This window comes from Cucumis melo, chromosome 10, assembly GCF_025177605.1.
Source record: "Cucumis melo cultivar AY chromosome 10, USDA_Cmelo_AY_1.0, whole genome shotgun sequence".
Taxonomy (NCBI): Eukaryota; Viridiplantae; Streptophyta; class Magnoliopsida; order Cucurbitales; family Cucurbitaceae; genus Cucumis; species Cucumis melo.
In genome coordinates this window covers 24,561,582-24,633,670 of record NC_066866.1, presented here as the reverse complement: position 1 = coordinate 24,633,670, position 72,089 = coordinate 24,561,582, and the positions used below count along the sequence as shown (strand labels likewise).

Genomic DNA, 72,089 nt, shown 5'->3' with positions numbered 1-72,089 from the left:
GTTTGGACGCTCCGTAGGAGTTGAGAGAGGAGGTCTCAACTGAAAGGAGTCCAAGATTCAAGCTGAATCAATGAATAAAGAGAAGCTCCTTAATATGAGTACAAGGCAGTCGGACTCATGAAGTCCACTAATATTTGACTCTGGACCTCTTTGATCCCACAAAGTCTTCGACTTGATTCTCAATGAGACCAAAAAATAGCCATATGACTGATATTGGATAGAATATGCTTATCAAATAGACTAAAACCATAGATTGGAGCCTTGTACAATCTCAAATTCTTTGAGCCTTTGTTCATTGAGGATAGGCTGTCCTTCCGCGTTGTGCTTTCTTTATTAATCCTTATACCTTTTTCTTTACCTTTCACCTGCTTTCCTTCCAAACCTATACCGAGAAAGCCTATGGCATCAAAATAGAATACGATCCTTCTTTATCTTTAGGCTTTCTCTTGTTAGAAGAATTCCACTTGAACTTTTTGGGAGTCTGAATGGGTTGATATTAGCCAAGAAATTCATAAGGCATGAAATGCCTTACCCTAGCATCCTTTTCTGTCAGCAGCTACAGCAAAAGCAAGAAAAAGAGGCAAAAGCAAAATCAAGCTCCAGATGAATTGATGTGTGCCCGGTCCAACAAGGGATGGAGGAACTCATGCCTCAGACTCCGTCGTCCTCGCTCTTCGTCTTTCTCTCAGTCCCAAGGCGCATCTTTCTGAATATTAATAAGGTTGAACAATTCTTCCAATTCTTCTTATTTGTCTTGACTGCTTTGGCGCAGGAAATCTACGTTGCCCTGCAATCACTCCAGAAACCTATTGGATTCAAAGACCAACCAATCACGCTATTTAGAATGAATGAGCGATTGAACTTCTCCTTCCACTGGTGCAACCACAATGGAAAGTGGTGATGGGGTTCGCTTCCTCTGAATATGGTAAAGCAGCTTATACGCTTCCAGCTCGCGATGGGGTTGGGGTGCTTAGATCTCCCAGACCCGAAAAGGAATCAGGCTTGAATGAATGCACCATACGACCTACGAAGCAGTAGTAGTTAGAGACAAGATAAGGATACCTTGGTTCAAATGAGGACTCTTATACCGACTTTTGCATTCAATCTCGCTATCTCGCAAGTCTTGTTGTCAAATCCCAGACCAAGAGCAAAGCCTTTCGGTAGATACTCGTATGAGTCAAAACAGTAGGCAGTGATTCAGCAGAGGCCTAAAGGCTGAGCAGCTGTTTCGATTTCTATTCTTGTGGCTTTCCTTCGATCATAAGTTTTTACTTTTGTCTTTATTCAATGAGCTTTGAACCTTGGATTTCAGTGACCAATTTTCTTCTTTTCTTTCAGAAGAACCAACCAACAAACTAAGAAACTCGTAGTTTATTCTAGTTTGGAGCGAGAGGGGACTGAATACATTGTTCGTTCCTACAGCAGAAGGTTCCCCACTTTCAGGAGTCGCTGCAGAAGTTTTCGAGCTCTTTCTGGTCTTTTAGAAAATATAGCATATTCACTCATATAACGAGATTTTCATCAATCTCTAAAATGCTCAAAGATTTCCAAACTAAGGTAATTAAAAGTCAATAAGACGTACTAAGTCACTCGCCCAAAAAGGCACAAAGTGGCTCGAGGCCCACGTAGCGAGTATGAAGAAGGAGAATCAAGGTTTCGGATTGAACTGTATCCAGTAGGTCGAAATAAAGCCAAAAAATCAAGCTCCATATGAGTTGAGGAGAGTGTAAAAAGAGGGAATCAAGAGAAGTTGAGGCATCTGTTGCGGAATCAAGGGAATTCCCAGTTTAGGCTTTGGTATGATCCGTTCGCCCGAGCCCTTGCCTTTGCTGCTTTACTAAGTAGAGTCGACCGAGTTAGAAGTTGAATCCGTATTGGCAGAGTCATCAGTCTCGGAAGTTAGGCCAGCCGAGTCTATTCTCGAATGAGATCTTGTGGCGGGAAAGGATATCATCAGCTTATCCATAGGGATAAGGATAAGACAGGGATAGGAGTCTTGTGTTGCAGAGGCATTGTTAGAATATTGAGACTGGGAGTTGGATTTGATTCTGTAATGGAATGAATACAATAAGAATGCCTCACTCATCAGTGGTTGCGGCACACCGTGCCTTGGGGAAGGAGTTAGAAAACGCTGGAAGCATGAACTATTCTCATAGAGTAGCACACGTAGCGGTCAATCTGCTTTTATATAGAAAGAAGGCAACTGCCTTAGAAAGGGTGAAATCATGTCCCACGGGTCACTCACATCATCGAAGTAAGCATCCCATACAACGACAGAATCGAGGCAATTCCTTGAATTAATAGGTCGTCTCAGCCGAGAGGTAGAGGCTCTTGTTTAAGTTTCCGCAAAAGTATAAGTTGCTTGCTGCAGATCTTGTTATTTCCCTAAGGCACAAATAAAGACTTTGAACGGGTAAAAAGATTCGACCCTACCTTCCGTCTTCCCTTTCTCCCAAGAAAATGAACTTCTTTGTAGATAAGAAGAAAACACAGACTCAGCAACTTCAGCGTCTGGAAGAGAAAGAACAAAAGCTAGTTCTGAAACAAAAAAAAGAGCCTCTACCTAACCTATGCCTGCACTCTGTTAGTATAGCAGCCCTCATAACCCTGTCGTAGGCTGATTATTGCAGATGGAGTCATCTCGCTATCTAAGGGCTCCTTTTAAGTCACCCTTGTTCACTGACTTCTTCTTAGTCGAGCTACTTCGCACCGGTCCGTGGTAGCTTAATTAGTCAATCTCTTTATTCATTGAGGCTCCTAAACATATTTCAGGGACCAAGACTTCGCTTTCAATTCCTAACAGAGCCTTACAGTCTCATCTCAAATTCTTTGAGCCTCCAGACCAATAAAAGATCTTTTTTTACTCTTTATTTTTCATTGAGGGCTTTGACCCTCTCGCTTCTCAATTGAATCGAGCCTTGACCAGACTACCAAAGACCCGATTGATCCTACTAGTCCCAGTCCCAAGCTTTTAACTTTTTTTATGCTACCTTTTCAACGGATTTTGATCCTTCCTTATTAGCAGTCTGCACTTTTCCCTTTCTTCCCATTTTCTACTACATCTTTTCTATCTTGCGCGAACATTGTTTCTAATAGTTGAATAAAACATAAAACGAGAAAGTGCTCAAAATTCTTGAATAAGAAGATATTCAGATAATTGCCTTGATCAAGCGATTCTGATCTTCTCTATATCTTCCTTCAGAAAGGGATAGCTAAAGAGTCATACCCATATCCGGTGCTTGGGAAGGTTGTGTCTCGTCTAAGAGTGAAGTAACTCATTCCAAAGTCAATCCTATTCCTGTCTTCATTATTACTTGAGGCCCCCTGGGGGGGTAATGTCCTACCTACAAACAAGAACATCCGCAACCTCTGCCAAAAGATCTCCTTCTGTCGACCCAAGACCCTTCTCGAAAAGAAAGCTGATAAGGCTAATTGATCGTGAAGGATACTTCTGAAGTGACTCGTTCAAGAGATAAGACTGACGATCAGAATGACATCAATCTTGGTGGGATCTCAAGGACTCAGATTGGTGGGATCTCAAGAGTCTGTCGTTATGGTAGATGTTGAAGCGGAGGTTTTACCTGTTTCGGTTCTTCTTGTTGCAGGTTCAGTTCCTTATTAAAGATAAGTGAAACCACATAATGAATTGGATGGCGACCTCTACCCTCAGATTGATTTTTGGAAAACCTGTAGGGGAGTTTCTTCCTGACCCTACATCAAGCCTAATAACAAGAGTTCTCTTGGCGGGGCAAGCTTACTCATTTCTCCGCCTACTCCTAGGTTAAATAATGCACAATGGACTAGGCCCTGGGCGAGAAGGAAGTTTGGTGTTCAAAATGGACTCGATTTACTACGTCTTTTCTCTTTCACATCACATTGCTTATTTCGTACTTTGGGTTGAAGGACTCAAGTGCAGGTTCTCGCTTGACACTGGGGAAAGACCAAGTCTTCTTTATTTCCTTTACTCCATGAGACTACTTCTTTCTCATAGTATAGATGCTAAAAAAAAAAGATACTTCTGACCAGTCTCACTAAGCGCCTAGCCGGCTACTATACTAAATTTTCTCATTCTTTTTATGATTCAAGAACCTGAACAGCCACAAAGAAGAAGTTCAACCGTCTCAGCTACAACAAGGGATGGTGCGTCCTCCCTACGATATGCCCCAAAGAAAGAGCGAGATTTAGGTCTTGTTTCAGTCGCTTTTTAGTTATTCAATCGGTTTGGTCTGAAGGTAAAGATTATAAGGGGTCCAGATGCTCAATGCAATATAAGTTGCCGTAGGTTCGTAGGTAAGCTGCCTTAGGTTCCACTATAAAGGCTTTTTTCTTCATTCTTTGACTCCCACTACGCGGTTGGAAAGGGAAGGACTTACTCATTCAGTTAAGGCAGAAGGAGCAAGGACACATCCATTATCATCCGTCCCAAACCGATCGACATCAGTTTCAGCTCTTGTTTAAGAAGTGGCTGAGTTTCGATCAGCTTTTTGCGAATAGCGTGATTTATTAATTTACTTGGATTTCAATCTCCTAGTTTCGACAGTGAAAGGTTAGGCTTTTAGCCTTGGGAATGAGAAAGAGATGAGGCTCATTCAAGAGTAGAACTAAACTCAGAAAATTGTGAAAGAACGGAGTCAGCAGACTCAATGGCAAGATCTAATTCAAGGGATCTTTCTTCCACTAGGTCGATTCCTATTCTCTTACTTAAATGAGGAAGAAAACAAAAGAACCAACCAACAAACAAAACTAGAACAAGTAAATAGAAAATAAATAAAACAAAATATAAAAAAGAACTCGTAGTTTATTTAAGTTTTTTGGAATTTGAGTTTGATTGAATTTTAGTTTTTTGGAGTTTTGATTGTAGGATGTTTGGACTGGATTGGAGAGGTTGCCAGAGACCGACGAGTGGATTTGTGTTGAGATAGTGTCAAGACTGAGGAAAAAGGCACCGACTTTAGCTCTTTTTTCGTAAAATAAAAGCACCATTGGGCGGTAAACACTGAAGCAGCTTCTTGCCCGGTCTGTGGTAGCTTAATTATTCTCAAAAACCTCTTTTTTCAGCCCTTCTCCTTTTAACTAATAAGGGTATTATCTGTCTCGACTTTCTTTCTCTTCCCTTTCGGATCCTGCTTTTTCTTCCGTCGACCCTACTTATGAATTGAGGGAAAAAGGAAGCGACTCTACTGAGATTTCTTCTTTGAGTTATCGATCCGACTCGAACCATATATTTCATGTCGAAAGATGAGTCAGTCTTTATTAATATCACAATGGTCATTAAAATTCTTTGAACCTTTCTACACTCCTTTCCAGTCGCTTCTCAAACCTTTGTTCATTGACTCCTTCTTAGTCGAGCTCCTTCGCACCTTGAAGGTGAATATCGATTTTTGACTCGTTCTATGTAGCTTAATTAGGATCGATCAAAGGATCTATAATGGCGAATCCTAAACTTTCTCAACCAGAAGCCAAGGCATCCTTAATCCGAGACTTGCCTAAAAGCTTAGTAAGCTAATTCCTTTTCCCGCGGGAAGAGAACCTCGTCTCCTTCGAGAGCTTAAGACCTGTCGGCATAAGTGGCAGTTTAAGCTCTAGCTTTAGCAGTTGAAGTAGAAAGAAGCTTTCTGAAAAGCTAAGATTTAGAAAGAGTGATATGAGAAAAGATTCCCAATTTAGAGGGAAGTCGACACGACGCGTCATCTCATGCGCAAATAGCCTACTTGAAGCTAGATTTATCCCTCCGTTTGTGACAAGACAGAGATTTCACTCTCTCAACTCAAAGCGTAAAAGTCCGAAAAGGAACCTACTAAAATATAAAGAAGAAAAGTCTATCTGTCTCATTGATAAGGACATATTAACCAGAGAGCCTACTATTTATTTGGAAGCTAAATTAAAATAAAGCTCCAGATGAGTTGAAGAAAAGCCTAGGCTCAAATCTCATTGAATAAAGAGAGAGGCTCGACTGAAAAATGAAAGATGTTCGGACAGAGGTCGATGTAATTGAGCTCTTCTGGAAAGCACCCACGTAGCGGTAAGCGAGTACGAGATGGCGGAGTGGGCTTATTCAATTACCTCATAACATAACTCCAACTAAGCTACAACGGGGCGCCAATAATGCTTAGCCCACGGAAGAGCTACTACGGATTCGAGCCAACTCAGCCAACAGCTACTTCCGAGCTTCTTCTAACCTATCCTGCTCTGTGGGTTCAAAGGGTTTTCAGTCCAATGGTAAAGCCTCAACCTATTCTGAGAATTCTGATTGATGTCTCTCATATTACATTGAGCCTGCTCCTATTCTACAACTGAGAGTGAAAGAGATCTAGTCAAGACTCGATGAGAATTCCTATCCCTCCTTTTCGGGGATAGCTTCCAATTCGGCCAATCAGTTTCGCCGGACTCTGGAGCTTATTCCGGTACAGATTCCTCTAGCTTCTTTTCATACGACCTAGAAGTCTTGATCATCTTGCTTACTCTTCCCCTTCTCGATCCTCTAGTGGGGTTCCTTTCTATTTTAGTGCCATATGGGGACTCCTCTAACTCTTTCTGACGCTTCTGCAGCCAGGTTACCGACCGATATTCTAACCTCTTCCTCCCCGTCGGATACTACTATAATTCATAGTTAGTGCTTCGTTTCATATCTGGCCCTACTAATTCTTCTTCCTCCCCCTGTCCTTCTAGGTTCTGTTTTAAGAGAAAGGGAATAAGTCAAGAGCTGAGCTTTTGATCCAGCTCCGGATCTTTCTCCTCTCCTATTGAGTTCGTGCTTCCCCCGATCCTTCTCATTCTACTTTGATAAAGAGATCTGACTCCTATTAGTTCGGTTACCTCGAGAGAAGACTTTCTTCTTTCTACGAAAAAAGAGTGAGAAAAGATAAGTGAGTTCGGACGACTCATGAAATTCCACTAACCCCCTTTGAATATGGATTTCTTTCGTTGCACTCCTTTTAAGGATAAGGACTTTCACTTGAAAATTTTTTGAACCTCTCATCATTTTGAGTCGAGTTATTGAATAATACACTCCTTTGAATTTGAGGATAAGGACTGAGCTTGAAAATTCTTTTCACCACTCCGTGGGTTTTTTGAGTCGAGTTATTGAATAATGCACTCCTTATTTTATGATAATTTAGTCGTTTTGCCTCAAATTCTTTGACCTTCTCCTTACAGTCGAGTTATTTCATGACCTCCAGACAGACCCATATTTAAGGACTATCCATATTCAAAACCCTTGTTTTTGGTTCTATGTAGCTTAATTAGTCCTCTCCTTTCCGTCGAGACCTCCGCTAGGAGCAAAGAATTTACAAAAAGTAGGTTGTCTTGAGAAAGAGAAAAAGGGAGTATCACCTGTCTTGCAGAAGTTGCAGATGGGTCAAAAGTACACACTATTATCATCTGGAGAGGCATGTTCACTCTATCAGGAAAAGATATGACCCAGTAGCTCCCCATACCCACTCCAAAATTATGAATGAGACTGAGTGAAGGATCTTGAGGTTGGACGAAATTGAGCCCACTACGCAGGGAGTTCTTTTCTCGGAGAGAGGGAGAGAGAAAAGGAATGAGGGAAGACCAAGACTACTCGAAAGCTATCACTTTCAGTCTCCTGCCCAACAAAGGAAGCGGACCACTCTCGAGATCTAGATCAGTTTCTGTTGTCGTATTTTAAGAGGCGGACCTCTCGATTGACCTATTTCAATGGGTGAAGGAGAAGGCTTTCTCGATTCCTGAGGCTTTAGTAATGGAGGAGTCGCAACTAGTCGTCTTCTAGTTCCAATTCCTTCTTCCAAGTTCTCTTTATTAACGAGGAATTTGCTTGGTCATCGACCGATTGGTGATCGTATAGGCTATCCCTGAAACTCAAATTTCAGAGTAAAAGAACTCCTTCTCAAATTCTTTGAATCGCTTCGCTGCATTCTAATGGATCAAAACAAGTCCGGAGGACTAGTCTGAAGTCCTAGTCTTTGAGTTCTTCTTATCTAATGAGACATGAAAAGGCAAACTTTCAGTCGCTTTTCACATTCTTTGAGCGTCTCATTGATTAAGAGAAGTGATTGTAGTTTGAGAACTCCTCTTTATTCAATAAGCTTCGATCCTTGACGGGAAAGCAGCTTTAGCAGGAAATCCAGCTCTTTCCAGTGTGTCAACCACTTAGAAACTGGGTGGGTAAGGAGCGAGTCGAAAGTTCGTATGATCGATCAGTTGGGGCGGATAGCTGTATGAGCTAACCCCTGATGTTTTCCTGTATACGATAGAAGGAGCGTACTACTTTCTACTTTCAGGAGCATTCTCCTCCCCTTATTAGGCTCGACCAGTTGAGGAATTCATGAGAGAGACCGTGTTTACCGACGCCTGGTGGTGGAACGAAGTAAATTGACCTACGGGAGTCTAAGATTCAATCAAAGGCGAAGGCGACCGGTCGATCAGCAGGCTTGACTTGAAAGTAGGGTTATCGAGGATCGGAGAAGGAGAAATTCTAAACCTGAAAGGTCGAGTTCTGTCCGGAGGACCTCTTTTATCCAAAGATGAATATTTGAACCTGGACCTGTCCACTTTAGTTTCATAATAGTGGAATTCGATCATTCTTTGAGCCTGTTACTCAACAAATTCTTTGCGCCTCTCCTTCTCAAATTCTTTGATCCTTTCGTTTTGAGTCTCGTTATTCAATGAGCTTTGATCCTTAACATTGGAAGAATAAGTCTTTATTCAATGAGCTTCGATAATTCTTCTCACCGGTCTGTGCCTCCCGTAGAAGAAGTCATGAAATGGAATATGAATCTGTCCGGAGGACTCCCAAAATGAAGATAGACTTGACCTTGAAGTGCTTTCCCTTTCTCTTCTTATTCCTTGATTTTTGAATAACTTCCTCGAATGAGAAAGATCTCACTAAAAGGATCTAGCTTGAAGACCGAACTCAAAGATATTGACGTCTTTGCTGTGTCTAACCTTCCTCAACGGAGAATAAAAAAGAGTAGGGGGTATAGTTTTGTTCGCTAACACTGAGAAGAATGACCTATTCAGACCTTGATTATCGGTCAAGCTTTTTTTACCTTTACCGCACCTTCCAGACCTCGTATTCTCTCTTTCTGGAGGCTGGATAGGAGGTGTCTTCTCTCTCATTCCCCTACTGATCTAATGATGCAGGCAGCGTCCGACCCAATGTATAGGCCTTCTTGCTGACATCGAAAAGATCTAATGCACGAGGTTATGAATCGGTCTCGCAGTCTTAATCTACTCTAGTCCTATTCTACGAAGGAGAGAATTCTTCTAGGTTTCCTCAGCCTCTTCTGGAACCTATGGAACTGGTAACAAGGTTGCTCTCTCTCCTTTGAGTTCCATCTTTTCTATGTCTACATTGTGAAAAGAAAGCTAACGAAAAAGGCAAGATTCTTTGCACCTTCGGATGGGAAGAAGAAGATCAGACTGCTCCTACGAATCCAAAGCGATCGATCTATCTCTTTCGGCAAAGGTAGCATATGAGATTCCCTAGCCCCTCAAGCAGAAGATAGACGAATAGGATCGAAAGATTAGGACCGGATCAAGACATCAGAAGTACTTTTTTTTTCATCATAGTCTCGAATGAATAAAGAAATAGACGACCGGTACAACTACTTATTCTATGGGAAAAGGCAGATCAGTATGGTATCAACTCTAAGGTGGCCCGAGGTGATGTGCGCTAGGATCAGAGCTGTTATGGTATGATATATCCGAGAATCAGTCTAAGACTGTATCCTACGAAGAAAGATTCCCAATCAATGGAAGTTGGAGAACTAACTACTCATCCCACGGAGCAGAAAGGACCCAATTCAGAGGACCAGAGATCTCAAGCTAAGGCCCTAGGGACATGTCCCCATCCTCTGGATTAATAGACTTCACTCCCATTTATGGAAATTGACAATCTCTTTCATTCTTGAAGTCCCCAGATTGAGTCTGCTCAAGCTGCCCGCTGAGGAGATTTTCTCTCCTTCTTGATAAAAACTGGTAGGATAGCGAGAAGAATCCCGAATGAGGCGAGAGCCCTTGAGTTGAAGTCCACTAGAGGGTAAGCATAAAGGATTCAGAAGTAGAGCCTTGAGACCGTGAGAAATCGGATCAGATGAGGAGAAATCTGGGAAAGGGAAAGAGAGAATGAGCACAAGAAGTAGCCAAGGTTGCGGATATTGCTTGGTATTGAAGTAGAGTCAGTGGTCGGTACCCTTGGTCTCGCTTTTCTGAAAAGATTCTCAATATTCTATGTAGGAGTAGGATAAGGTCACAGATTCAAGTCATAGCAGAACCCAGTCCGGATGTAAGAAAAGAAGGAGCCCACCTCACCACCCCCCACGAAGACTAAGAATCTATAGCAATTCTCAAGAATCAAGATAGATATCATTCCCGTAAAGATGATAAGAGAGAGAGAACTGAGGATAGAAGAATGAAGATCATAATCCGAAGAATCAGATCTCAAAGGCCTGAACCTCATAAATAAATATGAGATCAAACCCTTGTGACCCTTTCATTCATCGGACTTAGAGGTTTAGGAGTTCGTTCAACTTTCAAATCAGTCTTCAAGATCAAGACTAAAGAGGCCTCAACTGGTGGGCCTTGGAATTGGCTTTGTAGAGGTTTCAGGTCCAGAGAGGGTAGCCAATGCAACCCAACTTGGGAATTGATCTTTACTGAGTTGACGAGGTTAGCCCTAGCCTCAAGAGCGAACTCATAGCGGTCTATCTTTCGTATATTCGTCATAATAGAATAAGAAGAAATAGGTCGATCTTTCTCAGTCTCAGTGGGAGCTCGACCCCTTTTGTAATAGTCTTAGAAATCATCAAAATACGGGGAGTGATTAATAAGAATTTTCGAATATCATTAGAGAGTTCCCACCTTCTTTGATCAAAGAAAGTGGACGCCTAGCTCTCTACCACTAGTGGACTGCGGTCCCGGGATGCCGCCTCCTATCAACTGATCTTGAAATTGCTTCGTCAAAGTATGGTGTAGACGACTGACTGAACTGTTGAATATGTATTGGAAGTTCTCATTCTCAATTCAGTCAGAATTCTCAGTCAGATTGATAATAGGATTTCCTCATCATCAAAATGGGGTGATTTCATGGGGGTAGTGAAATTTTTCTTGGTAGAAGTTCTTCTCCTATCCTCATCCTCAGTCCCAGGCTAAAAGAAAGGTGATGAATTCACTAGTCCTAGAAAATTCGTACTGTGGTTTGACTCGATTTGAGACTGAGGTGCAAAATTCACACTTTATTCATGCCTTTCGATAGAGGTTTTTTCAACAATTCTCTCTCTTTCTACAACTCTTAAGACTCAATTACATCGAGCGAAAGTCCAAAAACATTCGACATTGTGTAAATCCAAGTGAAAAGAGAAATATGCCACTTGATTTGGCTTATCATTCAAGAAATAATGAAAGAGATCTAGTTGACCGGTCCGTGCTATCTTAATTAGTTGAGAACAACCCTAGAGTCAAGTGAAAGAGAGTGCTACAGTCACTGAAAAACTGATCCGAAGTAGCTTAATTCACTGATGAAGGTAAAAAAGGAGGGAGCGAACTCCTCCGAAGCAAAGAAAGGGAGCGGAGTCTCGACCCAGCCTTCGGCTTCTTATTGCATTAGAACTCCTTCGATCATTCTTTGAGTCTCCGCTGCTTGGAGCAATAGCTACCCTGTAGTGTAGCGACTGATTCATACATACAGTTTGAGAGCGCGCAAATTGTGCCTTACTACACTAAAAATGTGAAGGTAGAAGCCACCCTTATGCGGAGCGAGGCTGAAAGAAAGTGGTTATTTCATCGCATAGTGGATCACTGAAAGAATCTTCTCATGAACCTTAAATTCAACCAAAGAAAATCAAAGAATGATCGAAGCGACTAAAAGTTAAGGAATTATCCCTTATTAAGATTCTAAAGCCCTTGATTTTTTGAAATAACTCGACTCAAAATGATAAGGAGAGGTGAAAGGCTCATTGAACTCAGCTGAGGTTAGGAAGGAGAGGGTCAAAGCCCTCAATCAAAAAGGACTTATCCCTTATTAGGAATGCAACTTGTCTACCATATGAATCTTTTTTAAGTCAAACTCTCCTACTCAAGGTGAGGCTCTGCTTGCCCTTCCCTTCTCCTAGAATCCACTCCAAAATGAGGTGGAGGACGAGCTAGTAGTCAAACTTCTTGAGCAGCTGATATATTGAACAACGAAGGTTCGATGGAATTACTGATACCAGGTCCTTCTATTCAAGTTGTTTATGTATCGCCTCAATGAACAAGGGGTCGATTTGACTAGAACCCGGGACCGCCTCAATGAACAAAGGCTTTCATCCTACATCGATTAATGATGCGATGGGAGAAGTTTCTCTTTTCTCCTTTTTTCATTAATGTTGGCCAAGTCGAGTCTCGTCCATGCCCAATCCCAATGGACAAACCTGAGATCCGCTCTCTGCCCCTAGCTCTATAAACCACCAGTCTTCCCTATTGCCATCAAGCCCTCTTGTGCCTAACCCTCTTTCTCAAAAAGAGTCTGAAGTGAAAGGGCTTTCATCGTTGACGAAGACTAGCGCTAATAAGACAAAGAAGTGGGGGCCTTCCTTTCATGAATAAGTCAGAACTCATTAGTGGAATGAGGGATCAAGAGACGGATAGGGTACGAATGGCCTATCAATCACTGGTGTACCTTCCCTTGAACCGGTCACAGAACTCGCAATTAAACTACCACGTACCGATTCTTCTATTCCATCTGACGTTGTGGGGAAAGAATGTTAGAAAATGTATGTGGTGTGGGTTCATCTCTCTTGACCTATAAAGGTGAAAGAGAAGGCGAGGGGACCCAGACTTGAGATCTCTTCTCTATGGCAGGAGGTTGATTTCGTCTCAACGAGTGTGTTGGGGGGCCAAAAAGAGGGAGTACCTATGCCTCTTAATCTCTAGGATGACCATTTTAAGCAGTCGTAGGCGAATGAGACAAGGGTGAGGCACCTTTGATAGAGGAGACAGAACCTCCATCCCGCTCCATGGGTAGTAATCTCAATCCGCTTTTCCTTTGATAGCTATACGCGCTAAAATTGGGAAGCCCCCCCCCCTTTCTTCTTATTAGGTTGATTGGTTTGGAACCCTAGGGCTGCTGGCTGCTCTAACCTCTTTCTAAGGGGACTTGATGCACTATACTCGTTAGCACTAAAGAAGAAGACAAGAGCAAAAGGAGGGACTTGAACCCTCGACCTCAGCCTTAGCAAAGTTATGCTCTACCATTAAGCTATTTTCGCCAGCTACGGAAGTGGCGAAGCACTACTAAGCAATTCACGTATCACTAAGAGACAGACGATTGATCCTTTTTCGTCGAACCACACTCTTGACCGTAGATCGAGCTACGAGCACGAGTAGGTAGGCGACTAGAGGGGAGGGGCGGCTGGGCTGCCTTTGAAATCAATCATAGGCCTAACCCTAATTACTATACCAACCTGGTGCGAGTTGTAAGGAGTCTTGGTCTCGAGTGGAGCTGGGGCCTCATTTCATTCTCGTAACGGGAGTGAGTGTACCGCAAGACCAGACATTGCCTCCCAGCGACGGTCTTGAAAGTTCAGTCATTTCCTAAGCTAAGAAAGACAAATCCTCTTTTTTCAGGATAATCCAAGCAGCAGCTCCATGAGTCCGCTTGGAACCAATCGATTCCTAAGCCATTCCTTCTCCCCTCTCGGTTGGCCTTTGCCAGCCACTAGAGCAAAATAGAACAATCAGTGAATGAACAAGAAGAACCCCTGATTTTGACCGGATTATAGACCTTTGTGTCTGGCTATGTATATGGATGTGCATAAAAAAGGGACGGGATATCTCTCTCCTTTTTTTTGGGAAGAAAAATCAAGCTTCAGATGAGTTGAAGCGGCATCTCACGAACTTCTGACTGAGGCAGTACCATCTTATAGGCCAACATTTTTGAGTCTTTGGATGCACGTGTTTTCTTCATATTCCTGCGCTGTTAAGAGACAAATTGTCTCCAAGGCCACCACCTACTTAGTTCCATTCTGAGTTGCACTCCTTTTAAGAATAATGATAAGTCTTTATTCAATGAGCTTCTCGGCTTTCAGTCGAGCCTCTCCTTCGAAAATGCTTTGCTCGTAACCGCTCCTTTGATTTTGAGATGAATATAGATGAAATTCAGGCGCAAAGCGAAGCGACTGGAATGTGCGAAGGAGCTCGATTCAATTTCAGGTTCGAAGAAATTCAACTGATAAGGTTCAAAGAAACTCGACTAATAAGGAGAGGAGAGGAGAGGATAAGAGCCCTTATATTTAGAAATAACTCAACTGAAAACAAATCAATGAACAAGGTGAAAATCAGATTGAATAAGTGGTGAGAAATCCATATTAAATGAAATTAAGACCTCTGCGGAAGAGACAAAAGTACCTTGTTCATTGAGGTCAACTTTCTCTCTAATGTTTGAGAACTGAATGTTGTGGAGCGGTGGAATCAAGTTCATGGAATAAGTTTTCCTAGGGAAAGAACCCCTTTTTCACACATTTCGTGGATCAAGAAATTCTACACTGGAGCACATGGCTTCCTCTTTGAGTTAGAGCCCCAGCGGAAGGGTCAACTAAGAAAAAGAGTGAACAATTAGAATTGACTAAAGAAGCTAAAGGAGTCAGAGATTCAGAGTCAATTAAATGAAGGTGAACGAGTTTGTCCACTCGCTAATCAGCTTGTGATCAAGGAGGGCGATTCTTCGGGTAGGTCCTATCGGCTTGACCTTTTTTCGTCTATAAATCATCACTCTTTCTCCTCATCCATATACCACCGGGAGTGGTCGAAGTGCTTCCTGAAACAAGGACGAAAAAAGGGTTAGGAAATAACGAGTCTCAGGATCGGGGCAAAGTGAAGGAGCTCAACCAAGCTAAAAAATAATAGGATGGGAGATCTTCTTCTTTCTTGAGAGAAGTATCTCGAATTTCTGTTAATCAGAGGGAGCAAGAGCATACACCGGCAGCTCGATAAGGGGGAGGCACAAAGGTAGAGGAGGCACCGACAAGCACCTAAGAGGCAGGCAGATTAGGCTCGACCTTGATAAGTAGAACGAATGTTCACCCTTGCAGTCGTTCTTCCTTCTCTTATTCTTTCTTTGCTATGATCAAAGATGAACCAAGAACATGATAAGTGGAATAAAAAGGTCCGACTATCCATCGCCGAATTGAAAAGAGGTTCAAAGAATTTAAGACACGGGGCACCAAACTCAAGCTAGATCTCAGGAAAATAGGGCCTTGCTTACAACTGGACTCCCTATTACTTACATGACTTTGACCGCTTATGCCTAAAATCAGTACGAAAGCCTAGGAGCAGAAGAAAAAAGTATATTTTGTCATTCTCTCTTAAGAAAGGAAAGACCAACCCCTTGTTCATTGAGGCGATAAAGAGGTCTAAGAAAATCTAGTAGAACCAGACCGCTCCGTTAGGAGTCATGAAATTCCATATGAACCTAGAAGGATGAAAGTACGGACAAAAGTTTTGGAATGAATGAGTCACCTGGACCTTTCTTTTTGGTTCTACATAGCTTAATTAGTCCTCTCCTTTCAGTCGAATCCTCTTCCATTATTTCTACATCTACATTGTTCAAAGAAAGCCTATCAAAAGGACCAGTCTCGCTATTTCATCCCTTTCCTTTGCGCCCAAGCGGTCACCAACTAACCTATCCTGGTTTGAAGATAGGAGTCTTTCGAAGCAGACCATCCAATTGCATAATTTACGATCTCGATAAGAATACACTACTCTTCTGACTCGTGAACTCAACATTACTCAAAATTGGGTTAGCAGGCGGATTAGTCTTGATCTGACCTACTCCCCTGCTCCTACTCTTGGATTCTGACTGAATGCAAGCGGCTAGACCTATTCTCCTTCCTGTCTGTCGAAAGACCTCATTCATACTCTCTCTTATTCTATCATATTGGTTCTTGATTCGTAATCCGACCTGTCCTTGGACTTGTTTATCCATATTCACCTTTGCATTTTTGGTATTTGACTCCAACTGAAATTGGAAGAAATGCTTTGTACCAGACTAGAATTTCCCCAAGTTTCAGCAAGTTCTCATCGCGTAGTAGGATCTCTTCGATCTCCACGGAGTAAACTACCTCTCTTTCTATCTTTTCTATTTCTCCAACTTTGTCTTCTAAATTCCATCGAGGACTTTGAACAAAAAGAAATGTGCGGTAGAACCCTAAACTAAATACTAGATAGAAAAAGACTCCTCTTGTCCTTCTTTCCTTCTGCCTTCTAAAGCATTCCACTGCCCCGGACGATGCGGTGAGCTTACTGCTTATCCAGGTAGAGATTCAGATTCTTTATGGAGTCTTCCTTGAAGTAATTTACCCACCGGTATTTGACTGGACTGGACGTGGAATCATCATTTCGAGTTAGAATCGGGACACCTCTTGTCATTCTTTCTATTTCTCAACACAAGTCCTCACGCGCATTCAAGGTCAAGGTCAAGTTGATCTACTCGAGAGAAACTACTAAAGGAGATGGGAAAGCCAGCCATCCGATCTTAGAAGTCAAGCAAGGACAAGAAATCTTCTGAAAGAGCTGCGACAGACCTCGTCCGCCTGAGCCCAAAAGTCTAAAGCTGAAACTAGGGATGTGGTCTGAAAGCCTAAGCCAGCGGTTCACACCTTCTTCTTCAGCTTTCATATTATTTTCAGAGAGAAAGGGCTCGATCTAATTCCTGATCATATAAATATAATGAATCAACAAAGGTTGAATATACCCTTACCACATGGGTTCCTTTGACTGGTAAAAATAGCTTTACGCTCTGATGGTAATCGATTTACTATACCAATTTCAGGTGATAGGTTACCCACTATCAGGAAGATTGAATCGCAAAATCAGTCTTGCTGATATATTTCGCAAGAGTGAGAGAATACGGAGGTTCTCTGATGAAAAAAATTATTCATATGTCAGAGACCTACGTTATTTCATTTGTATTCTTTCATGTTATTATCTATGCACTATTATGCTCACCCCCCCCCCTTCCATTCTTTCATTGAGAAAACCGACCACGAAAGGACTTCGAAGAAGAAGAAATGGGTAAGGCTAAGATAACGGCATGTTCATAATCCCTTTGATAATTGCTTGCTTGACTGATTAAGAGAGTTTGGACGGGAGAAGAGGTCATAAATTGTGGGTTATCGGGTAGAAAGTTTCTTTCTCATAGCCTGCTAGTAGAGCACAAAGAATCAGGATTTTTGAAGTGGGAAGTTTGATTCATTTTCAACGTAGAGAAGGATAGAAAGGGGTACTCCTACATCCGCGTGGTGATAGGCTAAGAGAAAGTCCATGAACAAGGGCTCGACCTTTCCTATACTAGGATGGATTTCAGAGCTGAAGAGAGACCAAGGTTTTCTAATCATTCCATTGATAAGGCGGGCGGTGAATAGGGTCAGTGTGTCGGTTCGGAAGATCAGGCATCTGCTTGCTTTTCTTCTTTATTTGCTGAGTATGCCTCATGAGATGGCCTTCAATGCCTTATGCCTTTCTTTGAAGGAGAAATCCTTTACATATTGAGCCCTATTTCAGTAAATGAAGAAAGAAGAAAGGCCTTATCATTCCCGAATGAGGCATCCTTAGACAGAGCAAAAAGAAGGGATAATTCAAGGTCGAACGGATCTCACCACTGATCTTTTCCCAGCTTCTACCGACTCCTATCTCCTATGTCTCGATAAAGTAGCTAAGAAGTTAATGAACAAGGGGGAGAATGAAGAGAATTCAATCTAAGGAAGAGTTGGAGCAGCCAAGACATAATCTGAAGAAGAGTCCTACCTTCCATTATCATAAAGATGAATGATAAAGAATTCTCTCTTTTCGTCAGTCTGTCTCCATGAGACTCTGATAGGGTAAGGAATGAGTTCTAATTCTCTAAGTTTAGTTAACTTTCTTACTTAGAAGGTAGAATACGACCGTAAAGCCGCTATCCTGGTTCGAGGCTAAGCTGTGCTTTACCGAGAAAGAGCTGCTGAGTTGGAGTTTGACAGGTAACTAAAATCGAACAAAAGGGAAGAGAAGGTGGAGTAAGGCGCGAAGCGAAACGACTGTTCAGGAATGCATTATAAAATAACTCGACTAAAAAATCAAAGGTTCGAAAAAGTTCGACTGATAAGAAGTCAATGAATTTTTACTCATTGAATAAGAAGGCGAAACGACTTCATTATAAGATAAAGAAGGAGTACATTATGAAATAACTCAACTCAAAAATCAAAGGAGAGGAGCGAAGCAAAGCTCTTTAACATGAGTGCAAGTTGACGCTGCGCGTAACGGGAAAACGTAGCTCTGCTGGAGAAAACAAAGGGATAAGCCACCGACCGAGCCGGAAACAAAGGGCAAAAGCACTGCTCTGCTACGCTAGGCTGAAAAGGGAAAAAATCAAGGGCAAAGCCATCGACCGAGTCGGTCCTGTCCAAATCAGCTTGGCCAAATCTTATACTTAGAAGCCATCGCTACGCGACTCGGTGGCTTCTACCTTAATAAAAGAAGGGTAGCATAGAAATCAACCGAAAATCTTCTTTGAACCTTTGTATTCGCCCTTTGAAGGGTAGCTACGCGTAGCAGTTTTACCTTTGTATTTGAAGCGTAGCAGACAGGGACAGCCTGAAAGCACTTGATTTGAATCTGGGAACTACTGGATATTTATCCCTACGTGTAACGGAAAAGTCTATCAACGGGAGCGATAGCGACCCCTACGCGTAGCGACTTAATCAGCTCTTTCAGTAGTAGTTCCTTCCTTTTCCAGCATGAGGAGCCTGGGTGGTCTTGGTGAAGAGCGAAAGCTTAAAGATCAAGAGGAGGAGGTGGAGGCGCAAAGAATTTGGGGGGGAGAGCCTAACGGAGATGGAGATAGCGTTAACATGACGCGCGCTCGAAGCCACCGCTCTATGGGGGTTATTGTTCCTAATGGTTACAGAACGTTCTCGCAATCTAGACAGAAATCGAAGGAAAAGCCGAAACTTCGACTGACTTCTAGCAAAACCTCAGCTCCCTTCAAGGAGCTGAGTCAGTATACCCCTACCCCACAAAAAGCAAAAGTCTGAAGGTGAAAAAAGAAGGCAGCAGGATCGATATCCCTGAAAGATGGGCCGGACTACAGACCAGACCTATTAGCGAGGAAAAGAAAAAGAAGCAAGGGCTTTGGGTCTTTATATGTTGAGGCTCGTCAAACTGCAGAAAACATACTATTCAAAAGGAATTCAGAGAGAAAAGGGAATACAGAGATGTCTATCCGTGATAGGTAGGCGTAAGCCACTCCTCAGAAAAATATGATGGGCGAAGCCCTACAGAACCGGCAAGAAAGAAAGAAAAAGTAAAACAGGCAGGCGCAAAGAATATTGCGTGTGTGAGGGGCAAAGAATGATTGAAGAATTCAGCAAATATTCAAGGCAAAGCCACCGAATAAGGTCAAGCGAAGTCACTATGTTAAGCAAAAAATATGGCAAAAAAATATGAAGAGCGAAGCCACATTCTTCGTTCGAGAAAGAAAGAAGAAGTCAGCCACCTTGAATCTTGAATGCTTTTGAATGGTTATAGTAACTTCGAGTAAGATAGATGGAACCCGAAGGGAAAAGCCGAAACTTCGACAGACTCCTAGCAAAACATCAGCTCCCATAGAGGAGCTGAGGAAATACACCCCTATCCCTCCCTAAAAAACCAAAGAAAAAGCAAAATCAAAGTCTGAAGACTAAAAAACAAGGCAGCTGGGTTGTGTGTGGATCGATATCCCTGAAAGATGGATGGAAAAGTCGGACTACAGGCCGGACCTATTTATTAGTTAGTTAGTGAGTTAGCGAGAATCGGACCTATTAGTTAACAACGAGAAAAAATGGAAGGAAAAGCCGAACTACAGGCCGAACCAACCACGTAGCGGTAGGAAAAGGACGGAAGGAAGGGGCGAAGCAGCTTTACCCAGTTGACGAGGGGAAGGGCTTTAATGTCTTTATATGTTGAGGCTCCTAAAAGTACGAAATTAATAGTAAGTTCAAGCAAGATAGAGGGAAATCGAAGGAAAAGTCGGACTACAAGCCGGACCTATTAGTTAAATAGGAAAAGGACGAAAGGAAGGGGCAAAGCAGTTTTACCGAGTTGACTAGGGGAAAGGGCGACGTGTCTTTTTTAGGCTCATAAAAGTACGAAAAACTGATGTGAAAACGGCGTAGGCATCTGTGACGGCTAGGGAGTATAAGGGGCGGAGCCCGACAACAAGAAGTTGAAAAAGAGAAAGTATAAGGGGTGGAGTCCTAGAGCAAGAACAAGGGAATCAGTCCCTAGAGGTTAGACCGCATAGTGGGCTCTTTCCCGAGTTGACAAGAAAAGATATTGAAGGATTAGAGGAGCAAAGAATTTGCCGTATGAATGGATCAACGAGTATGACTGATTTTTAGGAATAGAGGTGTGAACAGAAGCAAGAACGAATAATATAGGATTGGCAGAGCTTTCCCAACAAGTAGGGATTGATAGGGACGAATACGACTGAAGCAAGAAGCAGCCAGAGGTGTCAGGGCTGGAGAATCAGAATCAGCAGTACCTCTTTCTGGGAGTTTGAAAGGTAGAAAACTCTATATCGAAGAAATTCAATATTCTTTGAACCGCTCCGTGGGTCGTAGAAAAGGTCAATATTGGAGATTTCATACTAGTCCTTCAAAATATTAGTGGAATGGAAGACAGTCAAACCCTGAATTTCATGATTTAACCCTGACTTATTTATGCAAGATCGGCTGATTTCACTCCGTAATCGAATGAGAAGATAGAATTATTTCATAGTGGAGTAATCCTATTAGGAGCGGTTGAGTCAACTCATCTGGAGCTTGATTTTTTGTCGGCGGAAATCTTTAAATAATTTATTTTCTTTCTTTCTCAGGAGCTCCAGCGTAGCGGACAGCCGTCAACTACTTTGACTTGCTCCTGTCTTTCTCAGGGCAATATTCTTTGTGCCTGTCTTTCTTAGGATCTTTCTTAGAAGCGGAAGCCTAGCTCCGCGTAGCGGACAGCCTGAAAGCACTTGAGATTTCTTTCTCCTACGCAAAAACTTTTTCTTTCTCCTTTATTTAGAACTATTAGTAGGAACTAGATTCAATCGCTCCGCTACAGGTTAGCTCTCGTTCCAAGCAGATCCAAGGGAACTAGATTCAGTCGCTCCGCTACAAGCTAGCTCTCGCTCCAAGCAGATCCAAGCAAGCAGATTCAGGCAGATCCAAGCAGCAGAGGCTCAAAGAATGAGAAGAAAGTCAAAGACTTAGCGTGACTTTCTCCTTTCTTTCTCTAACTACTTTGATATTTATCCGGAACTATAACAATTATCCCGAAACTACTTGATATATTTATCTGGAACTATTAGTAGGAACAACTACTTGTAGTAGTAGCGGAGGCATAGCCGTAATGGTTAACCCACTTTCTTGAAGCATAGCGAACAGCTGTCAACTACTTTCATTCTCTCCTATCCTGTATCTGGAGCGTAGTGATGAAACCACTTTCTTGAAGCTCCGCGTAGCGGACAGCCTTTTTCTGGAAGCGTAGCTCCACGTAACGGACAGGCCGAAACTGTTGGGGTTGATGCCCTAAATCTCGTGGTCTTGTAGTTTGTAATTGTATATATAATACAAACTTTTTATTTATCTAATAAAATAAAGTGTTTTATTTTATTTGATATTTAGTTGCATTAACTCACAAAACCAATAAACTAACATCCAAGGTTATCTTCTGTAACCTAAACATGTATGTAGAGACATACAAGTGGATCATGTTTAAGTGATAACCTAAATGGTCTGGATAAGGCTGGATACCTTATCCTGGTGACACTACGAATACGGTCTGCTTTGTAGTTGTTACAATTGTTCTAAAGTGCTACAAATGATTTGATCCTAATCATTTATGTCGAGACATTAGAGCGGAGGTATTCTATACAAAGAGTTTGTATAAGACCGGACCATGAAATGAATAGTCTCTCTTATTAACACCGTTACTAGTTGAGACTACATTTCACCAGGATGACTATAGGTGACTTGACCTGAATCTTGAGTGAGTTGTGAACTCCTGCCTATGTAGGCGATCCTTTGATTTGTATGGGTGAGAGTGGCCTATGTAGCCGACTCAATATGCCTACCATTTTGGGGATTCGTCTGATTGGGGAGCTGGGAACGCAGCTACACAAGAAGGAATTCACTCCTTCTCTATAGATGGAGTAAGTAGAGAATTTGCTCTCTTAAGGGTTGATTTCAGGGCTTGAACAATGTGGCGCCACACCCTCTCTTGGCCTGAGAGGAGTTCAGTTATAGTAGGACTATAATTATTGTTCATTAGAGGAATCAATGATACTTAAGGAGTTAGATGTAACTACAGGGGCAAAACGGTAATTTTTGGCCTAGCTGTACTTACGAGCAATTTGTGAAGGGTCATTGCACTGTTGATTGGTTATATCTAATGGACACAAAAATATATCTACAGTTAGAAGAGTGCAACTATTAGTCTTTAGTGGAATGACTAATAGTTAATGAATATAGATTAAATTTAATTAAAGAGTTTAATTAATTAATCTCATTTCATTAGAGCTTCAATCTGTAGGTCCATAAGGTCCCCTTGTTAGCTCAATAAGGATAAATGAGAATCAAATTTATTTTGGTTTAATTTGAATTGTTCAAATTGATTAAAGGGAATAAATTGTATATGATACAATTAATATAATTTATTTGATACATTATAATGTAAAGTTTTTTATGAGAGAAGTTAATATTTGAATATGATTCAAATAATAATAATAATATGAATGAGATTCATAAATAAACTATAGGTTAAAATTGAATTCGATTCATATTAGAACTATAGATTATATGAGAGATCTAAATCATTGGTTATATTATATATGATATAATATAAAGTTTATATTATATGAGATATAATATATTTGTAATTAAATTTATATTAATTTTATGTTATATGAGATATAATATATATTAATTAAATTTATATTGATTTTATTTAATTTAATTAATATATATATATATATTAATATATTTAAATAGAATAGAATAACTCCCTTGGGAGTTATTCTACTTGGGAAGGATGGGGAAGTTATTTGATAACTTCCCCCTCCATTGTTGAGATTTGTTTTAAAAGAAAATAAAAAGAAAGGTTTCTTTTTCAACAACAAAAACAATCTTACGATCTCTCTGTATCCCAACAAAACAAAATTCTCTCAAAAGCTTCTTCCCTCACCAAAATTACAGAAGCCCACAACTCTCTGTGATTCTTTACTTGGAGAATAACGAGGAAGATTTTGTGGTGCCACGAAGCTTGGAAGAAGAATTGGTTCTACAAAGGTCAGTTTATTTTCACCTTTTCCATGAAAAGCATGTTTATTATTTTTCTTTGAATTTATTGGTTTCATAAATTGAATTTCACTCGCACGGGCGTTCATAAGCTTTCGCTTTAGGAATTCCATTCCTGCAGAAACCACTTTCTTCTTTCTTGAAGCATTGCGGGTGGCTTCTAAGTATAGGAATAGGATTTAGCCAGGCTGAATAGGAGAGGCCGGTTGGTGGCTTCTCCCTTTTATGGTGGCTTTGCCCTTTGTTTGATCCAGCGGAACTACATTTTCCTGCTACGCGTAGCGGTCGATGGTTTCACCCTTTTATAGGCCGAATAAAATCAGAGGCCTCTTTTCCAAGAATAAGGATCGAAGGGGACCGCTCCGTTAGGAGTCATGAAATTCCACTAACCCACTTTGAATATGGATTTCTTTCGTTGCACTCCTAATCCTAATAAGGAATAAGGAAGGACTTTCGCTTTCTCTTTATTCAATGAGTCTTGATTTTTGTATTTAGTCGAGTTATTCAATAATGCACTCCTTCTTTATATTATAATTCAGTCATTTCGCCTTAAATTCTTTGACCATCTCCTCTATATTTGGAGTTGAGTTATTGAATAATGCAGTCCTTCTTTATATTATAATTCAGTCATTTCGCCTCAAATTCTTTGACCTTCTCCTTATAGTCGAGTTATTTCATAACCTCCGGACCACTCAAAATATATAGGAGTTTGGTATAAAAACTGTTTTTGATTTCCATTCCAACAAGAAAAGAGAATGTTATGGAAAGAATAATGTGAGAATATGAGTCCCAAAGGGTACTTTGAACTTCATCGATCAGAGTGGAACAGCCGACAGAGCCTCGACTGGCCGAGTCTCATGAATCAAGATCTTTCGGAAGCTACTGGAGTTTAGTGAGATGTTTCAAAAGAAAAGCAAATCAATATAATAGAATCTTTTCAACAAAGCTAGTTCTGACACTGATTTTTTCGAGGAGGATACAAGAACTCAATCTACTCCAGCGTCTACTTAAGAAAGAGATTGTACGGGGGTGGAATCCTTGATTTTCAAAAAGATACCTTAGTGGAGGCGATAGGGGAAGGAACCCAACCAGTGGATCGAGGGATAGGAACCATCTCAAGGTAAATAAATGAACGAAGAGGCGTTTAGCCTGAATCTCAGACATCTGACACAGGAAGCACTAAAGCAAAGCTACAGCTTCTGAATCTGCCACTAAACTGCTACCACTGAAAGGGATGAAACTGGTCTCAAAGCGGAAGGAGGCTCGAAGAATTTGAGAAAGAAGATGCGAGCCAGGAAGTGCCCAGCGCGCCTTTTTCAAGGGTTCACCCTGTAGTTAGGAGCAAAGAATTTGCGAAGGCGAAGGAGGGGAAAACCTTCGCCTATTAGACACCCTTCGCCTATTAGGAGCAAAGAATTTGAGCCCGTAGAAGGCTGAGATATCTTTTTTGTAAGATAAGAAAAAGTGAGGCGAAGCGACTAAATCTAATAGGAGGAGTGCCTGTCTGAATCCTTGCGGTGCACTAGGAGGATAGGCCGAAGGTTGATTATTTGACTTCGGAGCCTTTTCTCAAATTCTTTGAGCCTCCTCAATTTCTGAGAGCCTTGTTTACGGGAAAGCTGATAACCTACCTATGATATAGTCTGAATACCTATGTCAACGAGGGGAAAACCCTATCCAAAGTCGGCTGATCGAGCTGGAGATTCTGAAACGATGGTATTACTTCTTTCTTTCGCACCGCAAAGTGGGAATAGTTTTTTTCTTTCAAACCGACGATCCGAGATGATGAGCAAAATCTCAGAATTTCTCCTAACCCTGATCAGGCCATGAAACTAAAATAATGAGGGGTTCCTTGACTACTACTCAGAGTGATAGCTTGAGACATATTCAGGATCTCAACATCTTGTTCGGAAACTGAGCCTTAGTATCCTATGAAGACGGCTTAGTCTTCTTCTTATTCATGTTTGGGAACGGAAAGAGAGAATGAAGACAAATTTTCTTTCTCTTTGTGGAGGAAACTAGTTGATCCTACTGTATTAGCTGCCACTGGTCTCAGTCGAGGAGGATTCCTCGAGCTATTCAAACCGCGTAGTGGGCCACAGAGTGTGGTCTTTCCTGAACCCTCATGAACTCAGAAAAGCTGCTGAGCTTATTTATCTGATTATTGCTTTCGAGATTTGAGAACCTTCCATTCCTCTTTCAGACTGAATATCTGAAACACGGTAGTGTCTGTCTCCTCAATGGTCTCGTTGTGCTTTCTGGTTCTTCCTGGGGTCTGCCCCTGTGCTCTACTCTCAGAAGTGGCTTTTAGCTCCTCGAAAGGTTTGGATTGAAAGTTGCTTGATCCATGCTTTCTTAAGACTCCCTATAAATATAAATCAGATATCGAATCCTTCATTCGTGACAAAGAAAGTGCACGAGCATTCAAGCTTGTTGGTTAGCATACGAGCAGATCGACGGATTTCTCATCCTACCACAGGAGCACGAACTTCTTTTTCCACAATTCGAACTACTTTTTTCTGAAAGAAGAACAACTAAAGCAAGGAAGGTTTGAATGAATGATGGTAGACCTTTTCGCTTTTCCTCAATTGATTCATTATTTGCTCTCTAAACCTACTACCTACGGAGCTACATGAAAGCAACTATTCCCTAGATACACATATTTCATGAAATTGGAATGAATTTGAAAGAAATTGTATTGAGAAGAAAGTGAGATTGTCTTTTTTCGTACTTCGCTCTTTAACCCAATGGTCGAGTCTATTACACAACCAATAGACGATCTAAAAAGACCCACTACGCGGGAAAGTACTACATAGCGAAAGCCTGAATACTGAGGCTTTCTTCTGTGTTTAGGCGGGAATCAAAGGCACTACTTTAATAAGCAGGAAGCTAGGATTGACTTTGATGGTTGGGATGAGGATCAAGGCTTGCCAGTTTCACAAAAATAAAAGGCTACTAGCTACGCCGTCTTGGCATTAGCTGCTTTATCCCTCATCTCACTTTTGTTCATTGATTGCACTAGCTCCATTCTGAGCTTCATTCTGAGCTACTTTCCTGGTATGGTATTACCGCTCCCTCCGTGGGTTGGATTGCATCTTCCTTCCTAATTGCCTCAATTTACAAGGGTCGAGCTTAGCTCTGATCAACTAATAGAACTTCTAGAACTCTATCCTTTCAATGGTCCTTGCTTTGGTAGTGGATAGTCAGAACCGTCCTCCGTCCGTCTCAAATTCTTTCTCAATATTCTTTGATCTGTCCTCCGTCCTACAGTTGTCATTCAATTCCATATTATTCAGTCGCTTTGCTTCGTGCCTTACGGAGCCTCTAAAATCATTGAGAACATCCATAAATCAAAGCCTATGAAAGAGAAAGTTCAGTCAGAATTGAATTATTATGCCGCTACTTCTAGTGGATAGGTCAGACAGAAGTTTGAGTTCCATGAATGAGTCCGATCGGATATAAAGGTTAGGACTTTGAAAGCAAAGGACTCATGAATTCCACTCAAACGAGTCCAGAGGACGTCCTTCAGAGTATATAGCGTAGGAGGCTCAAAGATCAAGGTTAATATGGATAGTCCTTCGGACAGGTTCATATTCCATTGAATGACGACTATAGGATGGAAGGAGGACTCCTAGAAAGAAGAAGAAAGTACGGATCATGAATTCCACTAAAGGGGGTCTTCTTCTTGTCTTTGAAGCTCTTGTACTACTTGACTGTTAATAAAAAGCATACGTAAAAAGGGGAAGATTGAAGTATGTAAGGTAACCCTCTCCTACACTGTTGGGGGACTCTTGCACAGAGAGGTCGAGAGAATCAAGGTTTCTTAGCTTGCTTTTCAAGTGTTTAGCTTCTGCTAGCTAAGGGCGGCCATCAATTTCAGTTGGAAGCCTAAGCCAAGAAGGTACGATCAAAGAGCCCTTTGAGCTCTTTATGAAATGGGTAGGGCTTGATTTTTTATAGTAATTTCTTTCATCTCTCCTTTTCTCTTAGCGTGCATATTATCGACTTTGTACTTGATCTCTCTTGAGGAGTTTCACGCTGGCCTAAATTCTGATATCCGAAGACTATTTATGTTAGTGTATAAGCAATTCTTTAGTGGAGGTTGGTAGAAGATGATCTTACGCAGCGTTCAGAACCAACCTTGAAGTTCATTCATTTGAAAGAAGGAAGAAGTAAGGAAATGAGACGACTCTTTCTTTCACTATATCATAAATGGATCTTCCCCTCCACACCAATCACGAGTTTTTCTCCATTCCTCTCGTATATCATCGTCATGCCCTTAATGCTAGGTTTTGAAAAAGACTTTTCATGTCATTCCCATTTAGGTCCGATTCGGATCCCTCCGTTGTTTTCTTTTCCTCCCGCAACTTTTCCTCAAAATGAGAAAGAAGATGGTACACTCGAATTGTATTATTTAACTGCTTATTGCTTGCCAAAGATCCTACTTCTACAATTGGTAGGTCACCGGGTTATTCAAATAAGTTGTCTTTTCTGTGGTTTTCCCATGTTCAAACTTTCGTACCAATTCGGTCGATCCGGAATGGATCGATTAAACATTCTATTAGGGAGCCTGGTCTTGACTCTTCTGTATGGTATTCATTCTCGTTCGGCTCTTGGAATCACATCCATCCGTGGTTGGAACAGCTCGCAAAATCCAACCACTTCACCTACTTCATTGCCCCCTAACCTTTTCTCGTACCTCTATTGAAACAGAATGGTTTCATGTTCCTTCATCGATTGGTTATTCCTCCCCGTTCGTATCTCTTTTTCTAATTTCGGTCTCTCTGAGTTTACAAGATTGAATGGCTAATTTTGGACCCTCGATTTGATTGTTTTCCAAGAATGTTGAGTCGAGTATGTAAGCCGTATATCTGGGAAGAAGTAAAAAGAAGGGCCTTCACTTTAATCAAATCATTAGAATGATAAGACTTGGGGACGACTTCTCCTATTGAAAGGAGGACGAAAGAAAAAGAGTCAAAGGCTTCCTATCACTCTTTCTTTGTCTAACTTCTTCAAAAGAAAAGAAAGAAAAGAACGATATACCATTTTTTAGAACAGAAGGACTACGAAGGAGCAGAGCCAAGTTCGGAACTAATGGAGTGGAGAAAAGGTGAACTTTCAGTCGCTTCTCTCTTTATTCAATGATCGTCTAGTTCCATCTTTGACTTAGTGGATAAAAGGCTAGCTAATTTCATGTGACTTCTTCCCTCTCCTTTCAGTCGAGCCTTTGTTTTTGAATAGTTGAGTCCTTCCTCTCCTTTCAGTCTAGACCTCTTGTGAATATGTCCTTATATCAATGAGACCACTAAAAGCCTAAAACTAATTTTCGAACATTCTTTGAGCCCGTAGTTAGGATCATAATTAAGCTATTGAGGCCCAAAGAATTTGCGAAGAGAATAACTAAAAGTTCTCCTTTTATCATCTGGAGCTTTATTTTAGCTTTCCACTAAAAGATTCCTTCAGAGCGGTCCTTAGTCCTCGTTCATTCCACTAAAAGGAGAGTCAGAAAGCAAATAGAAGGGCATTCGATTCCCACTCCACGGTCCCAGCTCTTCCAGTTGCAGTGGGTCCAGTTCTTGCTTATCTATGCTCGATCGCTGCATATTTTCTCTTTTCATTTTTTGTCTCAATGCTTAGCCTGGGACTTGAATGAGATGATTGAATACGAGATGAATCAATTCCTCAGTCGTAGAGCACGAGGCATCGATCATGGCTTTCCACGAACCCCTTTCTTTTCATCCAAAAAGGCTAGGGAGATAAGGAAAACAATGAATGGGTGCCCTTTCTAATCAGTCTTGAATTGGAATGTGAAGGCTCAAGATCCCTTTTCAGGAAAGATCCTTGGACATCAACGGATGAAACTCCCAATGGTCGACCCATGGAGCGGTAAATTCGGGAGAGAGCCTACTACATCTTCCCTAGCTGACTCATGAAGCAGTTTATCTTGAATTAAATGTAGATGTTGAGTAAATCGCTATCAAATGAAAGAGAATTGGGGTAAAGACACAGAGGCTAGGCCAGTTTATAGGCACTAAAGGTGCCATCTTCCTTATTACAAGGTCGGGATTGAATCCAGACATAGCTCAAAGATCTAAACCTCGAAAAGCGTTGAAAGCACTTCCTTAGGAGAAAGGAAAGAGTGAGGTCACGAACGAGAGGAGGTCTTCGGGTCCAAGGTCAGGCTTTCCTCATGTCGAGTTCTTTTAGTCTTCCATTGATCCTCGTTCATATAAAAAAAAAAAAAAAAGAGAATCTTAGCTTTGAAAGAAGCGACTTCCTAAACTCTTTCCACTCCCTGCAGCTCAGCTCGATCAGTTAGAAAGGAAGCCACCCAGAAGAGGCCTATTGGTTCGAATTGGACAGATCCTCGCTCTACACCTTGTCAGTCTTACGATTTGAGGTTAGTCTTTGAATTGTAACCCCCATAAAGACATAATATCGTCAGTCTGATCATGGAACTTGAATGTTTTTGGACTTTAGGCTTTCCTTCCAAATTGACTAAAAAGAGAAAGCCTATGAACTAAAAACAAAGGTCCAGATTAGCTTAATTAGTCGAGGACGCTCCCCATAAATCAAAGGTTAGGAGTCCTTGTTTATTGACTTTATTCCGATCCTCCGAAAGAAAGGATAGGATAAATATCCAGTAGTTGACGGTTGTCCGCTATGCACCACTAGGCTTCCGCTCCTGAGAAAGAAAGGAGAAAAATACGGTAGATTAGGTATCAATCCAGAGAGTACTACACTTATATATGCAATCAGAAGCAGGACGATGAATGAATATGAAAAGAAAGAAGAAAAATAACTAAAGAAAACCACATCCTCAGGTTGAAAAACCTCCACGGGTACTGGGTCCCCTCCCCTCGTGCACTCGGGTGCCAATTAAAGTAATGAACTACCACATCGCAGTGCCCCATTAAATTAAGAGTTCGCTGGAATCATCTTATAGATAGAGATCCCATCCAAACTTCTTGAATTACGAAAGAGAGACTGAACCTAACGATCCAATCCCATTGCAAGAGGAGTCTGGAGATTCTATCTAATAGCTAGTTCACACCTATCCCTTACACTGACCCTCTCTGGCTCGAGCTCTCTAACCTCGTTTTGGTCAATCTAAGCTATCGTCCTCCGACCCTCTTGCAAAGACTGAGGTAGCGGTTCATTGAGGGAGGGGGAGAATGAAGGCATCAAAAACCTATGGAATCTTCCCATACCGTAGAGTAAGTATAGGATCTGATACTTGGAAGGAATTCCTCTTCCTATATCGAGTCAACCCAGCACTCCACTTCGATATAGGTCCTTGCTTCCAATTCCTCTTCCGAATAAGAGAGGTCTTCCATGAGTGGAAGGGAAGAGAATACGGTGTAACCTTTCATAAAGGGTGGAGTACCCTCTACGGCTATGCCACTAAAGAGAATAGAAAGTCATGTATGGGGGAAATTCAGCCTGAGCGAGATTGGAAGGGGATGCTTCTAAAAAGCACAGAGGGTCGAGTGCCATGACGATTTTTGTCAATGCTTATGATGATTGTGATGATTTCCTTCATCTAAGAAAGGATCCGGAGATAGCGCAACTACTGCTAACCAAATATACTACGATAAAAAACCTATGGGAGGACTCACAGTGCATGAAGATGCGAGGAATATCAGTGATGGAGCTACTAGTGGACTTTCTAGAAAAGAGAGGAAGGTCAAACGAGTACACTTTCGAGCCCTAAAAACAAAGGCGCAAAGAATTTGTGAATTCACTTTTTCTCGATTGGCTGGCAACGAACTTTTTGGTCAGCCAATGAAAAGGAGTTTTCGTCTATGGTGAAGCGAGCACGCATAAAACGTTGATGATCAGTATGTTGAAAAAGAGTGGTTTCAGAATTTCTTCGGTTGGACAAATAAAAAACGACTATGCGGGAGCCCCTGATTTTTTAGATCTTTGGGCAATTTATGAGTTCATGGAAGATAATTCGCAAAGCTTATACGAGACAAAGCAGAGCAGCGCATACATGAAAGCGATACTCACTCTACTTGATGGCCAGGAATCTAGGTTGGAGGGAAAGTACGGAAGAAGGTTTCTAAAATAGGAAAATGTACAGATCATTTTGATGATTCCATCTACCTTCACAAATCTTTCCACTCCCTGGTGGAGTAAGCGAATCATGCCCTTGAGGTTCTACTCTAAAGGAATTGGAAGGAGAAAGGGTTGCAGCTACTATGTATGGATGCATGTGTAGAAGAGTCGACTATGAGTGCATCCTGAGAAATCCCAACCTGAAAGACTCTTCTCTCAAAGGGGTAGAAATCAGGGTGAGCGACCCCGAGGGAAGCATTTAGAGGAAGGAAGGAAAGCCTCTTGCTTGACTTGCGGGGAAGGATTTCCCACGGAGTTCAAAAAGAAAGAATTAAGGAAAAAAAGAAGAAAAGACGATAGAAGAGTGGGGAGTGCAGAGGCAAGGAAGAAAATCAAAGCCTATCCTTCATAGCCTCAGAGAGTTAAGGAAGAAAGGTCAGACTCCTCTTACACGGCTGGGTTGGGTTCTTTGACTGATTTTTTGTCTATCTCGCCTAGGCCCATCATGAAATTCTTTCTTTCCCCTAAGAAAGCGGAGATTCCAAGTTTCGTATAAGCCTCATTCTTCATTTTTCACATCCCACATTCAATGAAGAATCGGGTTCAGAGTTCATACGATCGGATAGTATGAAATATCTTTAGAACAATCCATCTGCCAAGCCTAGTCACGAGACCGTGAGGAAGAGGAGGTAGGATTCATCTTAAATCAGAGTGAAGAGTTAGCGAAGGCTTTGGAACTCCTTCTACCACTCCTAGGTATTCTCTCTTTCATTATCAAGGTACAAAGTTGCGAGAGCTAAAGGCGAGAGGTTAGACCCAGCTCTATCTCCGCAGAAAGAGTAGCTGCTCGACTTGAAAGGATGATTGGGCCTGATTCTTCTTATCGTATCTAATATGTTTACTCGAGATCGGAAGTCTTATCTGTATCTAATCAGGAATCGAGTGACTCATTATCACTCTTATTCAGTAATAGAATTCAGAACTATTTAGTGGATAAGTCACCTGGACCTTTCTTTTTGCTTCGGACTGGAAATCCATTATTTTAAACTTCTTCCTATGGATTTTCCCTTTTTCTTAGACTTTTCTATTGATTTGACCAAGAAGATTCCTGGTAAGTAAATCAGAATACCTTTTCTAGCTCTAATGTGAACTGAACTTCTCGTGGAATTCTCCTTCTTCGATCTTGTGGAAGGGAGATTGGAAACTCAATTCTTGAGGTGGAATCTTAAAGTGAAAGTAATGCTCCATCTTAGAAGAAGAGAGAAAGAAGATAACCTACTAAGAAGAGATAAATAAAGAGTTAAGGAGACACCTATTTTAGAATTTAGATAGACTATTCAAGCGGACATGCCCTAGAAATGAAGCTGAACCTTCGCTTCGATAATTCTTTGAGCAAGGCATCCTTAATCTTAGTCAGACACCTTTAAATCCCATTCCGCGGTAAAGGTAGCTCTTTCCTTCCGTCCGAAGGAGGCTTTCCTTCCTATAAACAAGTCAAAAGGTCTCATTCAAAGTCTAATCTTTCTTTTTTGCACTCCCGTAGTTAGGGGCAAAGAATTTGCGACGGACTTGTTTTCTCTTCTTAGATAGATGCGCTTCGCTTCGGGCCTTCATAGCTTAATATGGTAGAGTCCACTTTGAAAGACTAATTAAACTACCACAGACCGAGAAGAACTGGATATTGTTTGCGTGAGTTGCATGAGAAAGAATTTAAGAAAGAGGGAGAGAAGCGAATAAGCCGATCTTGCACAAATAAGCAGATCAGCTTCTTCCCCGACAAAAACTAGTACACTAGTACCAGGGTTCTTAAAAGAGCTTTTTCCTTGCCCTGGGTTTTCTCTAGATTAGGAGAAGGTTCTATAACCATTCAAAGAGGAGACAGTGATTTTCTTTCCCGTGCCTTCTATGGTGGCTTCACCCTGAATATTTGCTGACTTCTTTTCCACAAATTCTTTGCGCCTCATACTGACTTGTTCTTTCTGACTTGCCTCTTCTGTAGGGCTTCGCCCCCTTATACTTCCTCTTCCTTAAACTTTCTTACCTCTTTTCAAATTCTTTGCCCCTCACAGTTGTAGTTTCTTTCTTGCCTCTTCTGTAGCGCTTCGCCCCTCACACTTTTCCTTTCTTTCCTGGCTGACCAGTACTTTGAACTCTGATTTGTACTCTAGGGCTTCGCCCCCTTATACCGACTAACTTCCTCTTCCTTATCTCTTCCTTAAACTGACAGACTTTCTTTTGTTCTTGGTGTTGGGGTGTCGTCAAATTCTTTGCCCCCTTCCTTATACTGACTGACTTCCTTATACTTCCTTATACTGACTTAGACTGATCTCTTCCTTATACTTCCTTATGCTGACTTAGATTGATTTCTTCCTTATACTTCCTTATACTGACTTAGATTGATCTCTTCCTTATACTTCCTTATACTGACCTCTGACCTCTTCCTTAGCTTACCTCTTCCTCTTTTTCTTGACCCTAGTTCTTCTTCTTCTTGACCACCATACTTCTTCTTCTTGCTGTTGTCAAATTCTTTGCCCCTTATAACGACTTCCTTCCTTATACAGACTAACCTCTTGTACTAATTGACTTCCTTATACTGACTGACCTCTTCTCAACTCCTACTTCGCCTCACCTCACACTTGTAGTTTCTTTCCTTCCTCTTACCTAAGACAGACTTGTAGTTTCCTTAACACATACCTGTTATGTTCTTTCTTTCCTACCTGTTCTATAAGGCTTCGCCCCTCACACTTTTCCTTTCTTTCCTGTTCTTGCTCTTGGGCAGAGCCCATCATATTTTATGAGCTGACTTCTTGCAATATTCTTTGCACCTGCCTCTTCTACTTCTTCTTTCTTTCCTTCCTCACACCTAAGACAGACTTGGACTTTCTTTCTTTCCTTCCTCTTCCACTTGGACTTTCTTTCCTGCCTCTTGTTCTTGTTGTTGTGGTGCCTTCTCGCCCTCGGATCGGAACATGTTCATGCTTTTTGTATGCTACCCGCTCATTCCCAAAGTACGCTCGGGCTAGCTTCTACAAAGCGCAAGAGTCTCTTCCTCAAATATTCCTCATATTCCTCAGTGAATTCATTAAGTGAGAAGTTATGTCTATGTATTATCGCTCTTGCAACTTCCTCACCTTGACTCGTGAAACCTATTCTTTCATTCTTGCAAAAGGAAAAAAGAAAGACTCAAAGAATATTGAGGTACAGACGGATCTTGCAAAAAGAAAGGGATGAGACGGATGTACCGAATCGCTAGATTATAAGATAAAGGGAATGAGCCCGCTAAACCCAAAGAATGAAAGAATCCACAGGTTAATATCTTTCCTTATCAATGATCTTTCCTCCGAAGGAGGAGCGTAGCGGACAGCCTGAAAGCACTTTCTTCTGTCTTTCTCAGGGCAATATTCTTTGCGTCTATCTTTCTCACTCAGGAGCGGAAGCGTAGCTACACGTAACGGACAACCGTCAACTACTTTCGTTTTATCTTATCCTTTCTTTCTTTTACCTAATCCACTGGACTTCCCAAGATCTAAAACAAGGTCTCCTTCCACACTTCAGCTTGAAATTCACTAATCTAATGAATCAAGATGGATGTTTATGATTTCACCATTTGGCTTGGGAAATCCATTAAGCAAGTGGATGACTTGGGAATTTCATTTTCAGCGAAGCAAGACTTGCATTGTGCGCTGCCACGGGACATTTTGGTAAGTCGGGTGCTGGTAGCCTTAGAATGTAAAGGAACATAGATCTGTGGGTATACCCTTTCTAGCCTAGAAGGTTAGCTTTGGTTTAGCTTCCAAGCTTAGGGAGTTCCCAGGATTGAGTGAAGGATCTCATAGCCCAATAGCCCACCGCTTATTTATATCAATGTCTACGATACCAAAGCCTTCTCGGGTTCTTGCACACAAATCTATATATCCTCCTCTCTTCATCAAAATCATATATCTCTCCGATTCTGGATTCAAAAAAGATAGCAAAATCCACTTGATCAAGCCAAGGTGTCGAAGCAAGGTTCAATCCAATAAATGGATTGGTTAGCCGATGTTCTGACTTTTCTAGTTCCTCACAAAATGAGAGACCAGCGACCACGAGGGTAGTCTCTTTTATAACCTATCCGGATAAAGAGACCGCGGTCAATTTGCCAGCTCCGCACCCTAGCAAGAGAGAGATAGGACTATCAGAAAGCGAAGCGCGGAGAAAGGGTTGGATTAGGAGCTCTCGAAAATGAGATGAGGGATTTTGGGTCATAAAGGTCCGGAGAAAAAGTAGGATAGGGTAGAAGTCTCGACCGAGTAGTGGTCCGAAGAGGCATCCGTCTCAAGTCCTATCAGTCCCAGTCTGCGTCAGAAAGTAGCCTAGCTCTCCCCTTGTTCCATCAAGAGTCATCAATCTTCTTTCCTTCTTTCGCTTCTGGTAGATATGATATAGGACGAAGAGGTGAGCCAGTTGGAATATCCTTGACCCGAGGTTAGGAGTCGGATTCGGAAGCGAGAACAGTCTGCATAGGACTAGCCAAAAAGAATAAGATAGTGGGGTCGGGATTAGATCTTGAGGAAAAGTCTAGGACCGACAAGGGTAGAAGCCAATCGAATGGGAATGATCAGTTTCCCGAAGCTAGGCAAGAGGTAGACAGAGTCAACTACACCGGCCGAGTTGGAGAGAGATTACCTAGCCTCAAGCAAGAAGTCATCAAACTTTTGAGGAGTTTCTTATGATTTACCCAAGAAAGTATAAACAATGTTGATAAAAGTCAAAGAGCAAGAGGAAGAAGAGGTTGAGAAAGAGATGAGGCTCAGCAAGGATAACTTCTCCAGCAAGGAGAAGAACAATTAAGCTATCACGAACCGGTATGAGGCATTCTCCTCTTCCTCAGGTCTTTCCTTTCTCCTTCAAGTCCCTTTCAAGAGCTATCAGATCGATCTCTTTCAAAACTGGTCCGGTTTATTAGTTTGCTCCTTTTGCTTCGACCCCTCTCGTCTTCTTCGATTTCTGAGATCTCCTCTGGCTTTGCTAACTTCTACCGCTACGTGGGCTTCCTTGCGCTTGGATTCAAAGGTTGAAGGATTAGACGGAATGCCCAAATAGACAGACTGATATCTTTATTGGGTACCGGGTAGTTTTGAGCATGGAAGTAGCTTCTCGAGCTCTCTCGTACACATGGTCGGGTGTAGACTCTTCCCAGAAGAGAATCCTTCTTCAATTATCTATGAGAGGGAGGATAAAGAGAATCAAGGCCGAGATCCGAGATTCAGAGATAGAAGTGAGTTTAAGGCTGCGAGGAAACCAGACCCCGAATCAAGGATGTCTTCTTCCAAGCAAGTTCAAGATCCCAGAACCCAAAGCCTTCAATGGGAACCGCGATCCTACTTTCAAATTGCATTTTGGATATGGAAGAATACTTTCAAGCCAGTGGAACCATGCCACGTAGCGGTGAGATTAGCCTCCATGCATCTGTCTGATGATGCGAAGGTGGAGGTCGAAAGTGAAGGAGATCAAAAATGGGTAATGTGCCATTGAGACTTGGGAAGACGAATTAGAAGGAAAAGGGAGTGGGCTCAGTTCTTCCATCTCCAATTTCTTGCAAAAATTGCTCGAACTTAGACGCAGGAGAAGCAGACCAGGTTAAAGAGTTCATCTTGGACATTCGAGAGATGTCGAAAAAGGATCAAGTATTCTGCTTTGTAGAGGGGTCGTGGGCCAAGACTAAATTATACTCATAGAATGTGAAAGATCTTGCCTCTGCTCTTTCTGCCGCAGAGAGAGTCGACGACGTCAGTAGGGACCCTTGGTCCCATAAAATGTGCCGATGCCGAATCCCGGAAGAGGACAGCCTAATCTCCCAAGTCACTTTGGGAATGAGAAGAAAGCGCAAACCCCAAGCACTGGTACTCGAAGATATCAGTCAAGTTCGAGTCGATGTCTTCCTTCTTATGTAAGGGCCCCCACCGAGACTAAAGAGCTTCCACGGTGGCCTCGTCTCGATTCCTACGGTCAAGATCCGAGATTCTCACTCTGATGAATAAAAGGGAGAAAGCTCATAATGTGGAGATCGATCCCTAATAATAGATTTGAATTAAGAAACTATAAGTCGATACTGAGCTCAAGACCCGAAACCCACTCTCCCCGCCTCAATGAACAAGGGTCGACTCAATTAATCTTCGCCTTGATTTGGACAGTCAAAAGATAGGAAAGCCTAGAAGAAAGAGGCAATGGAAGGACCCACCTTCACCTTAAGAGGAAGACAAGAAATCTTCTTTCACCTATCAAGATATTCTGATCTTTTGATTCCTAGGCTTTCCTCTTTCTTCCCTATATCTTATCTGAAACTGACTGAACTTTCTTTTTGTTGGACTTGTTAACCTCAAAATAATACGAAAGCCTAAGTTCAGTTCCATAAACAAGTCCGAGGCCATAAGTTTGAGTGGAATTCATGATCCTAGGCTTTCTATTCCATATTCAGTAGCGGATTCGTCTTATTCCAGTAGGTTTAGTAGGTTTGGAGAAAGCCTACACTTTCACTTTCTTTTCTTCCGCCCTCTCTTCCTATGGTCGAGCTACTTCTGTCCCTCCTTCGGAGTAGTCTGAAAACCTTTGTGGATCTTAAGAGATTGAACTTTCAGTGGTTAGAAGGTCGGATATAGGTATAGCCTTTTATGTCTGAGGGATGCCTTATTTATATAGTAGGAAGTTCAAATAAAGTAGGCCATCTCTATCGAGCCCACTACGCGGAAGACGAAGCGGTGCTTGCCCTTGATTGAAAAGTTCTTCCTTATAGCCATGAGCCTTAACGCCCGAGACGGGAGTGGGTGCCTAAATTCCTCAGCCTGGACTGGCTCGCTAGCAAGATGAAGATGCCCATACTAGCTCCAAGAGCTCAAGCAACTCTATCAGTGGACGGTGCCCTACATCTCCCTGTCCTACTTATCCCGCTTCTCCTCTTAGCAAGAAAGTAGGTCTACAAAAGCAAGCGTAAGAGCAGATCGATCTATCCTTAATGCAAGGGGAATTGTTTCCTTTCCTTTTTCATCTCCATTCAGAAGGTGAATTCGGTGATCTCTCTATAGAACCTTTCTCACTTCGACTTAGGAAAATCGGCCAGGTTCGGTATATGCCCTCCAAGTCTATTCGCTTGAAAGCCTGAGGAGCCTCAAAAGCCTTGACGAAAGAAGGCTTGTGGATGTGGTTGTCATAACTTCTGTCTATCTGTTATGAATTTCGTCAGTCCTAACGGTAGTCAGAAATTAAACTACCATGGATCGGGATTCACAAGTCGTATTAGTTCTTTTTAGCTATTCCTGGGAAAGGAGTCAATATTGGTTGTTGGCATGTTCGAGCCTCGATCGGTTGAGGGGGTAAAGACGGTTGCCTAGTGGTAATGGACTTCTTTTGTTTAGCGGCCATGGATCGATACTAGGTGGTTCACTTTTATACCCTTATTCTCAGAGTGAACGTTTTGATCTAGAAAATCGACTTTTCAGATGAGCTCCATAGTTTTGGAAAGGACAAGGTGGAGGTCAAGCTTCTCTTAAAGCAATCTGGCAAATGCGTACATACTAGCTTACTATCTTGAGTAGCTCGACAGCTAAGGAATCAAAACCTTGATTTGGGTTGCTAAGTCTAAGTAGAAGCTATAGGAAAGGCTCAGGCTTTCGCGCCTTGCTATTCAGAAAGGTGGAAGCTAGCTACTTGCTTGTGAAAGGTGCTTGCCCGCGGCCATTCGTGGATCTGGAGTTCTATAGCCGATTATGCTACTTTCAATCCTTAGTAGCGGGTATTAGGTGAGAGGGCACCTATCTCATAGTTGTGACTATGCTTTCTGGATACCTTTCCATGCTTTCAGATAAGGGACGACGGCGGGGAACTGAAGTGAAACAAACTAGTCATCTAATCTTAGGCTTTGCTACCTGACTTATCAGCCTGCAAGTAAACTACCCTAACCCCACAAACAATATCAGTAAGGAGTTCAATTCAGGCTAGGACTTGAACTAAGGTCGATATTTTGGACTTAGATCTAGTAGTTCCCAAGTATGATATAGGAAGGCAAAGAGTCAAGGCCTTGTCTGACTTTAATAGAAGTAAGTAGCTAACGCAACTTTCATCCCCTTCAGTCTGTGAATCTGAGGAGCAAGAGTTTGGCCAGGGGAGTTAGTCTCGTAACTGCAGGCAATTCTAGTTCTTTACAAGACATATGGGAACTGTAGCTAACAAGTGTGCCCTAAGTGGAATTCTACAACTACTCTTTCTACTATAGTGACAGGACGGGTGCCAAGTTATTAGTAGCTAGGCAGCTAAGCCAGTAGTAGTTCAGTTCAGGCACTATTCTCAAATCTAGTTGACAAAGATAATGAAACTACCACAAACAGGTACGAGATAGGAAAAGAAAGCGATACATTGAACACAAAGAAATTGGATAGACATATGTTGAGAGGATTTGTTCGACAAGTAGCACTGAATCTACTATCAGTAGTGATTTATAGAAGTTGACTCGCTTAAATGAAGAGAGTGAACAAAGCATAGCGAAGTGAAGAGAGAATGAATTAGATAGCTCTTTCGATGTCCTTGTTATCTTTCCTAGGTAGATTGTGACTTATTCATTCTTTCTCGCTGACTCTGCTTTCCCCATCGTGGATCCTTTCTCGGTTAGGGCCTCCCCTATCCTTATTCATTGATCGATCTCTTTGCTATGAATCTCCCTCTTCTTTCAGTTGAGCCTTCGCCTCGCAAATTCTTTAGTCCTCCTTAGCTTAATTAGGGCTTGACTAGTACATCAAGCATATCGGCATCTTGCTTCTTCGTTGTGGTACACATATCTATCAATGAAAAGAAAGTAATAGAATTCAATCCCACTGTCCCAGTACGCGGTGAAGAATTGCCATTTGATGAGCTTGTCAGACCCATAAGAAGTTTAGAAAAAAGCCTAAGGGAGAAAGAGGGCGGGTGGGCTATAAGTAGGTCGTTTGCTATTGTTATAAGGGTTGCTCGCCTTTATACGGCTTGGCTTCGCTATCGCTCATGACTTGTATTGTGGTCGGCCTAAAAAGTAGTATAGTCTTCTTTATTCCTACCATCAAAAAAATGCATTTTATCTAGTTCGTTAAGCTTCACCAAAAGCAAGACGTGGGCGCTCTACTTCGTAAACAACTCGTCTAGTACTTGACTTACGAGTTCGTGTATGACTGCCCTCTCTCTCTAAAGGGGCTTATGCATGGAACTCCTTGTCTACTAAAGAAGCATTAGAGCGAGTGAGTTCCACTTGAAATTGAGTGGTCTCCCTCATTTTCTCTCACTGAGATATTCTTTCTTTCATTTCCACTTAAGCTTCCCCAGGGATTAATTGATTGGATACCCGAGAACCATAATCTTTCCTAAGAACTGCTTCTACGACGATAGACGTAAAGGCATGATTAGTTCCACAAATCTCACTGCACTGACCATGGTAAACTCCTTCTCGTTGTACCAAAATGGAAATTTGATTTAAACAACCAGATACAGCATCACATTTGACACCTGAGGAAGGTACAGCCCAACTATGAGGTACATCAACAGGTGTTACAATAATACGTAGATGAGTTTTGGCTGGTAGAACCACTCTATTGTCCACTTCTAATAAACGTGATTGACCCAATTCTAGATCATCTTCTAGAATCGTATAACTGTTAAAAGTGAGCGACTGTTCCTCGAAACTGTTATAGTTAGAATACTCATAAGTCTGATACCATTGAAGTCCAATACCTTTGATAGTCATGGCTGGATCTACTACTACCTCGTCCATTGAGTATAAGAGAGCAAAGGATGGTATTGCAATGAACATCGAAATGATACTAGGAAAAATGGTCCAAAGAATCTCGATAGTAGTTCCATGAACAATCCTTTGCGGTATTTTCTTTTTTGAATAGGGGAAATGCCATAAAGCGCGAACCAAGATCCGTGATACGAAAACAAAAATCAGAATGAGGAAAAAAAATATCGTGATGTAAGTCTATTATTCCTTGCATCATAGGTGTTGCTGCATCTTGAGATTCTAATTCCCATGGTTCCGCTGCATCACAAGGAGCAATTGTGAGGAATAGCCATTTGAGAACAATCATTTTCTTTGCTTTCTTCTTTGACTGCTCTGCTCCCCCCCCCCCCCAAAGAAAAAAAAGAGAGAGAGAGATACTTGTTCTTGCTCTCCCAATGAAGGAAGACGAAAATCGCCGGTTTGGTTGGTCCAACCAAGAAAGGCATGGGATGGGCATTGCTTGGGTCGACTAAAGTATGGTATGGCTACCTATTACTCCTCACTGCACACTTGAAATCTCTCTTGAGACTCCCCCCCTCTTTCTTACAACTAGTTGTTGCATGCTATGGAATCTCGAGAAATAGGAGGTTACAATTGAGAATCCACACTCTCATTACATTACATTTTGATGGAGACGAAAAGGAAGAATCTCAAATAGAATAGACCAAGATCCAATTTCGGGTCATTTCTTGGTGAACATAATTTGCCATAATCTCTTTGAACCCTTCCTCTTCGGAAGAGCCAATAACATCGATCATGAATAGTCGCTTCTCTCTTCTTCCCTCTTTGTTCATTGATTCAGTCTCGTCTTCTAGTTCCATCTTTGACTTAGTGGATCAAATTGAATATAGAAACTCCTCCGGTTTCTGTACTTGCGCTCCTAAAAAGGAGCAAAGAATTTTGCAACTCCTCACAACCCTTGTTCTTTGATTCCTTCTTAGTCGAGCTGCTTCGCACCTTTCAGTCGAGCTATTTGAGTGTGGAATTTCATGACTCCTTCGGAGCGGTCAAAGAATTTGAGAGACGTCTGAACGTTTTTCATTTCGAGCCCTCAGTTTCTAGGTCAATGTTTCACTTATCAGGCGCAAAGAATTTGCGTGAGATGAACCTCAAATTCACTGATTTTTGAATATGGATTTCGATCATTCTTTGGTAAGGAGTTCACAAATTCTTTTCTCCTCTCCTTACATTTTGAGTCGAGTTATTTCAAAAATGAAAGGGCGATAAATAAGGGATAATTCCTTAACTTTCAGTCGCTTCAATCATTCTTTGAGACTTATCATTTTGAGTCGAGTTATTTCAAAAAAGAAAGGGCGATAAATATAATCTCTTTCGCTCTCAAATTCTGAGATAATTCTTTGATCCTTTCGTTTTGAGTCCAGTTATTGAATAACCTCCGAATCGATCGGATCATGAACGAGAAGGCTAGGCATAATTGAGTATGTTTACGAGTCAGCGGAATTAGAGTTGAATTTGATCTTCATTCTCCCACGTAGCTCTCTCATTCTTGTCTTGTATTATCTTGTAGAAGGAGAGAGAGAGGGAGAGGGGCGAAAAAGCGATAGGCACAAAGTAGCTCATCCGACCGAGAAAATGAATCAGAGTAGGGGCTAAGGCTGAAGGGAAAAAGAGGAAGCGTCAACGGTTTGTTCATCAAGGGACCGGTGTAAATAAGGGAAGAAAGTATCTTCATTCTTTTTGTTTGAGATCCCAATAGTGGATCTCGAAGGAATAGCCTCTACAAAAGAAAGGGGACATCCAGGTGAAAGAGATAAGTCAGAGGCTATGTAAAAGATCTTGTGTTGCCATTATCATCATCAATCGGCACAGAAAGACTACTAAAGAGAAAGCAGTCTGGGTAGCAAGGTCAAAGATTCTTGCTTAGTAATTAGTTAGTAAGTAGCACAGGGGAATCGGCAGCAAAGAAGAGGATAAAAAGAACTAGCGAAGATGAGGTTGTCGAACGAGAGGGTTCACAGACGCCTAAGAGTGGTTTTTTCCAAATAGGGTCTTCACTTAAGAGGTAACTGAGAGTAGGACGCGTGCCCTAGCAGAACGATTTGAACTATTAGGTAACGGGGAGTGGAAGGGGTGGCTTTACCGCTCCATGGGATTCTTTGAGCCTGTTGATGTTATTTTAGCATAAAAAGCTGAGATTTCTTCCGTGAAAGGAGATTCGGGAAAAAATGGAATAGGAAGACGTGTTTCCAAAACGAAAAAGATACGAGTTGCTAAGGGGAAGTTAGCAAAGTTAGACAAGATTGGAATGGGCATAGGAACATGTATTAATGTACCAGATCCGCTAATGTTCCCAGGTTGATGCGATGTATTCCATCAGTTGACTGAAAACTTGATTATTGGTATATCGATCGGTCCAAAACGGATTGAAATAGAAGTCGGTTTGACAGGACGCTTTTGAAGACGTAGTGCACCCAGGTAAATAAGGAACAAGATGAATATAGAGGTTAAACAAGCATCCCACACCCAAAAGGTGCCCTACATAGGTCTTCCCCGAAACCCCCCAGTCACTAAAGTCAACAAGGTAAAAAAAAAAGCACCCATTTTTGTACCGGTTCCGAAAAAGCGAAGAAAAAGGAGATGTTTTGTTAGTAGGAAGAAGAAAGTTTGTTAGCCGTAGCTATATAAACAGGAATACTCATCCGAGCCGCAGGAACATGTAAATACAGAATACGAGAATTTCCACCTTGTTGAAGATCTAATGGTGCTACCCGAAGACTTAAATGAATAGCCATCGCTGTTAAGAACAACCGAGATCCAATGATAATTTGCGCATAGCTTCTGGTCTTTGACATCAAAAATGAAGGTTGTAATAAGGAAAGAGACATTTTTGAATTTGGTCCTAGCTAGTGGAACAAGAAAGACATCTATATTCAATAGAAAAGAAATGAGAATTCCCCCCCTTTTGTTTGTTTTCGTGGAGCTCGTGCCTTCTTCTTCCCAGGGAGTGGCATACCGAAAAAGAAAAGTTTGAAGAAATGGAAATAAGATAAAATCTGATATTGAAATGACTTCTAGCATCACCGAAAGGATCGAAACCACATTCATAGGCATTCTTCTCGGATCGAGGAAAGAGAAATGCTAGGAAAGATCTAACCAATAGCAGTCTGATATTGAAGGAAGTCAGAAGAAATAGGGTGATATTCGGCTAGTCCAACTCTCATTCTCTGACCTCTGCCGACCCTCTCCTCTGATTTGATGGATTGCTCTCACCTTTGTCCAGTTAGTTCGGGAACCAGGAAGAAGCTGAGCAAGGCATGAAGAAATTACTAACCATCCTAGACGTCGTGCAGTCTAGATGCCAAATACAAGAAAACCTTTCTTCAGAGTATGAATGTACCATTCTCATAAGTAATGAGATACCCACCAGCTTCACCTCCATGAGCCACACCCCATGGGCCGGTCATGCCCCTTCAGTTCTTTTCCAACCTTAAAAAATTGAGTGAAGCATCAAAATGAAACTCCTACAGAGCCTTCGGAGTAGTCTAAAAGCCTTTGCCTTTCTCTGGAGAGCTTTACAAATAAGGTCTTCAACGCAGAACCTAATTACAAACCCAGCTATTTGGTACAATTGTCTTTCCGTAAGAAGGTATCATGTCCATTTCTCACAAGAGGTTCCTTATCTGGCTTTTGCTTTAGAGGAAGAACAAAAAGAGGGTTTGGATCCTATTATTTGCTTCCTCGAAATAATAAGAAAAATCAAGCTCCATATGAGTTTCAGTTGCTCGACGAAAGAAAGAGCAAGCGGAGGACAGCATCCCGATCCGTGGTAGTTTAAATTCTTAATTACAAGCAGAGAGTCTGGAATCTCCTTAACTTTGCCGTCATACCTATCAAAAGGATAGAAAGCCCTCGCCGAGGCTCAAAGAATTTGAGAAGAAAGGAAGATTCTTATACACAGGGCAGAAGGAGACCATAACTACGATTATGCGCTATGGCCCTTAGTGTTGAAAAGAGGAAGATTCCGCCAAGGGATCGACTTAGAAGTTCAAATGCACTTCAATAATGAAAAGGATCATTACGAACAGTGCCAAGAGGAGGTGCTGAAGCAAGCGCATTTTAGAAAAAAGGTTTGAGGTCATCCTCCTTAAAGGAATGAGGGGGAGATCCAGATACTCATTGGACACTCCAACCAGCATGATTAGCTGTCTTCCTGCTCTCAAAAGTCTACCTGGAAGTCAAAGGAATGATCATATTCTTTATGATGAAAGGCATAGGAAGACGTAGTCTATTAAGCTAAGTAGGACTGAGGCAACTCTTAAGGAGAAACCTTGCATTTGAAGAATTTGAGCTAATACCTACGGAATTTTGACCATTCTTTCTCCTTTTAAGCCACTTATCTAATAACCTCAAGAATGAAAGAGTGATTCAGGAATTCAAACTAAAGAAGACCTGAAACTGGGAATGAATAAAAGGAAATAATCAGGGATGAGGCTTCCTGCTCCGAAAGAAGATGGTAAAGCTTCTAGTCTCGTTCAACTCATCTGGAGCTTGATTTTGCTTTTGCACTCCTTTCAAAGCCGCTGATTATTATACATAATCAATTCCATTTCCCTTTCATGGGATGGATGATGGAATTTTCGAAATTTTGATTAGGATTCCGGATTAGGATGAAGAAGCCCACGTAGTAGTTGTGAGTTTTTCGCGGACTGACTCGTACATTATCGTTCTCAGCACCCCAGTAGAGAGTTCCACTTCTCATGGAAAAAATGCAAGATGATCTTTGTAAATGAGAATACCCTTTTTCAAGGTTCCTTAAGGAAGAAAGGTCATCCTTGCACTCTGCACTCCTCTCCTTCGTAGTAGAGCTGCTTCGCACCTTGTAAGTCGCTTCGCTTCGCTAGGCAAAGGTTTTCAGACTACTCATCTGGAGTAGCTTAATTAGTGAATTTGAGAGAAGAAACTATCGAGAAATTGAGAACTCATTGATTATACGATATTTGGGAAAGAGAGAATTTGACCTGTCCGAAGGACTATCCATATTAAGGGATATCTGCATTCTTTAGACCCATACCCGCCTAGTGGGACTCCCTGTGCGTCTTTCACTTGGTGTCTAATGTTCGACCCTTGTTTTGTGAGGTCAAATGATCAATGAACAAGGGAAAAAGATCTCTAAGCGCTACGTGGGACTCGTAAGTCAACTCCGTCGTTCTAGCCTCTAGTGGGGTAGAGATCAGAGAAAAAGAAGGAAAGGGAATCCCATAACTCAGAAAAGCTTATTCATACCTATCCGACTCGTCCTTCTTAGTTCAGTGATTGAATCTACCATATGAACTTTGAACCTTCCATACATCCTATATCTAACCTTCCCTCGGTAAACTACTTCCTCATCTCATATAAGAAATAGGTAGGGTCCTTGTTCCGATTCTCCCTTGAATGGATCACCAACGCCTAGCCGCATAAGGAAGACTAAGTCTTCGACCTATCCTCCGAACAGGGAAATAGGTTGAATAGTCCTCCGAAATAATAGTACTTTGTCTTTGTCGAATTGAGTAGGCCGAAGGACTTGTTTATCCATTGAATTTATAGAACTGATTAATGGTCTGAAGGACTGATTAATGGAACTCAAAAACTTAGTCGCTTCAATCATTCTTTGAGCCTTGTTTTCTTTTCTTTTTAAGTCGTCTAACGCAGGTAGGAAGGAATAGAGTCAAGGGCTACTCTTACCTTGCCAAGCCAATCCTTATGTCTTTAGCATAACACAAGCTAAGCCCCTTCCTTGGTATCTATCTTCCATAGAAAATCCAATCAAGCACTGGTTACCGAATTCCGCCTAAGAAAAGATCAATGAACAAGGGGCAAGATGGAAGGAGAGGACAAAGGTGAGACCCTGTTTAGGAGAAATAGTTAGATCAAGCACATCATCAGACTGAGAGTTTCATTCGATCTTACTCTTTCATTCTCTCTTTAGTTGAGGAAGTATACATCTTTATTTCAAGTATAAGGGAGGGTCCCTCGTCTGAAGCTTTTTCTTTCTCCATATTAACCTGTGGAATGAATGAGTCCTTTTTCGTCTTAATAAGAATTTGAGTTGAATATAGTATCAGATACTCCTATCCTAATTAAGCTACGTAGAACCAAAAACAAAGGTCCAGGTGACTATTCCATATATCCTTTTATTGAATTTCATACGGGAGTCCTTTGGAGCTTTTCTGACTTTCCTTTATCTTTATGACTTCCACTCTTCCTTATATCTTAATAGTAGGCTTTCTATGGAATATTCACGCCGTAGGTTCTCGCTTCGCCTCTCTCTTCTATCTCGTTCTAGAACTCAATCTTTCGCTTATCTTATGATCTCGCCTCTGAAGTCTCTCTTCTTCTCACCTTATGGCTCCTACAGAGATTTCGTGCCTCCAGTGCCTTGCCATAGGTGATCTTCTTCAATCTCTCATGCTTCAAAAAGAGGCCGCCCGTATGGAAGCGCCAAAGCCTATGGAGAACTTCAAGTCTCGTGTAGTGCAACCTGAAAGTAATATTGTTTGCATCGGCCATTATATTTACTCTACAACTCTTGAGAACTTCAAGTCTTGGAGACAACTCAAGAGTCAAGAATATAGTTACCCCAATTTGAAAATAGTGAAGGAATATATGTTTTGCTCTTTACACATTGTCATTTATATATTGAGAGAAAATCCATCCCTGTAGTAAAAAATGACAACCTTTTAAAAATTGACTTGGTCATGGTAAATCACCTTGTCCTTAACCCATGATTATTGAGAAGTGAGAAAAATCACGATATTTTTCTTCTTATTATTCTATCGAATACAATAGATACAATGAGGGATGGAGGATACAATAAGGAGTAAAAAAAGAAAAGATATAGGAAGTAGGAAAACTCTTCCATATACTTTCCAAAAATACTCTAAGGGTCAAGCCCACTAATTCTAACGATATATATTATTTGTTCCTAATTGAATGATGATAGGTATTGCAAATTTATGTAATTTTTAATTTTGACTAAGAATGTTACAAATCTTCTAAACCTTTGGGACAATACTAATTGGTGTCTCTCTTCATTGCATAAGTTAATTTAATTTTGGGTAATTACACTTACATATCCAAATGGTTTAAGGATCGGTAAATTTTGGCTCTTAAGTTTTATTTTGACTCTTTTTGGGACATTTTACAAAAACGAATCGGTCAATTTTGGCTCTTAAGTTTTATTTTTTGAGTCTTTTTAAATAAGATAGATGTTATATTAAGTTGCCCAAGATGCACATAAATACTTTTCTCGATTGTGGGGGGGAGGGGGGGGGAGTGTGGTTAGAAGTTGAGAAAACTTAATAGATTAACATAATCTCCAACTTGGATCTTTAAGTCTAATTTTCTTCTCCTATTTGCTCAGACTACGTTTAGATGATGAAGACCAACACATACATAAGAAAAAAATGAAACAAGATCATTGAACTTGTAAAGTCAAACGACCATTTGATCTAGTTCTAAGTTGAGTTAAAGTCTATTATCCTCATATAAATCATGAACTCACACCAATAGTTGATAATTAAGGTAATAGTTATTTAAAATGACAACCGACATCTTTGCTAGTACTATTAAAGGCCTTTGATGTCGGTTTAAAAACGACATTAAAGACCTTTTTAATGTTGGTTTTCAACCGACGTCTTTGATAGTGTTATTGAAGTCTTTTAATGTCGATCGAGCTTTAATGTCAGTTTAAAACCGACATTAAAGCCTTGTTTTTTGGTCCACTAATATATAAACCATAGATAAATATTTTTTCTCACGGCAAAAAATCAATAAAATTAATATTATTTTAGAAACTATAATATTTGTCTTTTACATTTGTATACATAAAATGAAATCTTAATATTGTATTTATATATATACATTCTACAACAGTACATGAAAAAAGATCCTAATACAAGACTTAAATAAGAAATCTTGAACACCTTCTCAATCTTCAACCTTCAACAGCCGCCTGGCTATATATCTACACATCGCTTAGCTTTCAATCTATATGACTTTAATCATTCTACAAATAATACATTACAGGAAAAAAGGTCTATGATAGCTCACTAAAAACGCTATTCTACACATTTTATAGTGTTTTACCAAAAGTCGTGATAGCTCACGTTATTAAAAGTCTAGATTTTTAATAGAGTTTTATAAAAGCTACAAAAAGTATGCATTTTGATAGCTTTTTGAAATGTTATAAAAACATCTTTTTAATAGTGTATTATTCTATTTATGTGATTTATGATAGCGTTTGTTTAATGCTGTGAAAAACGTTTTATAGCAAGTTTAAAAAGTTGTTGATTGTTTATAATAACATTTTTTAACAAATATAAAAGTTTAATCATACCTTAAAATGAAAGCTATAATAATGTAGTATTTTCACATATTTTATCTATAATATACTTTTTTAAATATCATTATTCAATTCTTAACATCAACCGACATCTCAATTTTAAGGTACAAGTCTATGAGCAGCGGTATAACAAGAAGCATCTCAATTTTAAAACACCATCTAGAGATGCAATCCATACCTTGAAAATCAAATAGGGTAAAAGATAATTAAAGCAAGCCAGTATTCGAATTGGAAGATAGAGTTTTCCCATCCTAACCAACATCATTTTCATTCGTCGGTATTATAAAAAATCCATGCAAGAAGGATGAATAGAGCCATTTCTATGCTATATCTGTGCAAAGACAACCATCCATTGACAGTCAAATATATTGAAAGAGGCCCAATTGGTATAAATATGAGTTAGGTTGTGTTTATAATTACAAAAAAAAAAAAAAAGAATGAAAGGGAATATCATGTAGAAGCAAAAAGACTAACCAAGTCCCAAAAGCAAAAACACCCTGTAAGTTATGATCACAAAATAATAACCAACCAGAACGAACCAATGTTACAACCAAATGGGGAAAGCCTAAATTCATATATAAGAGACGCGAAGAATTACAATCAAATGGGGAAAGTTGTGGGAAATCTTTCAACACAAATTAATTTAACTTGTTAGGCTAATTCACTATCCATTTCTATGTAATAATGATTATAAAATGACAAATTACAAAATTAATCACTAGACAAGAATGAATTAAAATGAACAGCATAAAGAGGTGATAGCAGATGGTGACCATTAAATATTCGTTAACCTTTTCTTCAACACAACGGTAGTGAACAGAGAGAAAAAACTTGTTGTTCTCCACCTTAGCTCTTGGAGTTATTTGGTTTTTTCAACCAGCTCTTTGTATTATTATTATTATTATTATTATTATTATTATTATTATTATTCTTATTATTATTATTATTATTATTACTATTATTATTATTACTATTATTAGTAGTACTATTATTCTTACTATTGTTACTATTATTCTTACTATTATTCTTACTATTATTGTTACTATTATTGTTACTATTATTGTTACTATTATTGTTCTTATTATTGTTCTTATTATTATTGTTATTATTATTGTTATTATTATTGTTATTATTATTGTTCTTATTATTGTTGTTATTATTATTGTTATTATTATTATTATTATTATTACTATTATTAGCATTATTATTATTAGCATTATTATTATTAGCATTATTATTATTAGCATTATTATTATGATTAGCATTAGCATTAGCATTAGCATTAGCATTAGCATTAGCATTAGCATTATGATTAGCATTATTATTAGCATTATTATTAGCATTAGCATTAGCATTAGCATTAGCATTAGCATTAGCATTATTATTAGCATTATTATTAGCATTATTATTAGCATTATTATTAGCATTATTATTAGCATTATTATTATTATTATTATTATTATTATTATTATTATTATTATTATTATTATTATTATTATTATTATTATTATTATTATTATTATTATTATTATTATTATTATTATTATTATTATTATTATTATTATTATTATTAGCATTATTATTATTATTAGCATTATTATTATTATTAGCATTATTATTATTATTAGCATTATTATTATTATTAGCATTATTATTATTATTAGCATTATTAGCATTATTAGCATTAGCATTATTAGCATTAGCATTATTAGCATTAGCATTATTAGCATTAGCATTATTATTATTAGCATTATTATTATTAGCATTATTATAAGCATTATTATTAGCATTATTATTATTATTATTATTAGCATTATTATTATTATTATTATTATTATTATTAGCATTATTATTATTATTATTATTATTATTATTATTATTATTATTATTATTATTATTATTATTATTATTATTATTATTATTATTATTATTATTATTAGCACAGGGGCAGGAGAAGTAGTTCTAATGTAGATCTAGAAGATAAATAACTTGCATACCTCTTCAAACTTCTCAAACTTTTGAGTATTCAATTCATCATTGACCTCAGGAATAAATGCAGCTTTCATTTGATACTGTTGGGGTTGATACCCTAAATCTTGTGGTCTTGTAGTTTGTAATTGTATATATTATACAAACTTTTTGTTTATCTAATAAAATAAAGTGTTTTCTTTTATTTGACATTTAGTTGCATTAACTCACAAAACAAATAAACTAACATCCAAGGTTATCTTCTGTGACCTAAACATGTATGTGGAGACATACAAGTGGATCATGTTTAAGTGACACTAGAAGAAATATAGGCTTTAATGTCGGTTGGGAAAAATGAAAAATGAGCATTAATGTCGGTTTTGAAAAGGCGGATGTTTAATGTCGGTTTTCCACCGACATTAAAGAGTAAGCTTTAATGTCGATTTTAAACCGACATTAAAGGTCCGTCATTTTGAAAACCGACATTAAAGGTCCATTTAAATTTAAATTTTAATAATTTTATTTTGTAAAAAAATAACAAGTTTTAATGTCGGTTTTAAACCGACATTAAAGGTCCATTTAAATTTTTATTTTAATAATTTTATTTTGTAAAAAAAACAACAAATTCTCTCTCTTACTTTACTTTTTCAATCTTTCTCCGCTCGATCGCAAACCCTTTTTCCTCTCGAAATGGAAATTGCCCCTTTCTTCTCCGATGCCCATTTCTTCTCTGATGCCCATTTCTTCTCCGAATAACTTTCACTGTGCTATTCAAGCTACAAAAGCATTTGGCGATGGCGTCCCTACTCGATGCTAACATCTAACTCCGACAGTGGCAGCGGAAGCTTCACAGCAACGGTAATTTCCATCTTCTTTCAAGTGGTCACGATTTATTTAATTTGGGGTTTAAGCTGCAATTTTTGTTGACTTCCATTTAGACTGCAAACCACCCATCAATCTCAAAATTCAACACTCGTTGTTTCAGTATTTGAGTATCTGTGGACATGATTTGCATTGCTATCTTGCTACCTTGCATTTAGTGGTTTGGTTATTTCATTGTGATGAGGACTGAATTTGGGTTTTGTTCAAAATTCAACATGAGTTGTTTCAGTATTTTAGTATTTGTTGGGTTGTCTTTAATTTCTCAGTTTCTCTGTAAAAGAACTGACTCAACGTTACAAAATCCCCAAAAAAATGGCTTTTCTGAGAGGCCTCTGTTGTGTTGCCTATCGATTTTTGCCTGCAAGAGTTGTCGCCGTCTATTATGTATGTAGAGAGTGTTTTTAAATTTTGTTGAATAGTTGTGGGAATTGGAATGGAGAGAGAGGTATCCATTCTGACTTTGTTTTTTTATTTCAGTCCCACAAAACAGTTGTGGGAATTTGAATTTTGTTGTGTTTTTTAATCTATTTCTACCTATCCATTCTGACTTTGTTTTTTTATTTCAGTCCCACAAAGCAAAGCTTACAATTTTCAATACCCTTTCATTTCACCATTTTTCTCTCTTTCAAAATGAGTCCATTTTTCTAATTGTGGAATGAAATGAAATGGGTCCATTTTGAATCCATTTCATTTCATTCACCATTATTCTCTCTTTTAAAATGGGTCCATTTTTTCCTAATTTTTGGGCTTTCCCGTGATATAGTCATCTATTAGTTAGCATTTTATTGTACTTATAGTTATATCTTTACTCTTTTTTTTCTTTATTCTTCTTTTATTTTTGTTTATTTGTATATTGCATTGTAATGGGATGGTGAGGATTTTAATATCACTCTTATAAGGAGAGGACTTTTAGTTAGGATCAAATTAGTTGGGGAATACATTTCATTTTATATATTGCATCACTACAAGAAATTTGACCTTTAATGTCGGTTTAAAACCGACATTAAAGGGCTTTAATGTCACTTGACAACCGACATCTTTGCGAGCGTTATTAAAGGCCTTTAATGTCGGTTGGACTTTAATGTCGGTTTAAAAACGACATTAAAGGCCTCTTTAATGTCGGTTTAAAAACGACATTAAAGGCCTTTAATGTCGGTTTTCAACCGACATCTTTGATAGTGTTATTGAAGCCCTTTAATGTCGGTTTGGCTTTAATGTCGGTTTTAAACCGACATCTTTGATAGTGTTATTGAAGCCCTTTAATGTCGATTGGGCTATGATGTCGTTTTAAAACCGACATAAAAGAGGCCAATAATGTCAGTTTAAAACCGACATCAAAGGCTTGTTTTTGTCCATTTTTAGAAATTTATATTTATTTAATTGTTGTATTATTGTCCATTTTTTATAAACCAACATTGAATCCAACAAGTGAAATTAACTACAAACTTGAAACTACAAGTCACATTACGTAGGAAACCATATTATTCAAGTCTGATTCCACCAACAATGAAAATGCTATTAGCACTTGCACATAAATCCCATTCATATCTTAAAGCAACAATAAATCCCATTCATATCTTAAAGCACATAAATCCCATATTATTCAAGTCTGATTCCACCAACAATGAAAACACGCTTGTAAAATTAACTGCAACCAAACAGAATTATATAAATTCAAAGATCACGACATTTTAAAGGTCTCGAAAATGCTTCTTCTCCCATCCAATATATATTCCTCCAAATCTGCAAAGCCAGTAGCTAACAATCCCGCAAACCCAATCGACAGCATCCAAAAATCCCAAACAGAGTGGAAATGAAAATCCAGAATCTCGTAGAAAACTTAATACAATTCCTTAAAGCCTGCGAATTCAAATGCTAAACTTCAAAAAAACTAAGAAAATTCCTCAAAAAAACTAAGAAAATTCCTCAAACTTCAAAAATCCCAAAAAAACTTAATACAATTCCTCAAACTGTTGAGAATATGTGGTCCGATTGCCTTAAGAGTGAACTAAGAAAAAATAAGAAGTGATAATGTACATCTATAAGATATAAATGGCAACATTTTCGTATAGGCCTATATTTTCTTACTAATACTCAATATTCACACTCAGTAATCTTTTTTCCTTCTACCGCTTACACCACCTAAAAGGCCATTGCCATATTGACAAAGATTTATATCCAAAGATCCTAGACGATATTAATAAGTGAGTGTATGTAATTAATAATAGTGTGCCTTGAAAAATGAACGGTATAAGAGACTTTACCAACGTACTAAATGTGGTAACTCCAACTCTACAAGCACTTCACGAACAAGTTTGCAAAAAGGAGAACCCTGTGAGATGAGAGAAACATAGAGATTTAAAATATTGTTCAAGGGAAGAGAACCATAAAAATATCCACTTCAAGTCATGACACCTCCAATTAAGTAGTCTGCGACCTCTGTGGTGGTGATGTCCAAGACTCCCTATGCGAACAACCATAAAAAATTAAGATAGAAAATAAAGAAACCTGTTAATGATCAAGTTATCTTCAATTGGGGGGATAGGATGGGAAACCTGCTAAAGAACCCCTTCCACAAAAGTAAATTTCTTTGATGCGAACTGCAGAGGCAACATTGAATCCACGAACTGCAGAGGCAACAATTTCTTTGATGCGAGCTTGATAGACTTTTTAATGGTTTTTAATCACAAATAAAATAAACACAAAAGTAAAGGAACATGAACATCAAAAGAGTTATTATATTAGTATAGAATAAGCTATGCCTAACCAAAGAAGTGTAATGTGGCGGTCTAGATAGAGAATAGCACAAACCTCACAATCACAACTTCGTTCATCTGGTCCATTTTGCAGTCAATCAATTTGGACGTAATGGCCTTCACGACCCACAGTTCGACCTCATCATCATTGATCTGAAGCACAAGTAACACACAAGTAACACCCTTGATGAGAGCATATGGAATACGGGCAGATTCATTTGAGCCAAGATCTACCAATGATAATAACCTCATCTTTGCAATGCAATCTTCATGGACGAGACCTACACCAGATCCAGGAATTTGCAGCTTTTCAATAGAAATTATTAAAGTTATTACTAAAGTGGAGAATTTAGCTCTAATTAGAAATTATTAAAGTTATTACTAAAGTGGAGAATTTTACCATAGCTTTTCAATAAAGAAGAATTTGCAGCTTGAAATTCCATGTAAGCATCCAATCTCTGGGTCAAAAAAATCTTCAGAAGCTGATAAACCAATGAATATTTGGCATCCTTCTCCAGTTGCCCTACAGCAGGCATGTCCAACAAATCACACTGCAAACATAAAGAACAGTTTGTAGCTAATAAGTCCATAATATAGGCTAAAGATCAAATAGAAGAATTAGGCCTATCAATTTTAAGTTGAAAACAAGGAACATGTCCTATCGATATTTATAGACTAACATGTCCTATCGAAAACAAGGAACTTCATTATCAATTTGAAAAAAAATGAAAACATTCACAACACAACCAAAAGAGAATGAAAAACCATGGCGTGTATTGCTACCATGGGTTATATAGTCCCCGCCATAGCTTAACGAATACATTCCAACATCACTGCTAAAAGAACCTAAAATATCAACGAAAGCTCATAAGCATAAAATATCAACGAAAGCTCATAAGCATAGTCCCCGCAATAACAGAAAAGTAAAAGAAATTCTAGCTGAAAATACATACTTAAGAATGTCAGATGCATAAAACCAGTTCCACGTGTATCACTGCTAAACACATTTCTGCAACCAATTAAGCCCTTGATAAATAGCAGATGAAAAAAGTTGATCAGTGTGACGGAATGCAAAGATCATAACCATCAAGAGGATGTGTTTTTCATAAAAAAAGAAAAAAATGAAAACAAACAAATGTAATTTCTAATTTTTTAAAAAATAACAGAGTTACCAACCAAGGATACAATTCAATTTTTTAGGTACATCATATTATTGTTGATAGTTAACCCTTTTCTTCTTTGCAGTATGTGTTAAGCCAAATTATATCAATCCTATTTGAAGATATACATAAATCTTACCTTTATGGTGACTTCTTCAATTGGCTCAAGCTTCGTTGAATGGCTGAAAAGAGGTTCCCACTTCCATCCACCTGATTCAAATCCCTTTATGAGAAGTGAGCCCTCTATTATTTTCCGTAATATTCTAGTCCATAAATCACATCTCCGTATTTTGAAATGCAAACCGAAAACCGGAAATTCAAGGAATGAACCTTCGTCGAATAATCAGCCAAAAGAGGTTCCTTCTATATCATTAATTGGCACAAGTACAAGCAGCAAGAAAACAAAACCCAACAGAAGCACCAAATTTTTTTCCTTTCTCTTTTCCTCTTTATGGAGGGAATTGTTTGAAGAACTCATAAATTGGTTCCATAGAAACTTATGAGAAGCAAGCATTTCAAAACTTGTTCCCTGGACCAATCAATTTAGTAGGATGATCATATCAGCTATGTGGAGTCCATTTAAACTTCACATTCAATGATATTTATTTTCAAATGTGCAATGCAAATAGGATAATAATAGGAAAAAACATTCAAAACATGGATCTCCTAAATCACAAATCAAGGACAATAACTGTGTTCATTTATTACATACCTAAATGAATTTCACATCCAGAAATCATGAGCAATGAGAAGCAAGATGCAATTTGAAAGCATTGCATGCGCAAGAAGTAAAATCAATTAAGTTTAAGATCATTAAATCCTTCTCTTATAATACATACCATAGACAGGACGGAACCTGTTGGAAATGGAAGCTATGAGGAAGAATCTTCAAGGTTCTTTAAATTGAGAACTCATGTATGCATTAAAATTTACAACAACATGACAGTTACAATTGGATGGAATCATTGTTTGCTTGCACAACAGAAAAAGTGCGTTTAAGAGTGAGAAAATAAAAGCTATATCATTAATTGGCACAAGTACAAGCAGCAAGAAAACAAAACCCAACAGAAGCACCAAATTTTTTTCCTTTCTCTTTTCCTCTTTATTGAGTTTGGCATCTGTGCTGCGATAAGAATCTATAAACAGAAAAGTAAAATACAAGAAAACCAAAAGAAAACAACAAATAATCTATTAATGGAACGAGTATTAAATCATCTCTGTTTAAAACTAGAAGCCAGCATTTTTCCCATCTAAACCACTTCAGTTAAGAATCAAGAAGGAAAAACAACAGAAAAATTCACCATGGTTTCAAAATCATTGAACAGGCAAAAACATAACCAGAATGCAGCACAGTGATAAACAATGTATAGAAAGAAAATATACAAGAACTACTAAATCGAACAAAAGCCAAGGGAAATTTTGAACACCCAATTGAAGAATCAACAGTAGAGCAACATAAAACAACAGAAAGCAAAGAAATCAGCATACCCAGATGGAAAAAATTGAAGGGTACGAGAGTGATCGACCAAAAAACAGCAGAGGAAGGTGGAACTGGCTGAAAAATGAGGTTTACGCCGCTGAACAACCCAATAATTGCAGAAATGGTTGGCCCCAAAAGGAAATGGAAAGAGAAAGAAGAAGGAATGGGATCGCTGTACCCCTTTTTCTTTCGTTGTGGCGCAAAGCCATTATTATGAGAATTAGGATGATTCAGATGTTCATCTCTCCATACATAAATAAAAATCGAAAGAAAAATGGAGATGAAAGAAGAGAAGATGAAAGATGGAAGAAAAGGTGGAAGAAGAAGACGAGCGGCCGATTGACGCAGCGGAGAAGATCGTAAAGATGGAAGAAGAGGAGACTAAAGATTGATTATTAAGGAAGAGAAGATGCGAGATGAGAGATATAGAGGGAAGGGCGACGAAGGCGGCTGCTAAAACAAAAGCAACGCAAACCCTAAACTAAAAGGAAAATATTAATTTATAAAAATAAAAAAAAATAAAGGTTAGCTTTAATGTCGGTTTTAAACCGACATCAAAGAGGAAGGATTAATGTCGGTTTTAAACCGACATTAAACATCCGTGTTTTTAAAACCGACATTAAACCTCCATATTCATTTTTTCCAACTGACATTAAAGGCCATATTTCTTCTAGTGCATGTGTAAGAGCTTTGCTTCTACACTGTTAGATACAACTTCTTCTGCGACGAGGTAGTTGGTTTTATAATGTCATCTATTGCGTGAATATGTATATCCATTAACTTCGGTAATTACTTTTTCTAATTGTGGAAGTCCCTATATTTTATGTAGTTATCCAGCAATTTCTTTGTTAATTGTATCTTGTTCTTTACTTGACAAGATTATTTGGTAGATCTTATGCTTCTTTTTTGTTTACCATTACATTTGTGATGTGCAAATGATTTTATTTGGTTTCGAACTGATACAAATGCGAGAGATGGTGTGGAGTGAATAAAAGTTGATTATGGTTCATACATTGTCAAAGTTATTTATGTTCATGATTATTTATTACATAATCGTTGATTGTTACCAGAAAACTATGTGCTTATTTGTTAACCATTTAGTATATTTTTGGAGGACATACTACAACAATATATTTTTCTACAGAATTGGGTCTATTCTATCGAAAATTTCCCCCCAAGTTATTTTTTGAAGTGAAGATTAAAAGTTCTTATTATCATATGAGGAATCCGTTTAAATAGGATGCAAAATATGAAAAAACGATTGAAAAGTAAATTATATTATTATCTTTCCTTCTCATGAGAGATATTTGTGAAGAGTTTAAAACCATTACAAAGTGATTTGATATGACTACTTATTTAGAAAATGAAAGGTTGGATATCCATCCATTCCATCCCATAACTAATTTGAGTTTCTTAAAAGAAAATCAAAGTTATTGGAGTGTTTAGAAAACAGAAAAAGGCATGCCAAAGCCAAAATACCATAAACAACGTCGTGGGATGAATCAAGTCTTATTTTTTATTTTTTCTTTCTTTTTGAGTTTTAGAATAGTAGTTTTAGCAAAAAGACCATATTACCCCTTTTCTCTATTCCAATTTCATTCTTTAAAGAGTCTTAAAGTCGTATTTTGATTCCATGTGTCTGTTAATAATAATATTGTTCATAACTTTAACTCAAATTTGGTTTCTGTTTTGTTAATTAATGTTTAAAAGTTATTTAGCTTTCAATATTTAAAATTGATTTCTTTTTTATAAATCATATTGAAAATGATATTTAGGTTTTCTTTAAGTATAAATTGAGGATAAAGAATCAAACAAAAATCAAAGATTTAGAGCATGGACGAATGCTAATTAAACTTGTTACCAATTAGTGATTCTTAGTATAAGTTTTTTTTTTTGAAAAGGAACAGAATGTCTTCATTCCTCTGATACATATTCCTACAATGCAATATACAAATAAATTAGTTTGATAAGTTTTAGAAGAACCTTTTTATTTTCTATTTTTATTCCTACAGATCTTTTTGTTATGTTCTTTTTTTGTTCTAATTTCTTCTTCACATCATTGAATTGTTCGTTGATTTAATTCCTTCAAATTTTTCCTCTGTTAGAGTGTGAAGCGGTTTTTGGGGAAGTTTCTGTTTGGCTATCAAGGAAGAAAAATCACAAGATTTTTCTTTGTGGTTTTCGTGTTGGTAGACAAATAAAGTGAAATGTAAGTTTTTCTTTTGGTTTTGTGTAATGTTCATGTTTGTTATAAAGTTTTTTTTTTTTTTTAATGTTTTTAGGTTTTGTTTCCTAATTCGTTGGATAGAATTCATTGGTTTTGTGTAGTGTTTTTTTAGTGTTTTTAGGGATTTATTATCATGTGTGCATGGCAAGTGGTGGGGTGTGGTTCCATGAAGTTGTTATATATATTGTCTCGGACCTTATGCATTATATTGTATCGATCCCATAGTTGAGTTTTCATTCATATACTCTTTTTCTTCCCGTACTATTCTATATAATTGCATGCCTTATTACATTTTGAATGAAGTTAAACCAAAAGCTAAACATATAAAAGAAGCAAATTTATAGAGGCTTTGTGGATGGTTTTAATTTGAGATTTGCTTATTAGTTGACTGAGTGATACAATTGTGAGTTTTGTAGTTGTTTGACTGTATAATATAGAGGCTTTTGGTTTGGGTTATATAGAACTTGTTAGTTTTTGGAATGTGGGTTCAGTTTAAGTTTACTTAATTTCGTTATTTTCTCGATTTTTTTTTTTTTTGTAGATTAAATTGCATCTTATATAATATGGATAAGTCGTGGATGCAAAAGAATAGAACATCATCTGAGTATGCTTATGGGATTAAGATGTTTATTAAAAATGGGTTGAAGCATTCAAAGACATCGAATGTCATGACCTGTCCTTGTTTAAAGTGCGTGAATGCAAAAACTTTAGATGTGAATACAATTGAGATCACTTTTTTTTTAATGGCATCGATCAGAGTTATCAAGAATGGATTTTTCATGGTGAATCACTACCAATAAAGAGAAACAATGAAAGTGTCTTTAGTAGTGTAAGAGAAGAAATTGACGAGGATGCTATTGATGATACAATTGGAATGTTTGAGGCTGCACATAATTATTTTAGTGACAAGTCAGAAAATTTTGAGGAACTAGCAGATGATGCCAAGAAACCATTATATCCTAATTGTATGAATTTTACCAAAATATCTACGTTGATAAAGTTATATAATTTGAAAGTTAAATTTGGATGGAGTGATAAGAGTTTCACTGAGTTGTTACAATTAATTTGTGACATCTTACCTACTCCCAACGAATGCCCTACTTTTACTTATGAAGCAAAAAAGATTTTGTGTACTCTTGGAATGAAGTACGAGAAGATTCATACCTGTAGGAATGATTGTTGCTTGTTTAGGAAAGAACTGTCTGATGCAAATGTATGCCCCTCTTATGGTATGTCAAGATGGAAGATTCCTAAAAATTCAAAGAAGGAGGTTAAGAATGTTCCAGTGAAAGTCATATGGTATTTTTCCCCAATTCCAAGATTTGAAAGAATGTTTCGAAGCAAAGAAACATCAAAATTATTGATCTGGCATGCCAGAAAAAGAGAAGTGAATAATCTATTACAACATCCAAAAGATGCATTATCATGAAAAAAAATAGACAATTTATGGCCAGAGTTTGAGTCAGAACCTAGAAATCTACGTCTTGCTCTTTCCATAGATGGGGTAAATCCGCATGGAGATCTTAGCAGTAGATATAGTTGTTGGTCAGTTATGTTAGTGACATACAACTTACCTCCATGGTTGTGTATGAAGCGAAAATTTTTGATGTTGACCGCACTAATATCGGGTCCCAAACAACCGGGAAATGAAATAGATGTTTATTTAGCTCTGTAAGTTGATGATTTGAAAATACTTTGGCATGATGGGGTGGAATGTTATGATGCATATCAAGATCAATGTTTCAGGCTAAAAGCTATTTTATTATGGACCATTAATAATTTTCCTGCGTATGGCAACTTGTGTGGTTGTACAGTCAAAGGATATCATGCATGTCCAATTTGTGGGGAGAAAACTTCATCCATTTATTTGCCAAAAGGAAGGAAGATGGCATATATTGAGCATCGCAAGTTTCTACCACGTCATCATCCATATAGGAAACAAAAGAAAGTTTTCAATGGTCACAAGAATTAGAATTGGCTCCCGAACCATTGAGTGGGGAAGAAATTTTCGTACAAACAAGTAAGTACAAACACTCATTTAGTAAGAGAACTATCAACGAAAAGAATAGTGAAATGAGTTCTTCAGGAACTTATTGGAAGAAAAAATCTATTTTTTTTGAATTAGAATATTGGAAGTTTCTTGATGTGCGACATTGTTTAGACGTGATGCACATTGAAAAGAATGTCTGTGCAAATCTCATTGGCACATTGCTTGATATTCCCGGTAAAAACCAAAGATGGAGTAAAAAGTCGATTAGATTTGGTTGAATTGAACATTAGATCAGAGCTCGCCCCTCAAGTAGGGGAGAAAAAGATCTTTTTACCCCCGACATGTTATACGAGCAGAGAAGTTGAGTTTTTGTAAAACACTATCTGAACTGAAAGTACCAGAAGGCTATTCATCGAACATTCAAAGTTTAGTGTCACTCACAGATTTGAAACTGTATGGACTTAAGTCGCATGACCATCACATTCTTATGCAACAATTGCTACCTGTGGCAATGCATGGTATTCTACCGAAACATGTAAGATTTGCAATTATTCGGTTATGCTTCTTCTTTAATGCTATATGTAAGAAGACAATTGATACATCACAATTGAAAGGAATGCAAGAAGATGTAGTTGTCACTTTATGTCTATTGGAGAAGTATTTTCCACCATCATTTTTCACTATAATGGTACACCTTGTAGTGCATCTCGTAAGAGAAATTGAGTTTTGTGGACCTGTTCATCTAAGGTAGATGTATCCTTTTGAACGATATATGAAAGTCCTAAAAACTTATGTGCGAAATAGAAATCGACCAGAAGGATGTATGGTAGAAAATTATATTGTTGAAGAGGCTATAGAGTTCTGTTCTGAATTTATTGCTAGAGTTAGTTCTATTGGACTTAACTCATCTGTAATAAAAAAGAATTCAAACGTGGATAGAGCATTATCAGCTTCTTCTTTTATCAGACCGAGTGAGGAGCAGTTAGATCAAGCTCATCTTTATGTCATTCAGAATGTAAATGATGTTCTACCATACGTCGAGTACGTGCTAAATCATATCTATTCTCATTCTATATAAGTTGGCTATGTAATTACTTAATAACTTGTCATTTATGACAGACAACATATGGAGAGTTTGCGTAAGCTTAACTCTGGTAAAGTTCGAAATAAAAAGTGGATTCAAGAAGAGCATAATCGCAAATTCAGTCGGTGGCTGTCCACATGGGTAATCACTATAATCATACTCTTTTATGTTTGTTTTTTATCTAACTAAATCCAATATATTGTGTAGGTTGCACTTGCTCTCGAAGTACCTAAAAATTCCATCACGCCTTCTTTAAGATGGGTAGCTCACAAACCTTCTCCAGATGTGGCCACTTATTCTGGTTACATAATTAATGGTTATTACTATCACACAAAAAGGCGTGATGATATTAGGAGAGTTCAAAATAGTGGAGTTAGTATAACTGCTACTACGATGCAAGTCTCTAGTTCTAAGGACAAAAACCATGTCATGTCTGATATGACGTTTTATGGTGTAATACGAGAGATATGGGAGATTGATTACCATCAATTATCTTTTATTTTATTTAAGTGTGATTGGGTTGACAATAGAAGTGGAGTCAAAGTGGACGAGCTTGGGTTTACCATCGTCGATCTCAAATGTATTGGACATAAATCAGACTCATTTATTTTAGCCACTCAAGCAAAACAAGTATTCTATGTCCAAGATTCTGCAAATTCTGAATGGTCGGTGGTTTTAACATATCCACAAAGAACTATTGAAGAAGATTTCTTTGAAGATGAAATAGGAGATATGCTTCAAGAGTGTGGTTATGAAACCATTAAAAGGATGCCCAATGTTGATACACCTAATGAGACTGATGATACAAATTCAACTTATATTAGACATGATTGTGAGGGTAGATGGGTAGAGAAGGGTATGTCATTACTTTGCTTTATAATGTATTTATGTTTAGAGTACGTAATATAATTGATATGCTTATGGTATCTTATTACTTTGCTTTATAATGTATTTATGTTCAAAGTTCGTAATATAACTGCTATATTTATGGTATGTCATTACTTTGCTTTATAATGTATTTATGTTTAAGTTCGTAACATAATTGTTATGCTTATGTATGTTGACTTTGCTTACTAATGTATTTCCATCTTTTGCAGATTCATAGATGGAGGATAAAGTGAGGATGAAAGAGAAATGCTTCCAGAAGTAAGAAAGAAATCATTTGTTCCACGTGGGCCAACTACTATGTCTGGGTTGGCCTTAGTGAGAAATTCTGGGCAAAAGTTGCCCATTCAATTTAATGAACACGGGCAACCTGTTGGAGCCACGTCTAAGAAAATGCAAAGTTACATTGGTGTGTGCGTTCGGCAACAGATTCCTATGACATACAACTCTTGGAAAGAAGTTCTGAATGAGCTAAAAGATAAAATCTATGATTGTATATCGGTATGAGTTCTATTATTATGTTTTTCATATAATGTAGTTTTCTTTACACTCTAAGTTTAACTAAGCTTTTCTTTTTTTTGTGTAGATGTCGTTCGATTTACAACCCAATGCTAAACATTCTATACTTATGTTTGCATCAAGAAAGTTTCGAACGTTCAAGACCACGTTAACTCAGAAGTATATACTTCCGTCTAAGGATCAACCATCACTCTTGCAGTTTCCTCCCAAAATCTATTCTCATATAAATCAAGAAGATTGGGAATCGTTTGTGGATGCTAGACTAAGTGAAGAATGGGAGGTAAATAAGTTTACATTTTCACTTTAATTTTGTTTTGATATCTACCTACAAACTAATACGTTGTATAGGATTATAGTCGTATTCAAAGGAAAAGAAGGTCGAAATGCGTATACAATCACCATATGTCACGTAAGGGATATGCTAATCTTGCCGATGAACTAGTGAGTATTTCTAATTAAATTGAAGAATTTATCTTAATATGTTGTTGTTAATTAAATATCTATCTTTTGTTGTAGAAAATAACGCATGATGTTTCCTATCGTTCAACTCTTTAGAAAGAAGCACGGAAAGGAAGAAATAATGATTATTTTGATGATGCTACTCGAGATTGTGCCTCTCGGATTGTAAGTATACTTATGATTACAATACATAATCTTTTGTTAACCTAACTGATGATGAAAATACTTGTATTGTTTTATAGGATGAATTAGTTGCAACAAATAAAAATGAGGACATCTTGACTGACGCATTGGGTTCCAAGGAGCACGGTGGACGTGTAAGAGGCGTGGGTGGTTTTGTCTCTCAATCACAATATTTCAACACAATAAAAGGGAAGGAGAAAATGTGTTAAAAGAAGAGGATGACTCGAGATGCAAAAGTGACAAGAAGAGAAGTAATCACTCGAGGTCATCCATTGGAAGTATTAATATAGATCTTGATGCCGATGAGGACACACCTACCAACAAAGGAGTGGAGGTAATTGACTTTGTTGTCACTTTTAGTTTTTTAACGATATAGGATCAATTGTTCTTAACTATGTTTTTAATATTTGTAAAGGGAACACCATGTCAATTGTCTATAGGATCCATTAATAATAGTGTTGCAGTAGCCACGATAGTTGAGGATAACATTGGATGTCCCAATGTTAAAGTTCTAGTAGATGTGGTTACGGGAGAAATTTTGACTATACCCAATCCAGGGAAGGAAAAGATAGAGACTTTAAATCAAGCATTGGGTAACATTATAGAATGACCTCGTCGGCTTGTTTCTACGATCAATGACAAACAAGTGTGTATCTTTTTTTACTATTTAAGTTTTGATTTTATTTGTATATGTATTTTGAATTTAGAACCTTGGTTGTGATAGGAGCATTCAACTAGGAAGGATGTCGTATACTCTTCAAATTATACTGACGTTAACGAGATTATTAAGCTTTTAATTAGGCATGCCGTGAACAACATGAATGATGTAAACATGATTCGCATCCCAATGAACGAGCTAATATTTGGAAGTGACAAATTTGTTTATTTAGCTCATGAAGATTTGTTGCATTACTGCGGCATGGTTGAAATCGGCTATATGTGTATACTAGCGTATATTACGTAAGTATAAGACAACTTATACTCATCTTTATCTCCAATACCACTGTTGTAGTTAGTTTACTGATATTTTAACTATGGTTGCTTTTACTTAGATGTCTTTGGGATAAATGTGATTGTGCAAGGAATTTTTTGTCATTCACCAATCAAAAATATCGTCACATATCAAAGATCGTGATCTTCGATCCAGAAATTTAGCCAACCAGCTAGAAGCAGTGCTAATTCCACATAATACCGGGTAAATAAAGAAGAGAAACATATTAATAAATTTCCATTGAGCTTAAATATGTACTCACATTGAAGATGTTGTTTATTGTAGTTTTCATTGGATGTTGCATGTTATCGATCTTCGTGAAAATTGCGTTTATGTTTTGGACTCTCTTCGGAGTAAAGTCAATGAAGACATTCATGGAATCATAAATGTGTAAGTGTATTCACTTTATTACTTCTTATTTAACTTTATTGTCTTCTAATGTTTCAAAATATTTAGAGGGTTGAAGACATGGCAAGCGAAACACGATCTACAACGCTATCGATCAACTCCAAAATGGAGACCTGTAAAGGTAATTTGCATTTACACGTAATTATTTTTTATGAAAAGATTAATTTGTATTCAATTTATATACATGCAGTGTCCTCGTCAATTGGATTCTGTAGGGTGTAGGTACTACGTGCAAAAGTACATACATGAGATAGTGTATAATTCTAGTACTTCTATTACTAGCCTTGTAAGTTTCTACTTTAAATTTTTACATATTACAATTTATGATCTAAACTCATACTTTCCATATCTTTCTCTTTGTGTGTAGTTCAATACCAAAAATGCGTATAGGCAAGAGGAAATTGACGAGATTCGAACTGAATGGGCAGCTTTTGTTAGCAGATTGTGTAAGCTTTTAAATGTGTTTTTTGGTCAAGTTAAGTCAGTAGTTGCTTTTTGTAGTTAGGTTAGTAGTTGATTTTTGTAGTTAGGTTAGTAGTTGGTCGAGTTAAGTTTTTGTAGGGTAGTCCTATAGTTTTTTGAAGGGCAGGTGGTCTCGTACTAATTGTTGTTTGTTAGATAGTTTGTACGTATACTTTAGTTAGTGAAGGAACTTTCTATTGTACATATACATTGTTTATTAATCACGATCTTATATATTATCTTTATATTTTTTAGTTTTAATTTACAGTTGTTGGTTGTTTATTTAAATATGTGATTATATATAGGAGTTGGATGATTTTATTTGTTGTAGTACTATATAGAAGGGTGGAAAGGTGTGCTGATATTTTAGGTGTTGGATGATCGTATTTGCTGTAGTACTATATGGAAGTGTGGAAAAGTGTGCTCGTATTTTAGTGTTGGATCTTCTGCATTGTAGGTGTTTATTATTGGTTTGCCATGGATGGCAGGATGTGTTGTTTGATATGTGTGATTATATATATAAGTGGATATATTGGAGGATTTGGAGTAGTTGGACTTATAGTGTTGAATATAATTGTGTTTATTGATATGTGATTATATGTAGGTGTTGGATGATGTGTATTTGTTGTAGTTCTATATGGAAGTGTATGCTGGAATTTTAGGTATTATTGTGTGCATTGCAGGTGAACTAGTTATAAGGCATTGAGTAGTAGGCATTATATAGCCAGTGTGCAAGCCATTTTTTTATTTTTTACAATATACGATGACGAACATTTCCGGACGTAATTCGACTCAAATAATATCGGTTTTTCCGTCATAAAAACTATTATAAATACGATATTAAATGTGTCTTTAACGTCGGTTTAAAAATGACATTAAATGTGTCTTTAATGTCGGTTAAAAAAATTAAAGACCTCTTTAATGTCGGTGGAAAAACGACATTAAAGATGTATCATAAGCGACATTAAAGACATCTTTAATGTCGATTTAAAAACGACATTAAAGACAGCTTTAATGTCGGTTCAAAAAAATTAAAGACATCTTTAATATCGGTTATCCACCGACATTAAAGATGAACCGACATTAAAGGCCTTCAATAACACCTTCAAAGATATCGGTTTATAACTGACATTAAAGCCCAACCGACATTAAAGGCCAGATTTCTTGTAGTGACTCTTACATGATCAGATGGAAAATGTAAAAAGACATAGATTGAATAAGTGGTGAGGGATGAAATATTTGACCTGAATGAAGAAATAAGAAGATCTTGATATGGAGAAGAGATACTACAGAGAAAAATGAAGAAGAAGTTAATAATAAGTTTTTTCTTGTTTTGGTTCACACTCCTCATAGAATCATTTTACTCTTCCAAAATCATTTTACTCTTCTAAAATGAAACCACAAATCAATACATATAACGAAGAACACCAAGAGATTTATTCCTTCTAATCAGAAAGCAAAAGCCAAACCATGTCTTCACATCAATCGATCACAATCGATCATTTGAATCCATCACAATTGATCATCCTAAAAAAAAAACCCCAGAATCAAAATTCAATACAAAAATCAAACAAATCCAGATCTATAAACAAAATTCACCTCACAAAACCAACTCAAAAGAAGAATAAACTATCACAAAGTGCTTCCATCACTGTGCTTCAAGATTCTAAAAAAACAAGATTCAATATTTAACAAGTTAATAATTTAAAATAAAAAATGTAAATAAAGATTTAAGAGTGGGGATTTAAACCATAAAGTCATTATCTAGATTTTCAAATGTGGCTTCCATCTCCTTTCCTATCTTTATGAATTCTAGATCAAAATGACAAACTGTTAGCTAATATGGGATAATTAAAAATTTAAAATGCATATTTCAAAAAGAATATTACCTTCATCAATTTCTTCCACCGCATCAATTTCTTCAGTCGTGTCATCCAAAGGTTTAGACTGAATCTAATTCTAAGCACAAATGAGTGTCTCTGCAGTTTGAGGAGTTAAAGAACTTCGAAAAGAATCTAACACTCGTTCTTCAGTGCTAAAAGCGGACTCAGAAGGCACGGTTGATATAGGAATACTGTAGATGTCCCTGGCTACTTGGCTAATAATCTTAAATCGAGAGGAATTCACCTTCCACCAAGTTAGAAAATCTAAATATTCATCTTCTGTACAATAACGAGCCACCTCTGTTTTAGCATCATCTAGACATATTTTGTTACTTTCTTTAAATCTATCATGAACAGCAGCACGTGCCTTATAAGATCCACTAGATGAGATAGAAGGTAATTCACTTTGACTTTGAAAGCCAAATCCTTCGATAGGTGTACATGATTGTGTTGGTGAATATTTTTCTTTTGACATTCTCAAATAATAATCATCACACAATCGACGAAATGCTTCTTCAACCTTATTCGTCCATATCTTTGCACAACCTTCCTCCAAAAATTCATTAGAACAATAATTCACATAAGCTACAGAAACATACAATAATAAATTAGTCTTCTCACTTGTAGTTATACCCCAATACTTGTTGAATTTTGCCTGCATGCTTAATGTCATCTTACTCAATAATGCATTCTCATACGATGAGTATTCATGAATTATTTCTTGGATCAAACAAAGTTTGTGAAAAAATATGTTTGAAGTCACAAACATAGATGCAGAAAACTTCATTGTTACCTCTGAAAAAGTTTTTAGGAACTTTACAAACACTTTTGCATTATCTTAATCTTCAGTAGTAGGAATATCATCCTTTGGCAAATAACTAGGGTCATGCTCCTCTAATCTTTCAAAAGTCTTTTGACACTTAATTGCTCCATCCAACATAGTGAAAGTAGAATTCCATTGTGTTGGAACATCTATCGTAAGACAAATTTTTGTTGACATCTTATCTTCTTTAACAAAATCTTTAAATATTTGCAATCTAGCAGAAGATGACCTAACATACTTCGTAGCATTTTTGATTCGAATGATAGACACATACAAATCTTTTAAGGCATCACTAGCAATTAAATTAAGAATATGGACACAACATCTAATGTGAATAAATTTACCATCCAACACAAATCCATTTTTGCCTTTAAACTTTTTAACCAAGTAGGCAATGGATACATTATTTGAACTCGCATTATCAACAGTTACAGTAAAGAGCCTATCAATACCCCAACCTTCTAAGTACTTTTCAATGTCTCTACCTATTATATCTCCTTTATGATTAGCTACTTGACAAAAGTTCAAAATTATTTTGTGCAAGTTCCAATCATCATCAATGAAATGAGCCGTTATAACCATGTAACTAATATTTTGCACAGAATTCCATGTATCCGTTGTTAAACAAAATCTTTGGCCACTTTGAGTTAATGCATTTTTTTAACTTTTTTTCTCCCTCATATACATTTGAAAACAATCCTTTGCAATGGTTACTCTTGATAGAATCACAAACTTTGGATTTATTCCCGAAAAAATTGGTGAAACCCTTCACTTTCTACAAACTTAAATGACAATTCATCCATGATAACCATCCTAGCAAGCATTGTTCTACAATTTTCTTGAGTGAAGGATGCAACCATCAAACTACTTTCAGAATCTCCCTCTCCTTCAACATTATCTTCCAATAGATTTACATACATCTTACATTTCTCTAAATGTTTTTTTAAATTAGTGGTACCGTTTCTTTTGGAATCACAAGCATACGAAGCCCCACAATGTTTACAAGCAGCCCTAGAATATTTAGGATCACATCCTTCTACTTTTATAAAATGTTTCTATACCAATGATGGTGGTTTAACCGATTTTTTTTCCTAACACTGACTAAACCAACTTTGGTTTGAAGTCTCGTCTACAGAGAATGAAGTCATCGTAATAATCATTAAACAAAACACACAGAAAAAAATACTCAAATTTTAACTAATAATCATCAAACAAAAGTAAAAGAAAATGCTAGAATGATTATCTAGTTTAATTGACCAATCAAAACTAGAAAGAACCTCACTGGTCTCTTAATATAAAGAGGAAAGATCAAGAAAGAAAATACTAGAATGATTACCTAGTTTAATATACTAACTAAAACTAGAAAGAACCGTTTCTTAAAGCAAAAATAACCATAGATTTGACTCAAAATCTTCAAAGGCAGCAATGCAATTGCAGATTTCCAGTATTCTATTGATATTTGAACAAGAATGGTGAAAAACTACAGTAACTAATGGTAGCAAACAAATATATCAACTAAAATACATGATGTTTTCAAGAGTCAATTGATTACATGACTCCACCATTCCTACATATCCCCTTAATAATATATCCAATACAAATTTGCAACATAAAATTGAGAGAGAGAGATTAGGCAAATCTACACCACTATTTTAGCTTGTTTTCTGAATAAAGAAACTAAGCAAAACGAAAAAGCACCAATTTTCTGGTATATATATTACTAGGATTAGGTACAATCCGAAAAGTACAACAGTGCAGCAACAAAGGCAGTGTGATATGCACAACACAAATACATACTAAATCCCTTTTGGGCCAATGAGAGGGTGGGATCTCTTGTTCAAGACTTGGATTCAATCTTTAAGGGAACAACCTAATCTACTAACCCTAAAATTGATAGAAGTGAATTCTGTCTAACACCTCATATGTCCCTAGCCATCCACCTGGTCCTACCCCTGAAATATGAGGCTTATTAGGCCAGCACCGTTGAGCTGCCCTCACCTATGTAGATTTATAGATAATTTTGTATGAACAGAAGTTCATAGTTAGCTTAGGAGTAAGATTAAGTTACATAGGTCATCATAATCGAAATAGTCAGTTTTATATAGTCAATAGTGTTATAACTTAAAAGTGACTATTTAATGTGGTTCCAGTCTTATGTAAACTTTTTACATAGGATGACCCCACTTACATGTGTCTACATGAACGATTTAGGGTCGCATCATTTGTACTAACTACAAAGCGAACCACACTATAGATCGTTTGGCCTATAAACTCAAACTTGATCCACACTTATGTCTCTACATAAAGTTCAAGTTACACTATATAGCCTCGGGACCTTACTTTATTGAATTTAAGATTATAGTATTCTATTTTCATTAATAAGTTCTCAATAACCATTTTATTGAATAGAATATAATCTTAAACTTCAAACTAC

General features: G+C 38.3%; 1 protein-coding gene and 2 pseudogenes across 1 annotated transcript; all 3 read right to left on the bottom strand.

Moving 5' to 3' along the window:
- Positions 1-40,683: 40,683 nt before the first annotated feature.
- Positions 40,684-41,594, bottom strand: LOC127151296 (cytochrome c oxidase subunit 2-like; annotated as a pseudogene).
- A 1,654-nt stretch (positions 41,595-43,248) lies between these two features.
- LOC127151182 (putative cytochrome c biosynthesis ccmC-like mitochondrial protein) lies at positions 43,249-43,997 on the bottom strand (annotated as a pseudogene).
- Positions 43,998-53,890: 9,893 nt separating this feature from the next.
- On the bottom strand, positions 53,891-62,301 carry LOC127151181 (uncharacterized). The gene is made up of 8 exons (XM_051090605.1): positions 62,293-62,301; positions 57,750-58,122; positions 56,401-56,471; positions 55,502-55,652; positions 55,157-55,382; positions 54,761-54,809; positions 54,610-54,677; positions 53,891-54,205 (listed from the first exon to the last, which is right to left on the bottom strand). The coding sequence occupies exons 1-6, from the start codon at positions 62,299-62,301 to the stop codon at positions 54,767-54,769; spliced, it is 873 nt and encodes a 290-aa protein (XP_050946562.1). The 3' UTR covers positions 53,891-54,205; positions 54,610-54,677; positions 54,761-54,766.
- Positions 62,302-72,089: the final 9,788 nt, after the last annotated feature.

Excerpts from the sequence above, each read along its gene's own strand:
- LOC127151181 (XM_051090605.1), bottom strand. Across the intron at positions 56,472-57,749 it reads CTTCAATTTTTTCCATCTGG|GTGGATGGAAGTGGGAACCT; the intron begins GTATGCTGATTT and ends GATTTGAATCAG. Across the intron at positions 54,810-55,156 it reads AACGAAGTTGTGATTGTGAG|GGAGTCTTGGACATCACCAC; the intron begins GTTTGTGCTATT and ends TTGTTCGCATAG.